Raw genomic sequence first — 72,089 nt, 5'->3', positions numbered from 1 at the left:
GCACACAGGCATCCCACAGTCACAAGCACCCAGCATCATCTGCACCCCACTCCACCCCCCAAGACTCAGACACCTCCACTTGGCTGGTTGCTGGGCATAGAAAGGAGCTGGCACAGCTGTTACATATGTCCAAAATGGCACTTGCTTTCTATCAGCTTGTTACAGGACACAACTGAAGGGCGATCAGGGAGAGAGAAGTGTGCCCCCCTCCTTGTTTTTTCTCCTCTAGTTTGGCAGGTACACTATCCCCCATGAGGCTCTAAGCCAGATTCCCTCTAGGCTCTTCCTGCAGCCTTTTCACCAGTGGCTTGGGCTGCTGCATTCTGTTCTCACCTCACTCTCCAATGCTGATGTGGAGGCTCTCAACTGTTGGGGTCCTGAGTTGTGTGTGTCCTCATCTTCCACATAGGTCCACTGTGTCCCTCTAATTTGTGTAGAGTCTCCTCTGCTGTTTTCTCCCTAACTCTTCTCTGAGACTGCACTCTATCCATTTTTTTTAAAAATATCTTCTCCTTGACTAGAGCAGCAAGCTCCCTCCCTACTCCACCATCTCCCTCACAATTTCTATTGCAACTACTTTTCATTTTATTTGAAATGCAGAAACACACAAAGAAACAAAGAGATTGATGGAAAGAGATCTTCCATTCACTACTTCACTCCCCAAGTGGCAACAACAGCCAGGGCTGGACCAGGCTGAATCTATGAACACAGAAATCAATCTAGTTCTCTCAATTGGGTAGCAGAGACTCAAGTACTTGAACCATCATCTGCTGCCTCCAAGGGTGTACGTAAGCAGGAAGCTGGATCAGAAATGCAGTAGCTGAGATACAAACCATAAACTCTGATGTGGGTATAGGTGTTCTAAATGGCAACTTAACCGTTGCATCAAATGCCCACCCATTTTTTTTATTTAATGAATTGATTTATGTACACATCTCCTGTTATAATACTATTAAAATACTCTTCATTTTTAAAGCACAGATGTTCTGAGTATTTTATATACTTTCTAGAGAGTATAGTATCATGTAGAAGGTGTATCATGAGAAACACATGAAATTTTGTGATTGGGAGAAGGTGTATTCGAAGCAAAAGCTGCACATATACAAATGTAACCTTTGTTAAGTTAATTAACTTTTTCTGAATCTCATTGCTAATATTGAAAATTGGAATTGGAAACTTTCTTGGTGTCATCTGAAATTGCATGAAATAATGTAGATGGTATACAATGTTTCTTTAATTCCCTGAGGATATATCATTAACTTTTTTGATTTAATTTTAATATAGATTTTATTCAAAATTGTAAAGTTCAGATCATTTTTCCATATGTCCATGATTCTCCAATACCATGTGTTGATAATAACTGATGACCACTACTGAATTGTTAAATGATTGACTCCCATCAATTACTTCCAAAAGACAGACTTTAAACACAACCTGAGATCTATTGAAAATATACATCACTTTTTTCTATTATATTAAAAAGAATGACTTGGTGTCAATTCTAGGATTAGGTTTAATACATGAAAATATTTCAAAATTTCATTTTAAAAGAAAATATGCAAACCATTCCATTTAGAGAAGTCAGATGAGTGGCAAATTTGTGTGACTCTTAGGTACAGAGTGAATTATAAAGTCAAGTAAAGAAACCTGAGATAAAGTTAAATGATTCTATGTAGAAATGTACCTCATCACTCACTGGTAAATTAGTAGAATATTTCTACATCTTTTTCCTCCTACTCTATCATTTAAGTCTAATATATTTATTTTCCTTCTCAAAGTCCTTCATTGACTTCCTATAATTTCTAAGATTAACAACAAAATCTAAGACTTAAGCCACTCACCTTTGCCATAACATCTTTTACCCTTTATTTGAATTCATTATTATATTTTTGCCTTCAAACTTTCATCTCTCTGCCTTGGACATAATTTCTATATCTGGCCATGAGAAAAAAAATCATTTTATACACAGTTCAGTTGTCCACCTCTTTAAGGATTTCAGCTTAATTACCTTTACCCTCCCACCTATATGGATAATCCACATTCCCTTCCTGTAAGATGCACTTGTGCAGAATTCTGGTGCCTAATCACAAAAAAGATGTTTTAATTATTTGGTATGTCTATATTCCATTTATAAGCTTATTCAGGGCAGAAACATCACATAGTTCACAGAACGCTTTGTAGTATGTGGGAAATACTTAATAAATTAAAATCAACTTATATTTAAATATTTTTATCAAAATGAAAATTTAGATTATAAAAATTTAGAAAGCATATAATAAAGTGATCCTAGATGAAATATGTTATCACACAATGATCTCACCTATCATATATTGCCTTCAGTCATCATGCTCCATAATGGGAAATAATGCATGCATACAATTTTGTTCTAAGGTTTTTTTCATCTAACATTATAACATAAACATTTCTCATATTTTGTACATTTTTCACAATTTGTTTTCAACGTTACATATCCTATGTGATAAAACTGCTTTAATTTAGTTTTAGTTTTCTCATTTTGGAAAGCATATTCAATGGATACCTCTCCAAACAAACTTATTTTCTTCTTTGGATGACTTCCTTAGGATAAGCTCCAAGATGTAACACTACCAGCCTAATGGATCGGCATATTTTCATGTGTTTTCAATAGACATTGCCAATTTTTTTTCAAAACTGATGAAACATTTACATAGATACCAATAACAAATATGGACTTCTTTCTTCCCACTCATGCTCACATTGGCTACCATAACTATTGCTTTTTCTAATATAATAGCTGAAACAGTCTTGTTTCAATTTGCTTAGTACAAATATATTCCATTTTCTTCAAATTCATAAGTTTGCATGGAGCATCTATTATGTGAAAGGCATTGGGCTATCACTGAGCAGTCAAAATCAAGTGAGACAATAATCCTGATCTCTGGGAGCTCTTCTTCTAGTGGTCAATTAGAGCTTCAAACAAAACTCTAATCCAATACAGAAAAGCCCTATGGGAGGCAGATAGTGCTAGGACAGTACTGAGAAAGATTCCACAAAGCCATGCCTGGAGCCATTAGAAAAGTTTGTAATTTTTATATAGATTGAGCATGTATTGCCCTCTCATTGCTCTCCAACCCCCACTCAAGCATCTCAATGTGACGGTGCGGCACCACAACACTCTGTTTCACATGCCCACAACAGAAGCCCTCTCATATCTCAGGCAAAGGAGATGAACTATCTTACCCAGTGTATATTTTTGCTATGCTGCCTAGTTTTATAAATAATTTCCTGAAATAGTAGATGTGATAAATCCTATTATTATTATTTAACATTTATTAGCCATTGATTGTCCATCTCACCATATGCAGTCCAATCATCCACTATATTCTACACACATGGACATCTTACATATCATTTGTTTTCTTTTAAGACATTAGTTGTTATTCTGAACAATTTAATCACTACTGTCCAGATTGTTGAAGTGACTAGATCACGATAGGGCAAAATCAGAAATCCCAAACTCAACTGCTCCAAATGTGAATGAATTCCAGCACATGGTGGTTCCAGACCTGATGCTGCCCTCTTGATTTTTTTTTAAAATCTATGTCTGATACCCTTTTAGAATTATCCAATATATTTTAGCAAACCCAAGTTGTTTCAGAATGCATGGAGCCCAACTACACCACAGGGAAGCATTAATCACCAGGATCCTTATGTTTAGCTGTGTTTTCTCTACCAATTTAAATACTTAGTAACAAAACCCTAACAATCCAGGCACTTCAGTAAAGAATCATTCTTCCTAATCCAGGTTGCAGAGGACAAGGAATCAGCATGTTCTAACAAGCCCTGCAGAAATATACCTTTTGTAGTGTAGCCCCCATGCTGTCTTCTTTGGCTCAGACAAGCTCTAATAATACCTTCTCATTTCTTGACATTTGCCAAGGGGCCACTTCACACCGTTCTTCAGACAAGACAACCGCCAGTGCCTTCAAGACACAACTGCATCCCACCCTATTTGAAAACATATTGCTGACTTCCCATACCTGCAACGGTTTGCAGGAGGGGGAATTATCCCCTCACAGCTGCATCTTGAAATTAAAGTCCGTTTCATTTACTTGACCCTGGAGCCTTGTCCAAACAAGCTCACTTGAGCTTCACCCAGATGGTGGCCATTTACTTCTGCCTCATTCATTACTGTTCCCTTAAATCATGGCTCTGAGCCAGCTGGCACACTGACATAGCTTTTTAATGGGAAGATTGCACATCTTCATCCTTAATTTGGTAAATACAAAAAGTGGCCATAAGAACAGCAACAATGACCATGTTGTCTTATTTTCCCTATGTATGAGCCTACATCATCCATCTTTGAAGCTTATTTAATTAATCAAATGTGTTGATTGTGTTAATATGAGGAAAATGGCATTTATGTACAATAACAGTAATGATTTGCAGGTTTTTTCACTGTGTTAGTTGAAATCATAGTCCTGAATAGCAAAACATCCCATATGCAGTGGTTCATACAAGCCTGCATTTGTATTACTCTTATGTATCTGTAGATCGATAATGGTTTGGCTTCTCTAAGACAGACTCTGTGCAGCAGTATCACTCAGACTGCAGGTTGGGTTTGGGTCACCTCCGCGTTTATTCATTCTCATGCAAGGTTAAAGGAGCATTGGTTGCTCAGTATATTTTTTCCTATGACAGATCTCTGGCATAGCCAATTCCAGGTCAAATTGCGTAAGCACAGTTAAGTCTTAAACGTGATCATATGCACTGATCAAAGATAATCATTTGCCAAAGTTTAAAATTAATGGGCCAGTATGAAAACCTCGATTCTGAATGCTTAAAAATTACCAAGGATTGTTAAGAGTTTTCGTTTTCTTCTTTTAAATGTTGCTAATCTTTACCTGAGAAATCCATTTATTTCGCCCAACAGTTTCTCCCTCCGTCTCTTAGAGTTAATTTTTTCTCCTGAAATGAACAACAAAAAAAAAAACCTACTAATTCTGATAATAATAAACCCTCAAAGTTGTGGGAAGACTCACAGACGAGCGCTCAAATGGAATGTACTGTGCATCACCAGATCAGATATTATGTGCTGTTAGGTACCAACAGCGAATTCCCCTACTGTAACTTAGTATAATCACATATGCAAACCCTAGAGTTATTTAAGATACATTAGCTTGGTATGTGACTGACTGCCTATCATGTGTAATGTCTTAAGAGAGGTGATCACCATCTGATTTACCTTCAGAGTTTTGTCACGGTTTGACAATGGCATATCTGTATGAGGAAAACATCAAGATTATTTATCTTGTTTTACAAATGAGAATTAGGAATCCCAGGAAATGTATTTGACTTTCATGAGGTCACAAGTGTACTTGTTACTGAGTCTCTATTTGCCTTCCCTCCAAGAATTCCAACTTACTAAGTTGCCACAGGAAGAAAAGCAGTAACAGTGTTTTTGACATGACTATTTGAGTAAGCAATGCAGTGGCCCCTTCTAGCCACAGTTTTAGTTTCTATAGTTTTAGTTATCCTTAGTCAACCATGGTTGGAAAATATTAAATGGAATATTCCAGAAATAATTCATAATTTTTAAGTTACTTGAAAGTCTGCCCAGTGTAATGGAATCTCACACTACCCCATTTCTGCTTACAGGGAACATGAACCATCCTTTGTCCAGTGTGTACATTCCCCCATGCTGCATGCTACCACCTAGTAATCACCTATACATTTTTATTTATTCATTTTCATTTTGGTCTGAAGGCAGAGATGGAAAGACAAAGAGACAGAGCATCCATCAGTTAGATTACTCTCTCAATGCCAATGACAGCCGGGCTGGACCAGTGTAAAGTCAGGAGCCTGGTGCTCAATCCTGGGCTCCCACGTAACAGGCACGGACCCAAGGATTTGAGCCATTACCTGTTGCTTCCCAGGGTATGCATTAGCAGGAAGTTAGACCAAAAGCAGAGAAACCAGGGCTCTATTTCCCTAATATGGAGAGATGGGATGTGGACATCCCAAGTGGCATCTCAACTGCTGTGCCAAACAACTGCCCCACATAGTAGAAATCTTGGTTATTTTAGTAGTTATCTTGGTTAAAAAATATGCTTAGTAACCATTATTTTACTTAATTTTATCCCCAAAGGGCAAGAGCAGTGATGCAAAGGAGGCACCAGGGAAAAAAATATGGGGAACAAATTAATTAACTCTGATACTGTGTGACAATGCTTCCTATATAGGGTTCAGTACCAGCCACCCTACATAAGGTTCAGTACCAGGCTCAAGCATCCACTGAAAGGCTTGGAAAATCTGCTCCTCTGATAAAGGTAGACTGCTATACTTCAATCCTGTATCCTTGTTTGGAGTATTAATATTCTTTCCAATCTTTCATCTTATACCCATGCTATTATTTTCCAACCTGAATATTCTCATTTTGAAAAGGTGAGGAGTTTTTTCAAACAGGATGTACTAATTTGTGGCAAAGTGCTCTCTCATTTGTACATTTAGAAAATGCTAGATAAATCCATAATCAGTAAATAAATAGATAAAACTTACAGAAACAAAAAAGTGATATTTTAAAGCATGAAAGCAGTGGAATCTGAGATTACATAAATAAAATTGCTGCAATGAGTCTGAAGGTTAAGAGTTACTGATATCCTGACTCTGAGGGTGTGTAACAACTCCCTGCTTCTTCTCAAGTCCAGCAAACTAGGGGGAAACAACTCAAATTCTTTTAGCTGTTTGGAAGAAGTGATTACGCATCAGAGACTGAAGGACTTCAAGTACAATGCAGTGCCTGAGATCAGGGATAGTGCAGGAAGCCTGGTGCATAATCTGAAATAACAACAGGAAATCCTTAGCAGTCTTCCCAAACTAAGAGGAACAAAACACCCGACCTGGGATAGAACCTACCTCCCAAGCACACTGTCTCTACTTCTGGAAATTTGCCAGCTGTCAAAGCTCTTAGGAACATAAGGCTAAGAACTGTGCGAGGAATTCCCAAGGGTCAGAACTTGATTTCTCATCATGTTTGAAAAATGAGAACACAGACATGATAGATAATAACTAGTTTGGGAACGCAGAGTGAATACAACAAAGGTAGACCAAATTCTACTGAAACTGGAAATCAGCACAGAGCTAGTCCAAATCCCTGGTTGGATTGAATCAATTAGTTGTTCAAGACATCTGCCTCAAAGAGAAAAGAGAAACTCTCTGGGAGACAATAATGCCAAAGAGTGGACTTAATTATAAATTGGATGTGGAAGAACACAAGTAGTGATAGAGAAGACAGAACAGCAGATTAGTCACAAACTAGAACACTAAGAGAATGCCAAGACACACCTTTCCAAAGATATTTATAATACCTCTCTGGACCCATATCAACAATATGAAAAGAACTACAAATCAATAATTTTTAAAAATCTATGAGTCAAGTTACTTGCAACCCAAAGAAAAATTTAAATAGGAGAATATTGAAATAAGATTACTGACGCCATGAATAGGAGTGTCAAATTGTTAAGTCAGCAACAGGAGTCACTGTGTACTTACATCCCCTGTGGGATCTGTCCTTAATGTATTGTCTAATGTGCAGTGATGCTATAACTAGTACTGAAACAGTATTTTTACACTTTGTGTTTCTGCGTGGGTACAAACTGATGAGATCTTTACTAATTACATACTGAATCGATCTTCTGTATATAAAGATAATTGGAAATGAAAAAAAAAAAACAAACCTGGTGTTAAATTGGAAATGGCATAAAAAATTAATTAATTTAAAAAAATATATATTATGTAGGATCTCTGTCTTTAATGTGCTGTACACCCTTATTTAATGCTATAACTAGTACTCCAACAGTATTTTTTTTTCTTTTCTTTTCACTTTGTGTTACTATATGGGGGGCAAACTGTTGAAACCGTTACCTAATATATACTAAACTGATCTTTTGTATACAAAGAGAATTGAAAATGAATCATGAAGTGATAGGAAGGGGAGAGGGAGCGGGAGGGGGGAGGGTTGTGGGTGGGAGGAAAGTTTTGGGAGGGGGAAGCCATTGTAACCCATAAGCTATACTTTGGAAATTTATATTCATTAAATAAAAGTTTAATAAAAAAAAGATGCTAAATTTGATGAATTACCATAGAAATACTGAGAAAAAACTATAATAAGACAACACTACACTTAACAGGATCATCACTCACTCACTCACTGTAATGACAAAAGAAAGAAGAATGTCAACCAGGATGCAGAACAAACAGAAACCTTGCTAATGTTGCTGAGTTTAACTTGGTGCAATCACTTTAGAGAGCTACAACAAAGTGTGTATTAGAGTTGGACACTTCCATGAATCAGAAATATTTCTCCTAAACATCCTTATCAGTATATATGCTCTATGAATGACATGCAGTATTCACAATATTTCATACCCAATCACAATTAACTGGTTTATTCATAAATGACCTGTTATCATATATTGCAGAGCATCAATCATCTCTATGTAAAACAATATATAGAATCTCACAATATTGCGTGAAAGAAGCCAAATACAAGAATGCATAATGCATATATCAACTACAAGCACAAGAAAAGCTGATTTGTGCTTTCGATTTCAGGTTATAATTTCCGTATTGCAGGTAGTAGCCAAAAAGGGGCATAAGGAGACTTCTTATGTGTTGCTAATATTTGTCTCTTGGTGTATGATATAATGTGTGTTCAATGTGAAAGTCTATTGAACTCCACACTCTTATATATAAACTATATTACCTGAAAACAGTAGTTCAACTAAAATTATGAAAATTAGCTGGAGCGAGTGGGCCTTTTAGCCTTGTGCCCCACAACAGAATGCCTAGATTTGAATTTCAGCTTTAGTCCATACCAGACACTGAATTTGCCAGTACTTCAGCCACGTACTTCTCAGTCTCCAGAAATCTGAGAAAATAAATGTTGTACTTTATAATTGCCCAGGCTTGGGTATTTTGTTACAGCATCATGAATGGGCTATATGCATATGCATATTTGTATTAGATACAATTTATAACAAAATGCATGGGCAGGAATTCAACCTAGTGGTTCAAGGGCCAGTTAAGTTGCCCATGTTCCATAATTGAGGGACCAAGTTCCAATACCATCTCTGCTTTCAAGTCCAGCACTCTGGTGATGCAAACTCTAGGAGGCAGCAGGTGAAAACTCAAATATTTGGATTGCTATCATTTATGTGGTATGGCTGGAGAGTTCCTGGCTCATGGGTTTTGTTGGGCCCAGACTCAGCCATTACAGTCATTTGAGTGGTGAAACAATTGATGGGAAATTTCTGTTTCTCTGTCTATCTCTGCCCTCTCTCTTTCTGCCTGTCAAATGAATAAATACTATTTAATATAATATAATAATATAATACAATGAAAGTATTATAACAATATCTAAATCTACATGTTACATAAATTTACAAATCATTATTTGCAGATTCATAATCTTATGCCTTTTTTTTGTTGTTTTTTTGTTTTGTTTTGACAGGTAGAGTGGACAGTGAGAGAGAGAGAGAGACAGAGTGAAAGGTCTTCCTTTTGCCATTGGTTCACCCTCCAATGGCCACTGCAGTGCACCGCGCTGATCCAAAGGCAGGAGCCAGGTGCTTATCCTGGTCTCCCATGGGGTGCAGGGCCCAAGCACTTGGGCCATCCTCCCTGCACTCCCGGTCCACAGCAGAGAGCTGGCCTGGAAGAGGGGCAACCAGGACAGAATCCGGCGCCCCGACTGGGACTAGAACCTGGTGTGCCGGCGACGCAAGGCGGAGGATTAGCCTGTTGAGCCACCGCGCCAGCCCTATGCCTTTTTTTAATGTTTAAGAAGTTTGTTACCCTGAATCTCCCAGATTCCTAACACCTACAGGGAACCACTATAATCCTATATTTTTAAAATCTTATTTTCTTTTTCTGTATATAACTAAATGAATTTAAAGATCATCTGTTATTGGTGGCCAGCGCTGTGGTGCAGTAGGTTAATCCTCTGCCTGTGGTGCCGACATCCCATGTGGGTGCTGGTTCTAGTCCTGGCTGCTCCTCTTCCAATCCAGCTCTCTCTATGGCCTGGGAAAGCAGTATAAGATGGTCCAAGTCCTTGGGGCCCTGCACCCACGTGGGAGATTCAGAGGAAGCTCCTGGCCCCTGGCTTCGGAGCAGCATAGCTCCCACAGTTGCGGCCATTTGGGAGTGAACCAGGGGACGGAAGACCTTTCTGTCTCCCCCTCTCACTGTTTGTAACTCTATCTCACAAATAAATAAATAAATAATCTTTTAAAAAAAAGAGTGTCTATGATTGGTCCTGGTTTCTGCACCTAATAATTTGCTATTAACTTTTAAAACTCATGGATATGTTTTAGCAGGCATCATTTTAAATAGTGAAATAAAATTGTATAACATGCAAAATATCACTAAATGAAATGCTGCAGTGAACAACATTATGCATTTATCTTTATCCTCATTTAAAATTACTTCCTGAAGATAAATTCATGGTAAATAATTTACTGAATTCAAATTTTGAGCATCTTGGTATTTACTTTCAAAGATGAAACCCATTAGAGGACAAGTTGCCTGTAACAGCAAACCCTCTCCAGCCTTGTATAGTACATAAATTAATTTTTTTCACAATTTCATAGAAAATAGAATTTAACTGTTCATTTTCCATCGTTTTGAATTGCTTCTTCAACTTTTTGGTCTTATTTTAAGGATTACTTTTTTCAGTGAATTTTTTCAGGTCCCCCTGTCCTGTGTCAGGCGATTAATTTGTATGCTCCTATAACCTCCATATACTTTCTCAATCATTGCAGAATCTTTTTACACCATGATTTAATGTGTACTTTATTTTATTGTATAATGTGTAGTCATTTTATCCAAGCGAGAATCATGCAAAGTTGACATAGAACAATATAAAAATGTCAACAGATATAAAATGAAGTAAGCAATTTCAAATTATATAAATTAAGTCATTTTATTTAGACTTTGTTCATAATTTATTAAGAATCCAAAGCTACTATTAAAAGCCAACCAAATGATAGTAAACTGTGTATGCTGTTGCCACAAGGTGGCCCTGATTCAGGTGATAATTTGATACACTTGAGTGTTTTTTCAGTATTGTTTAAAACTTTGCTCATTACATATGTACAAACTTTTTGTAGTGATTTTAATGCCTCTTTTCTATAAATTTTCACTAATTGGAGGAGCCATTGCAAGTGGTAAAAAATGTGTTTAAATACCAAAAAATGATGTACTGTACTACACTATTAATTGAGTAGAGGCATTCTGGAAATTATTAAACATAATGCAAAAAATAAAATGGATACAAATTTAGAAACAATCTAAAGCTATTACAAAATTACCTCTCAAATCAAGCAGATTTTAATTATATTTATGTCTTCATGAATGTATTCCTCATATAAATTTCTGTAATTACCTTTATTTATGTATTCATATTTTACTATAGGTTTTCTTGTTGGTGACAACAACTACCCATGTTTATGCCTTTATTAGATTCCAGGTACTTATGATAGTATACACTACATAAGCACTCCTCAGTATCTGGATAAAGGTGAACTTCTTTTTCTAATTGTGCTTCAGTCATCCTTAAACCACATTTATATGTTCTCTATCTTTCTTATGAAGAAAGACTCCCATTTATTAGGATTCTAGGGATTTTGCATGTTTTACTTTCATATACATTTCAAATTTTAACTGAATTTCTTTTCAATTTGTTACAACTACAAGGGCACTTTTAAAAATAATGTGAAAGCAGAATTAGTGATACATCTATCGTGTGCAAAAACTTCCAAAATCCATTCATACTTTCTTCAAAATCCACATTTTCCATGAATCAATGAAAATCACTTCTATCTATTTTCATAGATGTTGCTGTGAGGAAAGATTCTCTTGTCTTTGTGTTTGGAAGTTCATTATACACAATTAGCAAACACCTTGCAATCCTGAGCATCAGCTCTACCAGTCTATGGCTCTATAGCCCTTCCATGACATCTAACCTCAGGAAGAAAAATGCATACAGATCCTAGTTATTTTGCGAAATAGAAAAAAATGAACATTTGAGTGTTTTCTATGTTCAGTAATTTAAACACAATAACTAATAACACTGTTGCTACAGACCTTCATATTGTAACTTACTTTACCAGTATAAGAACTGAGGCCCAGAAAGTTTACTTTCCAAGGTCTAACAGTTAATAAACAACACAGCAAGTATTCTGATTCACATCTCTGAATTCCAAATAAGCCACAATGTTATTGAAACAAATCTTCCTTGAAGAAAGCATTGCACATATTTAAAGATTCAAAACAAAAACTAAACCAGCTCCTATTGTTCCTACTGAGTAGTTTCAGAATTTTTTGGATAAAATTGTTCATAGAAAATTCTTTCTCTATATTCCAATCTTTAATGAAAGCCCTGATTGGACTCTCAAAGAACCCTTACTCAATCTTTTAATTTATACGAATGATTTTAACTAGGGAAACCCCATTTAAAGTTGACCACACTATACTGGTATCTAAACTTCAATAACTTTAAGATCTTACTAATCAATCAATAAATCTTATTTTCCCCAAAGGTAGATGTATTTATTTATTTGAAGGGCAGAGCAACAGAGAGCAAGAGACAGGAAAAGAGAACGTCTATCTGTTTGTTTACTCCCCAAGTGTTCTCAACAGCCAAGTCTAAGCCAGGCCAAAACCAAGACCCAGGAACTCCAACCTGGCCTCGCATTTGGGTGGCAGAGGACCAAGTACTTGGGCCATTTTCTGCTTCCCAGGCTCATGAGCAGAAAACTGGATGGACATGGAGCAGTCAGCACGCAAATCAGTGCTCATGTATGGGACACCGGTGGCACAAGCAGTGGCTGAACCTGGTTTTCCACAAAACAAGACCCAATAAATTAACCTTTAAATGTGTTTACATATGGAAAAGTTTGGTGAGGTTTGGATAGAGAAATTCCTGAGAGGAATGAGTCAACTTATAGAGATCATCATATATATAAGTTTAAACAAATATATTTATAACAAATATATTACTGTGAAAAATGTTTAAGAGACTTTCATATATATTGTAACTGGGATTTATTTAAAAACCACAATTTGTAGGTTTTTTTTTTTAATTTTAGCTTTCTATTATAAGTGGAAAATGAAATAAGCCTTGCTTTGGTTAATAAATAAGCCAGTCTGCTTATCATTTTCTAACCACAGCTTAACTGTAAACAATGGAATGTATTACATGATGATTTCATCAAACTGTCTGTCAAAGGCTGTAATTGTTACAATAATTTAAATGGTAAGTATATGTTGCTTTGCAACTGTGGATAACAATTCATACCAGCATCTGGAACCTTAGATTCATTTACATTTACATATAACTTGTATTCTGGTGGAAAATTTAGGAGGTATGGGCAATCCCTGCTTCCCACTTATAGAAGATCAGTGGGAGAAAAGAAGTGGAAAGAAAAAAATTTGCTGAGTATCTTTTTTTCCCCAAATAATATATGAGGGTATTTCAAACAATTAGTAGGAAAAGGAGAAATTTATTTTGAGGAAAAATTTTTTGAAATCCAGACATAGTTTTTTTTTTTTCTATGAACTGTTTGAATATCCCTCATACTTAAGCTTTCTTTATTATTTTATTCTTTCATGAATATTAAGAGGCAAGAATTCATATTGTAGGGCTGTTAACTGTGGTGTAGAAGATTAAACCTCCTCCTGCTGTGCTGGTATCCCATGGGGGCACTCTTCGGAGTCCCAGCTGCAACACCTCCCATCCAACTCCCTACTTATGTGTCTGGAAAGCAGCAGAAGATGGCCCAGGTACTTGGGCCACTGTACTCACGTGTGAGACCTGGAGGAAGCTCCTGGCTCTTGGCTTTGGAATGGCCCAGCTCCGGCTGTTGTGACCATTTGAGAAGTAAACCAGTGGAGGGAAGATTGATCTCTTCCTCTCTCTCTCTCCCCTTAGCTGTGTTTCTGACTTTCAAATGAATAAATAAATCTTTAAAAAATCACATTGTCCAAGTTCAAGAATGGATAAATTTGTATGCAAACTGCAAATGACTCTAACACCATATGTTTTAGCTAAAAAATTTTAAACACATGATCTAATACCAACCACATTTAGTTGCCAATGAAAATAAAAGCAATATTAAGTAGTAGGAAGTATTTGCATTTCACAGAGGCAAGGACTTTTCATTTAAGATTTTGGAAATGAAACAAATACTCCAAACATGTGTTTTATTTATTTATTTATTTATTTATTTTTTCTTTTTTTAAATTTTTGACAGGCAGAGTGCACAGTAAGAGAGAGAGAGAGAAAGGTCTTCCTTTGCCGTTGGTTCACCCTCCAATGGCCGCCGCGGCTGGTGCGCTGCGGCCGGCGCACCGTACTGATCGGATGGCCAGAGCCAGGTGCCTATCCTGGTCTCCCATGGGGTGCAGGGCCCAAGCACTTGGGCCATCCTCCACCGCACTCCCGGGCCACAGCAGAGAGCTGGCCTGGAAGAGGGGCAACCGGGACAGTGTCCGGCGCCCTGACCGGGACTAGAACCCGGTGTGCCGGCACTACAAGGCAGAGGATTAGCCTATTGAGCTGCGGCGCCGGCAACATGTGGTTTTTAATTCTACTGATTCATCTCATTTAAGAACATATTTAAAAATACGGACACCCAAAGAGCTCTTCTAAGTCTTCTATTTTATAAGACTGTATTATTTAGGAGAAATCCAGGTGAACCTGACCACAATATATCTGGTATCTAAATTTCAGTTTGCAGTTGGTCAAATCAGAGACTCTTTTGCCTGAAACCACTCCAGCTTTAAAACTATTGGGTTCTGGCCTTATGCTTTCTAGTAACAATTCCCACCTTTCCAATTTGTTTTTCACTGTTTTTCTATCCAGAGTTTAGTCCTGAGATTTTAGCAGAAATGCAGAGTATCAGGTTCCACCTAGACTTCAGAAATCAAAATTTGAATTTCAACAATATCCTTGGGTAATTTGCACCTATATTAAATTTGAAATTACTATTTACTATTTTTACTATGTCTCTCTTTTTTTTAAGATTTATTTCATTTGAAATATGGAGTTACAGAGAGAGAGGGAAACACACACACACACACACAGTGAGATCTTCCATCAGCAGGTCCACAACCAAATGGCTGCAAGAGCTCGAATTGAGTCAGGCCAAGGCCTGGAGCCTGTAACTCCATCCAGGTTTCCTCTTTGGGTGAAAGGGGCCTGAAATACTTGAGCCATTTTCTGCTGCTTTCCCAGGAGCATTAGCAGGGAGCTAGATCAAAGACAGAGGAGCCAGGACTGGAAGCAGTGCTCGTGGTATGCTGGCATCCCAGGGGGTGGCTTAATCTGCTGTGCCACAATGCCAGCCTTCAAATTATGTTCATCTTAAAAAATCTCATTGAGATTTTGTAAGACCTTCATTCCATGGGTAAGTCTATATTTCTTCCCACCCAACACACTTCTATTTCATTTGCCTCTCTTCTGTCACATCCAGCTTTGTGTCAAAGTCCCATCTTCATCAAAACAAACAAAACAATAACAAATCTGTCCGCACTCTAGACAAAATAAACCAAAATTTCTGAGAGTATAACTAAGGCACCAATAATTTCTTTTTAATTTCACCATATAATTCTAATGTATACACATGCTTGAGAACTAAAATTCTCTTTATTTTGACTGTATAACACACTGATCAAACAAATCCCTAATCATTTATCAATCCAATTATCCTTCCTCCTCACTTAGATTGACATGTTAAGACAGGTTACCTGATGAACAGGATAGCAGGTGACTTTTCCATAAATTTTTTCTATATGTCCTAAAATCTCAGCAATTGACATTTATGATTTTTTAACCTAAAAACTAACAGTGTGCATGAAAATTTTTAACACTGGATATCTCCAGAGCTTAATGAATGACTTTTGCTTCATCAGTTCTGAGTCTTCCATAATTTTTTTACCTTAAAAATATAAGATTTTTAAAATCATAACACAGGAGATTTTGAAGTAGTATGCATATACATTTATGCTAATTTTCAAGAAAACAGAATCAGGAGACACTGATATTCAGCAGTGAATACACTACATGAGATACCTGCATGCCATATTGGAGTGTGTGACTTAAGTCCCAGCTCCTTTGCTTCTAACCCAGCTTTATGCTAGTGCACACCCTTGGAGGAAGCAGGTGATTAATCAAGTACTTGGGTCCCTGCAACCTATGTGGGAGATCCAGATTGAGTTCCTGGTTCTCAACTTCAGCTTTACCCAACTCTGCCTATTGCTGGCATTTGCAAAGTGAACCAGTAGATGGAAAATGTCTCTCTGTATATTTGTCTTTCTCTGTTACTTTGCCTTTCAAATAAATTGAAAATAAATCAATGAAATATATTTAAAAGAATACAAAATTACATAAGTTGTGACCTCAACATATTTTTTAATTCCTTCAAAAATGAATTTTTTTAAAGATTTATTTGAAAATCAGAGTTACACAGAGAGAAGGAGAGGCAGAGAGAGAGGGAGAGAGACAGAGTGAGAAAGAGGTCTTCCATCTGCTTATTTACTCCCCAGTTGGCCACAATTGTCGGAGTTGCACCGATCTGAAGCCAGAAGCTTCTTCCAGGTCTCCCACATGGGTGCAGAAGCCCAAGGACTTGGGCCATCTTCTACTGCTTTCCCAGGCCATAAAAGAGAGCTGGATTGGAAGTGGAGCAGCTGGGACTCGAACCAGTGCCCATATGGGATGTCGGCACTGCAGGTGGTGGCCTTAACCCACTATGCCACAGTGCCGGCTCCCAAAAATGAATTTTAAAACTGAGAGAAAAATGCTTCCAAATGCTATCTAAATATATTAAGAAATTGAAGGTAATAGTTTATATTTTAATCACTATAATAGTTTTTTTTTTATCACTGTGCAACAAATTACTACAGAGTTTCAGAATTAAATAGAAACAATCTGTTATCTAACACTTTCTGTCAGTGTGGAACATAGGCACAGGTTACCAGGGTTCTTGGCTCAGGGTCTCACTGGAAGCTGTAAGGTGCTGGCTAACCATGACATTGAGATCCTTGTCTAATTCTGCTGTGGGTCACGGGACTTTGGTCTCCTGCTGTCTGAGATCCAGGACCACTCTCAGTTCCTTGTCATATGGCTTCTCACAGGCTCCTTCGCAAAATACCTCCTGCTTCGCAGCCAGTGGGAGAACTGCTTCTGGAAAGGTCCACACTTTTTAAAGGCTTCCACTGCATTAAGTCAGGGCCACAAGGATAATCACTGACTTATTTGAAAGATTTCTTTATTTTATTTGGAAGGCAGAGTGATGGAGAGAGAAGGAGAGAAAGAAAGGAAGGGGGTAGAGAGAGTGGGTAAAGGGGAGGGAGGGAGAGAGAGGGAGAGGGAGAGGAAGAGGGAGAGGGAGAGGGAGGGAGGGAGAGAGAAAGAATATCTTTTATTTGCTGGTTCATTCTCAAATTTCCAACAGCCAGAGTTGTGTTAGGCTGTAGCCAGGAGCTGGGAACTCCATCCAGGTTTCCCAAGTGGTTTCCAGGGACCCAAGTACTTAGGCCATCATCCACTACCTTCTCAGGTACATTAACATGGGTATGTTAGGTGGAAGCTTATCCTGTTGAGGCACAACACCTTCCCAATCACCTTTTTATTAATACAAAGTTTACTGATGTGAGATCTTAAATATATTTGCAAAATCTCTTTAATTTGACATATAAGTTAACCTAATCACCACAGTGATACCTTCTGGTTTTCAACCATCCTGCCCAGGCTGGTTCCAAGATGGTGGAATAGCTACAGGATGGTCTGATTTACATGGGGAGAAATTAATATAAAAAAGGTAGAGAAAGTGCATTCTCAGGGTAAAGCAGCAGGGGAAACTGCAGTGGGACATCCAGCAAAAGCAGTAGTAACAGCTGGCCAGAATCTGGGTGGAAGGTGAAGACATGCAGTGGGGTACAGCGAGACAACGGAGCACCCGGCAACTCGGATCTGGAAAGCAAGGCACCTGCCCGCCCTGGCAAACCAGATGAGATAGAACTCCACCACCTGTGTCGCTTTTCATACAGTGAGAGGCAAAGCTTGGTGAACTGTACCCCTTTGAGTACACCCAGAATCCCTCAGAACAGCAGGGTGACTGCTCACCCAGAGGACAGGAGGAAAGGAAAAAGGCAAGGCATCTCTCTCCCCTCCTCCTTCCTGTAACAGTGACCTGCAGCCAGCTGTGGGAGCACCGGCACCATTTTCAGACTTAGGCATGGGGCAGCCATCCCAGATTGTGTGCGCCCACCCATCAATTCTTGGGGTCACCCTCTACCCAGTCACCGAGGCATCCATAGCAGTGCAGGAGCAACTGACTGAGGTGGCTTCCACTGTGTCGGCTGCACTCACCCTGCCACATGAAGGGAGGGGGAAACAACCCTTTAGAAGGGAAACACAGCCTGTGGAACCCTCTTAAGTGCCCAGCACAATTGTGAAGTGAGCAGGACTGCAGCTGGCGGGTACAGTGCACGCTTGTAATCCAGAGATCTTGCTAGAGAGAAAAACTCATGTAACCTACTGGCATCAAATCTGGTTGGGAGGTCAGGACTCGATCTAGCAGGCTGGAACACATGCCAGCAGTGAACCTGTGAGTGCCTTGGCCCTCCTGCTGTCAGGATGGGCTAATAAGGAGGAGTGGTTCCACCTATACTCCCTGATCCCAAGAGCCTTGCTGAGACTGAGAAAAACACTGTGATGATGTGAAAGGAGATAGGGTGTGGCTGGTTTGAGCAATCACAGAGTGTTGTGGTGCACACTCAGAGCTCCTTGGTGGCCTAGAGCAGCTCATAGAAGAGGGAACGGTGCTCACAGGAGGGGCTGGGCAGATCATATGTACATCAGTGTGCATGAGTTTTGAACACACTGGGGGCTAACACCTGGGCACTCCAGCTTGGAAGAGAAAGAGTGGTTGCACCAACAGATGTGATCATTCCTCTCCATTCAGTTAACCAGAGGAAAGCTACTACTCCCAACCTGAGTGTTACCCCAGATAGTCACCAGATCCTGGAGCAGTGACCAGAACTCCCTGGCCACACACCATATACCTCTTGGTATTCGCTGAAAGCATAGACATTTCACCAAACCACAGAGGCACAGTTCAAAAATAAACAGCCATCAGAGGAAAGAAAATTTTACAAATACTGAAAAATAAATGCAAAAACCAAAGAAAAAAGAATAAGGAAGACACTATGCCCTCCGCTAAGGAGTATAACAGCTCAATATTAGAATGTGAAGATGAAGAGATTGAGGAAAAGCCAGAAACAGAATTCAAAAAAATTAACCATAAAATTACTCAAAATTGAAACCAAGAAAATAATGCAAAAATCAATGAAATGAAGAGCTTTTTTTTTGAAATCAATAAATGAAATAGACACACTATTGGCCCAACTAACAAAAAAAAAAAAAAGAGGGAGAAGACCCAAATCAACATAATCAGAGATGAAAAGGGAAATGTAATGACAGATACCACAGAAATAAAAAGAATCATCAGGAATTACTACAAAGAGCTGTATGTCAACAAATCAGAAAACCTGGAAGAAATGGAGATTCCTGGACCCATACAATCTACCTAAATTGAGTCTTGAAACTATAGAACACCTAAGCAGACCAGTAACCAAAACGGAGATTGGATCAGTAATAAACACCCTACCAACAAAGAAATGTCCAGGTCCCAATGGCTTCACTGCTGAATTCTTTCAGACATTTAAATAACTAACTCCAATTCTTCTCAAGCTAATCAAAACAATTGAAAGGGAGGAATCCTCCTAAACTTCTATGAAGCCTACATCATCCTAATTCCTAAATCAGAAAAATATACAACAGAGAAAGATAACTATAGACTAATATTCTGGTTGAGCATAGATGCAAAAATCCTCAACAATATACTAGCCAACCGAATCAAACAACACATCAGAAAGATACCACCCAGACCAAATGGTATTTATCTCTGGTATGAAGGGATGGTTCAACATTTGAAAATCAGCAAACATCATTAACCATATTAAGCAGAAGACCTAAAACCATATAATTATCTCAACAGATGCAGGGAAAGCATTTGACAAAATTCGACATGCTTTAATGATGAAAACCTTAAGCAAATTGGTTATAGAAGGAATCTTCCTCAACATAATCAAAGCAATTTATAGCAAACTCATAGCCAGCATCCTACTGAATGGGGGAAAATTGGAGGCATTCCCATTAAAATCCAGAACTAGACAAGGATGCCCACTGTCACGATTGCTATTCAATATAGTCCTGGAATTTTTAGAGCTCTCAGGCAAGAAAACGAAATCAAGAGGATACAAATAGGGAAAAAAGAAGTCAAACTATCCTTATTTGCTGATGACACGCTTCTATATATAGGGACCCTAAAGACTCCACAAAGAGACTATTGGAACTTGATCTGTGGTGACTAATAGAGTATTCAAAATGTAATCTATAGAAGTGAAACTGACACTTTGAGATATGATGATTCTTAACATCCCTAGCCTTGACTGTTGGGGAACAATGTTTTCCTTGTTTGCTTATGCTTGTTTTTTTTTCCTTTACTTCTTTTTATTTTTTTACCTTCATTTTAATCAGTGAACTCTCTACTTGGAGTAGGGCTAATCCTATGAGTATAAAAATTAACTGAAAATTGATCTCTATAAAAAATAAGAATGGGAAGGGAAGAGGGAGGAGGGAAACGAGTGAGAGTAATGGTGGTGTTGCGGAGGGAGGAGGGGAAGAAGCATCATGTTCCCAAATCTGTATATAGTAAATGCATGAAGTTGTATTCCTTAAACAAAAATAAATTATATAAAAAGACAAAGATCCTGCCAACTATCAATGAGTGAGAATTAAAACAAGTATGTCCATGAGGGAACAGGAATCTTGAGGATCATCTTAGATCTCTGTTATAGCAACTTTAGTGTTTTCTACATTTCCACCATAAACTCCATAAAGTCTTAAAAACTGAAAGAATTAAATTTGATTTTTAAGTTAATTCACAAATGTTAAACTTTTGATGGTATACATATATATGTGTATATGTCATATTAATATAGAGATGTATATTATAATCACATGATAATGAAAAATACATATATTATATAGTTCTTAAAGACACTATAATATATATTTATATAGAGAAAAATAAACATGTTATAAGTTTGCAAATATAGATTCTTTTCACTGTGATAGGACTTGTTATTTATAGATACATAGTAAGAGTAGATGTAACTATTTTCCTATAATGAAAATATAAGTAGAAAAATGTATATTTTATCAATATTACTCTAAAATGCTTTTATGTACACACATATGTATGTATGTTATGTATAAAATTTGCATGTGTTTACTTCAGTATTAGTGCAAGTTCTGCTGCAGTGTCCCCAGTGGTCCCAAATGTGCTTCCACTGCCACAGCAACAGTCCCTCAGGAGCCATTACAATTTCCGTGTAAGTACTGGAGCTGTTACAATGTCAATGAAGTATCTGCTACTTTCAGGGAAGTAGTAAGAGCCCCATAGGGGATATTACTGTGTTAATGCAGGGTCCAGTTTTTATGATGTCAATGGAAATACTATTTTGATATCAATGAAATCACCCCACATCAATTCTATTGTTATCACAAAAATAAGGGAAATGAAACACAAAAAGCTGGTTGTTATCTGATAAGGGATCTAAATTAAATCCTGCAAAGCTCAGCGAGGCTCCCCAGGGGCTCACATTTTATCCTTAATCATCCTTCATGCAGCTCTCCTTAAATCACACTAAGCACAATGGGGTCTCCAGGCAGAAAGTCCCAAACTCGGAAACAAAAAACTGTTGGAAGGCCGAAGAGGCAGTACTAGCAGTTAAACAAATCCCACTCTGACCAGCTAACATATCTTATATTGCTACAGTCACTGCCCTCAAGAAACTAGTGACTCCTCCTTTGTACTGGCTCACTGTTGTCTGTCTGGTCCTGAAACTAAGAGTCCACAAACTGTGCTGCCTTGGTACCTGATATGAGTGAGGCAGCCTCAAATGTCCTCAGTCCAAGACTTCTATCCATTGTGCTTCCGGAGATAAGGTCACCCAGCTTCACAACCCTTATCATGTATCTGTTTAATCTCTGGCAACTTGCAGAACTGCTCAAACCAACCAACTGATTAATTTCTCTCTTGAGAACCAGGAGTTACTTCAACCCTGTAACCACAAAATCTGCTTCTCCTAGACCCTGCTTGTTCATTCTGTGGCTGAATGCAACACTTTGTGACCCTCCATGGTTGCCTGTTCTAGTCCGTGGATTGTGATCATATGTGACAACAAACTGCCCTTTTGATCTCAGGTGCTCAGTGTCAGTTATTGTATGTTAAGCCATCCCCTTAATGCTAGGATGGCAATTCCTCACTCCACATTGACATGAAAAAGAGATAACCAAAGCAATCTGTTAACCTATGATTTCTTGATTATATTATGATCATTCTTGTTTTATTTTCTTGATTCTCAATCACTTTCATTCTAGATCTTGGCTACATTCTTAGATTTCAAGAGATCTTTGATAACAGACTCATTGTCTTCCCCAGTAAGAGCTTGGCATATGGACTACAACACAGGACAACTATGGACATTCTTGGGATTGTGGTTGCAGAGATTATTTCTAAAGATGTATTACAATTTCACATGCAAGTTTAATAGTCTTGCTCATTGCCTTGTTCTCTGTCATCTTGTCCCTCTTCCTTCTCAATCTTGGCAACTAAGGATGGTTTTTGATTCTACAACATAATGAGGTCATGGTAGGAGAGGCAATTGCTGTGCTTGAGAAACAAGTCCCTTTTAATTGTGCTGTGTTTTGCAGAACATGGGAGGCAACATATTTAAATATAACTGGACACTTCTTCTATTGGGTAGTAGAAGGAAAAAGTAGGAAGCTAAGGAGTTTGGAAGCCCAAGTAAGGATGGCTGTTGGCAGTATTTTACATCAGACTTGGTGCAACCCACAAGGAAATCTAAAGGAAAGATAAATTTCGTCTAAACACAGAGGTAATGCACAACCATTCCTATTTAGAAATGTAGAGAATTATTATTAATGTCATTAAAAATTATTAAAGTTTAGTGTTGTTGGATGAGGTATGTATAAGGAACTGAACTCTTTAATCTGTATTTGAGAAAAGATTTAAGGACTGAGTCTGACAATTTTTAATTGAGTGAAATTTTCTGCTTCTTTTTTTTGAGGTTGATGCTAAATCTAAGCACATATGTTAAATCAGAAGATGTATATGCAATATACTCATTTGAGCAAGTGGTCGTTTGCAAAATAGGTCACCAGTTTGCAAAGTTCTTTATATATTAATTTGAAAATGATTTCTCTTGGGTTTCTTTTAAATTTTCTTTAGTGACATTTATGCTTTGAATCTTTTAATATAATCACATTTTCCCTGACTTAATTTGAGGCCATAATTAATTGTTATATCAAGTCCCTAATTGCTGAAGTACTTAGTGTGCTATGCATCAAACATTAACAAATTGTTGACTAACCAGCTGGGTTGCACCTGCAATTACATGTCTGCAGTTATAACTAATTGCCAAAAATTCACCCATGGAGAAGTCAACATTTGGTTCCCTTCCTACAGTGATAAAGGGTTCTGGTGGCAAAAGGGGTATCATGTCACACAAACTATGTTCCCATTTACAGGATATTCAACCTCATATTCAAATCTATTTACTTGCTTGATAAACATCAATACTTCATGGTGGATTCATAAACATCATTTGTTGATATTAATCTATGGTATGTTTTCTAGAAACAAATATCCTAAGTGTCAAGTCAGATTCAAATGGTCGAGGCACATCTCACCTGCCTGATGGTTTCACAAATCCCGAAGATGAAATAAAACAGCAGGGCAGAGAAGTTTCAGTATTCAAACTTGCTGAAAATTGCCTACCAGCAGTATCCCAACTCTCAAACCGCTGAAACCATATAAAGAAGAAATTGACAAGTGGGGCAAAAATGTCAGATACAGGCCATTTTTAGAACATTTAAGAACTACCAAGAACTTAACTTTGGGGACTTATTTAGGTTTATAAAGCTTTTATAATAAATTACTTTTTTCAGACTAAAAATGAAAAGTGCATTTAATAGAACATTGTCTGCATTTCAACATGCTCAGCGTTTTTGCACGCAGTTCAGGGGTAATTTTTTTTTCTCAAAGCTGACCATTTCTTCTTGTAAAACAAAAATATTGAACAGTTTAAATAAAAATATTTAGAATACATTTTATATATACATACAAAATTTTGTAGATTACTTAAAAGAAAAAAATAAGTAGAATTTATTAGCATAAAGGGAAGGGCCCACAAGTCAAAATCTCAGAAATTTTCATTCTAATCTGCAACCAAGCACTTACTATTTGAAAATTAACTCATGTTAACATCATTTGCCAAATTTTCTGAGGATTGGTTCAGTAGAAACAAGTGGACTTAATTTTAGTGACTGAGAATTCCTCAAACACAAGCTACTGCAGGAACTCACATCAAATGGGAAAGTTTACAAATAATTTGGTCAAAATTAGAGTATCAGATCAATATGTCCGCTTGAAACATAAATCTATGAGCTAAGACAAAAGCAGATGTAGACATAGATAAAAATTTATATGCGTTTAATCAGGTATATGGGCTAAAGTGAGTAGCCAGGAACTATTATATCAAAAAAGAATAACGAAGTAACATGGCAAGAATGCAAAGGAATAAATACAATGGAATGTTCACCCTATTTCAGGTGATGTGCTAGCTAATGTGCTATCTGCATTTCCTCACTTGATTAAACTATCAGCCCTAGAAAGGAGACCCCAGAATGTCTATTTAACATAGGCAGAATTGAGGAGGAGATATCACTGACTAAGTTTAAAGCCACTAATTTAGTATTTGTCAGAGCCAGGGATTTGAAACAAGAAAGATTAGCAGTTTAATCAAAAGTCGGTCTCACAGTCCATAGGCTATAAAAATTCAATAATTGTATGGCAATTCATCACCTGATGTTTACATCCATTATTTCACTTTTTATGTTTATTATAACAAGGTATATATACATATATGTATATATATATGTATATATATATATTGATATAGTAGATGTATATGTAAATAGAATAATGATATTTAATGTAACTAAATTTTAGAACTGTTGCAGATAAATGAAATAATATATGAGTGTTTATATATACAATTATATCTATATATGTATCTAATATATATATAGTTCTTTTTTTTTTTGACAGGCAGAGTGGACAGTGAGAAAGAGAGACAGAGAGAAAGGTCTTCCTTTATCGTTGGTTTACCCCCCAATGGCTGCTGCGGCCGGCGCATGGCGGCCAGCGCACTGCGCTGATCCAAAGCCAGGAGCCAGGTGCTTCCTCCTAGTCTCCCATGCAGGTGCAGGGCCCAAGCACTTGGGCCATCGTCTACTGCACTCCCGGGCCACAGCAGAGAGCTGGCCTGGAAGAGGGGCAGCCGGGACAGAATCCAGTGCCCCGACCGGGACTAGAACCCAGTGTGATGGTGCCACAGGCGGAGGATTAACCTATTGAGCCACGGCGCCGGCCTACATATAGATCTATATGCCTATATGTTTACTTATATTTCCTGTTTTGAAAATTCAAAAACAAAAAACTCCTAGATGCAGAAGTTATGAAGTGAAATACCTAAGAGCAAGCAGTTTTATTTTTCTCATTTGGGACACTTAGCTGCAGTATACCACAATAAAGAATATGTCTGGGGGATTGTATATATGTGTTAAGACTCTCCGTTCATGAACTACTTTTGCTGTAACCTGGATGCAACTGTCTAAAGTTTCTTATTCTCAAATTCTTCATTTTGTGATATAGATATAATTTGTTCATTACCAAATACTTACTGAACATCTATCATGCTGTGTGACAATGTTCTAGATCATGAACAAGATGTAGTTCAAAGTAGCTTCCCTTATGGGTTTACATAGAAGTGGAAGAAACAGGCAGTAAGTCCAATAGATAACAATGCAATTTACCCTATTAGAAAGTGATAACTGACATGGCAAAAAAATCATGCGATCTGGACACATCGTAGGGATCATATCAGATTAATTGCACAGCATGGCAAGCCTAGAACAGGGTTCAGCACACAGTACTCATGCACACATAGGTGACTAGATCTTCAAATGACTTACTCTATAGACTCTGGGTCCTTTTCCATTTGCCTCACTCCTTCCCTAGTTGCAGTATATGAAGTAAATACTTGCCAGAAACACTCAAATCCTTTACAACAGCAAATCCCTCATTCTCAAGTAATACTATTTCTTTCCTCTTTAAAGCTATAGTTATCAAAAATATAGCTGAATCAAACACATCAGCTCTGTTTCTATGTATGTGAGCAATGATTAAAGAAGGAAGTCCAGAAGTCTAATAAGAAATCCCTGCTGAAGCATCCTCTGTACCAAAAAAAAAAAAAAAAAAAAAAAAAAACCAAAAAAAAAACTTGAGAAAGATAAAGATCAACACAAGGAAACTCATAATTACTCCAAAGTGGGATAATATACCATATGCTCTTCTATAACTGGGCACAACAGGACACTGCCTAAATGGCTTTCTTAATGCACCCTATTGGGTCTAGGTATAGAACTAGAAGCCATATGGTGCAATTCAGCCCTCCACATGAAATTCTGGGTTTTTATTGTGTCTGTCACATTGTTTCAGCATCATTTTTGATTTGAATGTGCAAACTGATTTTGCAGTAACAATCAAGAATTCACCAGGAACCTCACAAAGAAAGGTAACTTCTATTTGCTGTCAGAAGATAATCTGTGAGTTCATTCAGCCAGGTCTTTTCCTTTGGACTCAGAAGGTCCAGAGTTTCTAGATAAGTGAACCACTGTGAAGCCAGTGGGATTAGACACAAAGCAAAGGCTACATGGAAAAATAAAATGAAAACAAACATTATTACAGGCCCTGATTCGGGAAAGTGTCTGCCCCTCTGGGTTATTCAGACTTTCTCAAGTCCCATTGTGATTTACTGTAGCTTGATCTTATACTCATCCATCTATATGGTCATCCAACAAACTCTAACTCCATATCTATTGTATGTCAAACACAGAGCTATGTTCATCAGATACACAGAGGTGTCACACATTTCCCCTGGATTTCATGTACTTAAAGTATAGTAGAGGGCAGAGATAAAATAATAAATAAATAATTAAAATGATTAAATAAATAATTAATTAATTAAATAATTAAATAAATAATTAAAATGAGTAGATGTAGATAAAACAATACAGGGAACATACAGAAAAAACAGCTGATGAATGGGTTTTAACATAGTTGAAATGTTTCAAATCATGGATAATAAATCATGTAATAGTCTAAATAGGAATCTTCTAGGTAGTAAAAAATTAGAATGACATCAAGCAAGCAAAATCAAACCCTGAAGACATAAAGGCACAAAAGGGTACTGTGTTAAATTTTGGTAAATTATTAAGCAGCTGATGGTTGTGAAGGCTTTGCAGCAGAATGCATAAAATTAAAAATTCCTTGGGGGTCCAGCGTTGTGGCTCAGTGGGTTAAGCTGTGGTTTGGCACAACAGTATCCCTCACTGGAGTGCCATTTCAATGGCTGCTTCACTTCCAATTCAGCTTCCTGGTAATGAACCTGGGAAGGCAGTGGAAGATGACCCAAATACTTAGGCTCTGCTACCCAGGTAGAGAGCAGAGTAGAGTTCCTGGCTCCTGACTTTACTCTTACCCAGGCCTGGCTATTCCAGGTATTTGAGGAGAGAATCACTGGATGGAAGATCTCTCATGCAGGCATGGTTTCTCTCTCTGGCTTTTCTCTCCTACCCTCTCCCCACCCCCCACCCCCCACTTCTCCTCTTTCTCTCTCTGTGTCTCCTTCTCTGTGTCACTTTGTCTTTCAAATAAATCATTCAATAAATATTTTAAAATGCAAATAAGGTCTTAACAAAGAGCATAGAATTTAAGTAAAGATTAACTTAAGTAAAGATTACTTAGAATGACTAAATATGGAGCAGGGCTGCACTGTGTTATAGTGAGTAAAGCCATCACCTGTGGCACAGGCATCCCCTATGGGGACTGGTTCAAGTACAGGTTGTTCCCCTTCTAATCCTGCTCTCCACTTTGGCCTGGAAAAGCACTAAAGGATGGCCCAGGTGCTTGGGCCCCTGCACCTATATGGAAGACTGGGTAGAAGCTCCTGTCTCCTGGCTTTGGATCAGCCCAGCTCTGACCATTGCGGCCATTTGGAGAATGAACCAGTGGATGGAAGACCTTTTTCTCTGTCTCTCCCTCTCTTTGTCTGTAACTCTACCTCTCAAATAAATAAATAAATAAATAAATCTTTTTTTTAAAAAAAAAAGAATGACTAAATACTTTGCAAGCTGGAGGAGGACTTGATAAAAGCTTGATGTTCTCTACTTATATACTGACAAGTTATTGTTCATTAATATTTATCTTATTTATGGGAAATTAATACCTAGCAAACCATCACTTTATTCACTGACTGAACAGATTATCCATATTTCTTCACTGAAGCAGGAGCATGTGTTTATACGCAATCTATTGCAATTTATGATGGTTCATCTTTATGGGTGCTGAGAATTTAGTACTGCTGGTTAAGATGACAAGTCAGATACAATGAAAGTATGGGGGAAGAAACTGACAGGAAAAAATTTCTGAAGGGTTAAAATAAAAGGGATTGGCAATGGCACAAGGAGAGTGAGCAGCAAATCTTAAAAAATGGCTTAGGGCACATGAGTAAGGCTAACATTTTGAGGAATAAGTATAGAAAGTAGCTAGGATGGCACATAACAAAATTTCTGCAGCTCCACAGAATTTGTAGATTCTTCAGTCAATAAATACAATCCGTTTGAAGGAAGATCACTCACCACCAACTTCTCAGCCACATCAAACTGCTGCTGACGCTGTGCCCTCACTAGGAATGCTTCTCTTCTGCTATCATGCATATGCATCTTCTAGCATCCAGATTGAAGTTGAAGGGATGCATTCAAAACCATTGACCTCCAAAGCTCTTTCCCCTTCTGAAGTCTCATCATTTCCCACATCTTGCCCATTGCAAGTATTTGAAGGAAAAAGCTTAGATTTAGAAATAAATGTTCCTCAATGCCCATCTCAGGTTTATGTTAAACCCAAACTATAATATGTTTTCAAGAATTGGTAAAGAGCACTTGTCTTTGAAAAATGAAGTTAACAGAGAAATTTATTGTGTTAGACAAAGTTTTGCAATGAAATTAAAATCTAATTTTATTGGGTTGCTAGCATATTTTAAAATGCATGCAGAATTTTTTAATAATACACATTTTCCATGAACTTTTTGAGGAAACTTTGTGTCTCCAGTTGATTTCCAGGCCAGTACTACTTCCAGCCATTGGAAGGTCTAGATCTATAAAGAAGAGTGAGAATAGGAGGAAGGGAAAAGAGAATATGGATCCTTAAAAAACATTCAGTACAGTTAAGGGGAGCACATGATTATAGAAATCAAAATGTCAGAAAAATCATCCCTGAAGAGTCCTAGTGGAATGTAAAAGAGAAAGCAATTCTTTAAAAGTGAGGGTTAATGCCAATGGCGAGGTTTGTTTTCTGTAAGTGAATAATGATGTTAGGAGAGTGTTAGATTTGAATGTGAGAATTTTCTCATCAAAAAGTAAAAAAGTAAAGATACACTTGTCCAGATAACTAGAGAGAACAAAGAAACTTCCTAACTTTTTTTTTTTTAATTCCTTACATCTCTACCTCTCTAAGCACTCAGTTCTCAAAATAAATGCTGTGGCTTCCAGATGTCTGTCTATCTCATTCTTTGAATTTCAATGAGTAAAACAGAACCGAGCATTGCCATGGCCTCTGCACTTTCAAGAGGAAGAAATATTGCACTACCCAATGTGAAACCCACATGTGCCTATTATTCCTGCCAGTGTCCATCAGACTGGCCACCTTCAAAATCAAGTTGGTGTTGTCTTAATCAATATTGTCAGTTTATAATAATTATAAATGCATTCTTAGTCTTATTCTCATGAAACTAACAAATTAAATAAGGATTTTTCTGATATTAATTCAGTAGCCACTCAGAAACTGGGTTAGGGGGCTGGTGTTGCGGCACAGACCCTACTTGTGACTCCAGAATCCCATATCAGAGTGTTAGTTTGAGTCCTGACTTCTATACTTTGGATTCAACTTCCTGCTAATGTGCCTGAACAGGCCGCAGATGATGGCCCATGTGCTTGGGCCCCTGTCACCCACATAGGAGACCCAGATGGAGTTCCTGGGTCCTGGCTTCAGGTTTGAAAGAGCCCTTTTGTTGTAGTGACTTGGGGGGGGGGGGGTGAGCCAGGGGATGGAAGATCTCTCTCTTCCCCTCTCTCTCTCTCCCCCTCCTCTGTGTGTGTGTATGTGTGTGTGTCTATCTACCTCCCTCCCTCCCTCCATCTCTCTGTCACTCTTTCAAATGAACAAACATAAAAGCAAATCTTTGAGAAGGAATAAATAAGGTTAGGCATTATACAGATACACTTTTTTTTTCTCTCTCAAAAACTTGGTCAACTAAGAGTTATTGTCTTGCTTTATTCACAAGAATAAACTCTGACTCAAAAATGAAGCATTTTGCATAAGGATAATCAACTAGCAACAGCAGAATGGGAATGAGAATTTAAGTCTAGGAGACTAAATCGCAAAAGTGTCCTACCAAAGTGTCCTTTTGTACATTGTGCAGGAAGAAAGAAAACAAAACAAAAAATACAAGTCTAAATGTCATTCAGGAAATCAGTGCAGATGTTTCAACCCCATGACCAGACTTTCAGTGAACTGTAAAGGAGGTGTGGCAGACATCTTGCCCAGTTGTTCCACCTGCGTTGATGTACCTTTGTTGGAGCAGTTTCTCCTGTGAAATTCTGTCTTTCATCTCTGAATGTCCAAGCACTTCCTCTCAAGCAGTGAAGGAAACTGAATTATGCAAAGGCATGTAAGAAGTTCAAAGAAGGTCTCAGTTATTTTAGTTAATTTTAAGAAGTTAATTTGATTAAAACTGTCATTTTTTTCCTAGAGGTGTTTAGTAGAGATTCACATGAAAATATCTACCACTATTGTCACTGTCATCATCACTAGCCCATCACCTTGAGGTTTATCGTCATCACTAACCTTCAAAGCTGTGTGTGGTATGAAGAAGCTGTGTATTCTCAATTTGTTCATTGAAATCACATAGCAATCTTCTAAAATGAATTGTATGTCCCTAACCTAACCATAAAAAACCAGGAGCTCTATCAGTTAATGTCTTAAGATTTTAATGTTTCAGTACAATCTGCTGGTATTTAGAATTTAGGGAGTATGTTCACTTGCTTTATTTCAACTGACAGAGATTCCAAAAATCTTTTGTAGGAAGGACTGACAACATTTTAGAAAACTGAGGTGAATTTTCCAAGGAAAGCCAGATGGAATACACTTCTGGTTATCGACAAGTACAGTCATTTTTTTTTTCTTTCTTTTGCCATTGGAATAACTTGCTACGATATGCTAGAAACCATAGTGCTAGGTAGCATTTGGCCTCAGGCAGAATGGGGTCAATTCACTGTGTTCCCTGATGGGTTTTGTTGAGAAGTATTTTGAAACGTATTTGGACTGAGATAGAGTGTGATGTTTTGTGTATGACACAAAGGATTCAGTGTATGGTAGCTCACATATTTAGTATTTGCTAATTTCAATATAAACCTTTTATATTCTCAATAATTTCCAGGTAGTCACTCTCTTTTCCTTTCCACTTTCCTCTCCATAAAATCTTAGTCTACTATTTCAAGCAGATTCTCCATCAAAATCTCAGAGTGATTTAAAAAGTTGGTATCCTTTCATAGAACTTTCACGGATTAAACCAAATATTAGTCCATTCCACATCTACATCTTCCATCCTGACTGATATTGAAGAAAACCATACCAATATTGTGCTCCACTAGAAAATTATGGTATTAAGTCATCTTCCTTTCTTACACAAACAAGTCAAGTAGAAACTTCACATAAATTTTACATAGAAATGTAGAAATTATAAATTCCAGATATTTTCCCTTCAGTAGTATAGTATTCTTTAAAAATATACATTCCGGCCGGCGCCATGGCTCAACAGGCTAATACTCCGCCTAGCGGCGCCAGCACACCGGGTTCTAGTCCTGGTTGCCCCTCTTCCAGGCCAGCTCTCTGCTGTGGCCCAGGAGTGCAGTGGAGGATGGCCCAAGTGCTTGGGTCCTGCACCCCATGGGAGACCAGGAGAAGCACCTGGCTCCTGCCTTTGGATCAGCGCGGTGCGCCAGCCACAGCGCACCAGCCATGGCGGCCATTGGAGGGTGAACCAACGGCAACGGGAGACCTTTCTCTCTGTCTCTCTCTCTCACTGTCCACTCTGCCTGTCAAATATATATATATATATATATATATATATATATATATATACATTCCTTCACTACACAATTTTAATAGTTGAAACATATGCAATATGGCCATTTTATTTTAGCTAAAAATCTAGAAGTGGATGAATCTAGATTTCACTGGCATAGAAGAATATGAATTTGCATACACACATAAACATGTATATATCTTAAAATAGTAACAGCACTATTCGAACCTTTGAGAGGAAGCAAAGTGTCATGTGGGACACACATGTTTTAGGTAGATAGATGTATGATTTTAAATAGAGTCTTTGTCCCTCACTCTATAAGTTGCCTTTGTGAAAACATCATATATGTGTACATGTGGACTTACAGAAATCTAACATAATTGTCTTTTTGGTGAGTAGATTGTCTATATGTTTTCAGTGGGGAAAAAATACCCAAAGATTATCTAATGTGTCCAAAATTACATAACTTGCTAAATTTCAGATATGGTTAATATTCAAATCCAAGTTTTCATACCCTGAAGTTCATAACCACTAAATAACCACACAAACCTATTTAAGATATATTTGGGGTCAGGGAGATATTTAGTAAGGAAAAAGGCTCTTTCTAAGTTTCTGTAATTTTTTAAGCAATACTAGCAGAACATCCTGCTTTGTTTACACTGACATTGTAAAGGAGGCGATGGAATTTTCTGGAGCTTCTACGACACCTGCATTGTACTATTTTTAATTGTAAACACATCCAAATTGAAAAGAAAGAAGCAAAGAGGTAGGAGAAAAAAAGGGAAAGAAGATAATGTGTTGTGTAAAACTGAAAACCATATCTATAGTGAAAATTAGAATATATTTTAGTATTTGATTTGGTCTTTTTCTAGAACATTTAATTAACTAATTAATTTTGTATATTTTTGCATGCTAGATGTTGTCACATAAAATACATACTATAATCCTATTAATAAATCATTAAAAGAAGACATGATAAAGGGAAGGGGTGGATGAGGTGGGGTAAGAAGCAAGACAATATAACGATGTTCTTATATAATGATTTTTTTTTTCATTAGAAAAACAAAGACAACCCCAAATTTGATTTCTGATGGATGCCTTATTTGAGAAAACTTATACTGTACTTTCCCCATAGCTTCGCAAAAGGATATTTAGCGGCCCTGTTAGACAGTCTCAGAATGACACTGGCATCCCAGGTAGCTATAGTTGGACAGCACTTAAAAGTAACAGTCAATGGTAAACATGTAAGAAATAAGCAGCAACTGCTGAGTGACCTTGGAGTGGACACTGCCTTTAGCACCAAGCTGGGGACACTCACGTTGTTATCAGGGACTGGGAACACCTGGTTGTTGGAATAATCAGACCCCAGAGGACATTTCCACAGGGGGTAACTCCTAAGGACCAATTTCTCATGCACTCGTTATGGTACCAGGTGCTTTTGATTATGTGAGAAAAAGTGAGTTCTATCTGGAGGTGGATTAGGACTCCAGCTGGAAGTATTAAAATTCCTGACAGGTAAAGCAGTGTATGAAGAGCTTTTCCACTTAACAACTGAGAATCCACAACCACTCTAACCCCTCTTATTTCATCCAAGACATTAAATGACACTGCTCTTATCAGTTTGGCTGCAAAGTCATTAATTCTGTTTGAAATGTGGGGGTAAAAAGACAAATTTTCTTAGCTTTTCAGATGTCAAGTGAATTTCACAAAACCCTGAAAGAAAAAATTCACGTTTCCTCTTTGAATATTTAAGATGTTATGAGAAGGATGACTGACTAGCATTGTTCAGTATTACAATTATAGGAACTCTTCTATGTGGTATGGTCTTGAATCAATCAAAGTAATCAAGAATTTTTTAAAAAGTCACCACTGAAGTAAAAGTCAAAAAGTAACCCTCCACAATGCCATGGCCTCCAAAAAGTATAATTCAAACAATGATATATATCAGATTGATGAAATCTCATACTAATCCAAGTTTAGCCAAATCTGAATGACTTATTTAATACTAATGTAACAAAGATTTCACAAGACATATATATACTAAATTCTTTGTGTCATTTAGCTACTACAGAAATGGGTATGGTATGTTTACAATATTTATAATCATACACAGCGCTAAAATAATGACATCGACTCTTAGATTAAGTAATTTTCCTATGATCACACAGTAAAAGGCAAGTCTAATGACAGAATCAATGTTCATCTGGCAGAATTGAGTCTCTATTTCCTTAAATATTTGTTCATTATTTAATAACTTTGATGTTTGGTAAGTATTTATAAAGACATACTTCTCCCAAACACGATGTTCATTCTGTAATCTCCAATTTCTTTGGCTGTAGGGAATATTACACCACAGTATCTTTTCCTAGTGACATATATAATTTTATTTTATTTATTTTTTGAAAGGCAGAGTGGACAGTGAGAGAGAGATAAAGGTCTTCCTTTTCCATTGGCTCACCCCACAATGGCCGCTGCAGCTGGCGCACCATGGCCAGTGCACTGTGGCCTGCACATGCGCTGATCCGAAGCCAGGAGCCAGGTGCTTCTCCTGGTCTCCCATGCGGGTGCAGGGCCCAAGCACTTGGGCCATCCTCCACTGCACTCCTGGGCCACAGCAGAGAGCTGGCCTGGAAGGGGGGCAACCAGGACAGAATCCGATGCCCCGACCGGGACTAGAACCCGGTATGCCGGCCGGCGCTGTGGCTCAACAGGCTAATCCTCCGCCTTGCGGCGCCGGCACACCGGGTTCTAGTCCCGGTCGGGGCACCGATCCTCTCCCGGTTGCCCCTCTTCCAGGCCAGCTCTCTGCTGTGGCCAGGGAGTGCAGTGGAGGATGGCCCAAGTCCTTGGGCTCTGCACCCCATGGGAGACCAGGAGAAGCACCTGGCTCCTGCCATCGGAACAGCGCGGTGCGCTGGCCGCAGCGCGCTACCGCGGTGGCCATTGGAGGGTGAACCAACGGCAAAAGGAAGACCTTTCTCTCTGTCTCTCTCTCACTGTCCACTCTGCCTGTCAAAAAAAAAAAAAAAAAAAAAAAAAGAACCCAGTATGCCGGCGCCACAGGTGGAGGATTAGCAGATTGAACCGTGGCGCTGGCCTAATTTTATTTTAAACCACTGGAGTCTGAGAATTCTTCAGCATGTTTTAATATATTTCTTTATTTGTTTCAAACAGTATTTGAAATTTCCAATTCAGAAATTGGAGTAGTTTAGGAAAGGGGGGACGTAGGGAAGAGAAAAAAAGGGTAGAAAGGAGGGGTAGGAAGGGGATATTATATTTTTGGAATTGCATCTATGAACTACACTGAATCTGTAAAATAGATTCGAATTTAAAAAAAAAGAAATTAGAGTATTTACAAACTGTACCAGAGAGGATTCTATGTTCCCCCTTTTTAATATACTACTTGTATTTTTTCTAAGTGAAAATACTCATCCTAGTTATAAATGAAACACACTAGATTTTCCTGACTCAATATTTACCCTATAATATTCTGTACTTAAAAGCAAGAGTAGAAGCTGGAGATTCCTTGTGGGTTTTCAATAACTGATTCAAATTGTAATTCAGTAGCTGGAAAAAAAAAAAAAAGGAAAAGTGTTTTCTGCAGCAGATTTAAAATCCCTAACTACTACTTTACATCTTTCAGGTAATTTGGGAATGAGGCTGTAGATATATTAAATGTTCACCATCATACAAGCAATTCGTATACCTAAACCACTAGGGGTACTCAATAATTGCTGAACTGAATGAGAAGTATGTTTCCAATTTAGAAGGACAGAAAAACTACAGCAGAGAAGTAGTGTAAAATCATTTAAGAAAATCTTCGTAGGGCTATATACTGACATCAAAAAAAAAAAAAAAAAAAAAAAAGAAAAGAAAAGAAAAAAGCCAAGCTCAGCTCCCTTGGTCATACGTTGCTTTAGTCTACAGACATTGCTGGGAATTCCCAATTCTGGTGGAGAATGGAATAAAGCCATGTTTCTGAGTGATTGCTTCTCAACACAGATGCTTTTAGACTGCTGTCCAGGGCCCAGATGTCAAAAAGGGGCTGATCAGAGAGAAGCCCATTGTTTGTTTTATTGTAACTTCAGCTTCGTGTTAGTGAAAAGGAAAATGCTCTCTTTTTGTGACAGATGTAGGGGCATTCAAAAAGTAAACGAGGTTATAACGTAAATATCACCATTTTCTTTAAAGCACAGTAGCAATTGTCAATGAAGACAAGTCAGCAAGAAATATCATGAAGCTAATTAAAATTATGTCAGAAAATAAACTAATTAGGACACCAGTGTACAGAGATATGTCATCGTGTCATTCTAGAAAAAAAAGAAAGAAGAAAGCATGGAAAATTCAAAATAAAGGTAAAAGAAACAGAGGATTTCATACAATAGCAAGGAAGCAAATTAATTACTGCCTCACTCAACAAAGACAGAAGCAGAACACTAATAAGAACCACTAGAGATGTGCTTGAAGAAAAAAAAAAATCAACTGCTGTGCAGCTAGCCGTTGCATGTCTTGTCCTTGGCCAAAGTGATTCTTCTCCTCTCTGAGCACCTAAAGGAAGTCACTTGAAGTCCCAGGAAACCATGAGCAAGGAAGGCCCCACCCAAGGCAAATGGAAGCTTGACAGTGGATTTCCCCTTACAGATCTGAGTCCTTAAAATTATGACAATCATTTACATGAGGTGCCGACAGGCTTCACTGTGAGGCAAGGAAACACAGGAAGCATTACAACCCTTCAGTTTCTGAAATCTGTTTTTTGTGCACAAGCTACTGGTCGTGTCTTTGCAAAATTTCTCAAGCTGCATCCCCCACAAAACAACAAAACTGGGCACTGTCAGCAGAAAAGGAATGTGTTGAATACATCAGTCAAAAAACAGGCACATTTGAAAAACAGACTTAAAAAAAGGTCACATGGGAGATTCTGGAAACATACTGCAAGTGCTCACGTGTGTGCCTCTATCTCTCTATTCTGAAACTGATGCACTGCAGGTGACCACAAGCTTGCATTTAACAGGATTCCTGCTCATTTCATCCCCCATAGCAAAACGTAATTAAATATTTCCACATCTGACTTTTTGATATGCTTTTGAAACTTTCTAAATAATTCCCTTAAGCCTTTATGACTCCTGAAAAAATATAAGTACAAAGAACTCTGCCAAAAGTCACATGGTTAATTACAGTAAAACAATCTTTGTGATTGGTATCATGTATAAAGTTAATTGTCTCATTAACCTTAGCCATAGTAATCTAGTCCCATTATAAATGAGAATCAAAAGATGGGCCAGAAATGAAAAATAAGTAATGATATCAAATGGTGTATATTCCTCCACTGTGATCTTTAAGATTTAAATGCATGTCTCTTCAGATTAATAACTAATAAATGCTGCAATGTCAAGATGATAGATTGATTGAGAACTGGCCTTAGTGTACTAGTGGCATTTTAAGATATCACAGCAGATCCACCGTCCATTTACCCTTATTCCTATCCGTAGGCAACAGAAAATTAAATCATTACTTGAAATGGAAGAAGCAAATTTCTTCCTTATGTGATAGTCTCTTGAGATAGAAAATGAACAATTTCTGGAAACTTTCTAGCAGTCTGAAAGGCTGTGTGACTATAAATTCACCCATTGTTCCAGGTTTCAGAAGCCTAGAGACTTGAAGATAATGTTAGGATACAAATGATCAACTAGATTTTCAAGACGTCTTGAAGAAACAGATTACTGTTTTGTCTTTGATTAAAACTCTACCAAGTGTCTTTCTTTATTCCTGTCTCAGGGATGCCTTTTTGACTCAGGTACAACATGTCAAAATAATGCAATAAGGTGTTAAAATTGCAAAACTAGCTGAATGTTTATAGTTTAAGTAACTTCAATTGAATTGTTACTTATTCTTGGTAAGTAGTGCCTTTTGTATTCCTGTTTCACCTTTATAGTACCATATAGATAATTAATGTTACCCAAATTACAAAAGACATTGGGACTGATGTTCCTAATCTGTTTTTTTTTTTTCCTCTTCTCATATGAGGAAACGGATGGGACATTTGGATCACGCCAACTGCCTGGAAAAAGAGAAGAGACTATAACACGAGCCATATATGATACCATTTTAGTCTTGCAAAATGCTAATATGGTAGATGCTAGTGCTCTGGTCTCTGCCCAATAAAATCTGTACACAGTTGCCTTAGAGGAGGAGCAGGATTGTGCAATAAGAGAGAAAGAAGCAGTAACCCAGTGGGATTTCTTTTTATATAGACACAACAGTACAAAGGATGCTAGTGTTATTTAGGTGTTCGCATGTTTATTTTATTTAATTTGGTGTATCTCTGGGTATATGTCCTTCCTCAGAAAAATATTGTAGAGAAACTTGATGTCTTTCATTAATAGTCAGTATTTTATTTTTTAACTTTTATTTAATAAATATAAATTTGCAAAGTATAACTTTTGGATTATAGCGGCTTTTCCCCCCATAACCTCGCTCCCACCATAACCATCCCATCTCCCACTCCCTCTCCCATTCCATTCTTCATCAAGATTCATTTTCTTTGGTTTTTTTTGTTTGTTTGTTTGTTTCTTTGTTTTTTGACAGGCAGAGTGGACTGCAGCACCGGCCCAAGATTCATTTTCAATTATCTTTATATACAGACAATCAACTTAGTATATATACTAAGTAAAGATTTCAACAGACTGCACCCACACAGACACACAAAGTATAGAGCACTGTTTGAGTAGTAGTTTTACCGTTAATTTGCATAGTACAACACATTAAAGACAGAGACCCTACATGGGGAGTAGGTGCACAGTATGTGAAATTGTTAAATCAACAATTGACACTCTTATTTATGTCATCTGTAATCACCTGAGGCTCTTGTCATGAGCTGCCAAGGCTATGGACGCCTCTTGAGTTCACCAACTCCAATCTTATTTAGACAAGGCCATAGTCAAAGTGGAAGTTCTCTCCCTTCAGAGAAAGGTACCTCCTTCTTTCATGGCCCATTCTTTCCACTGGGAACTCACTCACAGAGATCTTTCATTTAGGTTTTTTTTTTTTTTTTTTTTTTTTTTTTTTTTTCTAGAGTATCTTGGCTTTACATGCCCGTGAAACTCTCATGGGCTTTCTAGCCAGATCTGAATGCCTTAAGGGCTGTTTCTGAGGCCACAGTGCTGTTTAGGACATCTGTCATTCTCAGTCTGCTGTGTATCCTGCTTCCCATGCTGGATCATTCTTTTTTTTTTTTTTTTTAATTCTATCAGTTATTATTAGCAGAGAGTAGTCTTGTTTATGTGATTCTTTTGACACTTAATCATATCATTATTATCAGTTATGAACTTAAACTGATCGCTTTGATTAGTAAGATAGCATTGGTACATGCCACCTTGATGGGATTAAATTTGAATCCCCTGGCACATTTCTAGCTCTACAATTAGGGGTAAGTCCAAGTGAGTAGGTGTCGAACTGTACATCTCCTCCCTCTCTTATTTCCACTCTTTATATTTAACAGGGATCACTTTTCAGTTAAATTTAAACACCTATGAATAATTGTGTGTTAATTAAAGAGTTCAACCAATGGCATTAAGTAGAACAAAAAAGTACTAAAAGGAATAAAATATTAAGTTGTTCCTCGACAGTCAGGACAAGGGCTGATCAAGCAAATTGGATATAGAAGGAACATTCCTCAATACAATCAAAGCAATTTATGAAAAACCCACAGCCAGCATCCTATTGAATGGCGAAAAGTTAGAAGCATTTCCACTGAGATCTGGTACCAGACAGAGATGCCCACTCTCACCATTGCTATTCAACATAGTTCTAGAAGTGTTAGCCAGAGCTATTAGGCAAGAAAAAGAAACTAAAGGGATACAAATTGGGAAGGAAGAACTCAAACTATCCCTCTTTGCAGATGATATGATTCTTTATTTAGGGGGTCCAAAGAACTCTGCTAAGAGACTATTGGAACTCATAGAAGAGTTTGGCAAAGCAGCAGGATATAAAATCAATGCACAAAAATCAACAGTCTTTGTATACACAGGCAATGCCATGGCTAAGAAAGAACTGCTAAGATCAATCCTGTTCACAACAGCTACAATAACAATCAAATACATTGGAAAAAACTTAACAACAGATGTCAAAGATCTCTATGATGAGAATTACAAAATCTTAAAGAAAGAAATAGAAGAGGATACCAAAAAATGGAAAAATCTTCCATGCTCATGTATTGGAAGAATCAATATCATCAAAATGTCCATTCTCCCAAAAGCAATGTATAGATTCAATGCTATACCAATCAAAATACCAAAGACATTCTTCTCAGATCTGGAAAAAATGAGGAGGAGGTGAGATTACTTACTGTGTGCATGCCTGCTCCCAGAAAAAAAAAAAAAGTTTGATTTGTTTATTAATAGTTTCTTCTCTGACACTAGTTGTGTTTGGATTCCTATGGTTCAGACTCTGATCACACCAAAATAGATATTAGGCATAGAAAAATACAGCTTAATACAAATCCTGGCTATTATTTTCATTTTAAATTGAATATTAATTTATTCATTATTTAGACAATGAGGTACACAAGTGTCTCTTTATGAACCAATCAGTGCTTGCCATAGGAGTAAGTTATGAAAATATAATTCATGCCTACCATTTTAGTAGGTGCTATGGGCACAGTCATGTATCAAAATATCGCAAGCAGTCTATTTTACATATATATCACACTTTTCCATTTTATTCATACACTCATGCAATCAATAGGATAAAGACCCTCTAGAATCCTCTGAGTGGTTAGAATGATTCATTGTATGCTTATTTAAGTATATCTTAAGTTTTCCTCCACTGTTAAGAGGTTTTCTCATACCTGTGCTGAAAATACTAAAATAAACCAGTAAAATATAAAATGTGTCTTGGGAGTAAGCATTTGTCAGAGAAGTCAAGAAGACGTTAGAAAAAAAAAAGTTGTTAGAATGGCTGGAATGTCAGGGTTACAGTCCCACTCTGCTTCCAATCTCAGATTTTACCATCCTGATAATGAAAACCCTGAGAGGCAGCCGGTGATGGCTCAAATATCTGGATCCCTGCCATTCACATAAGAGACCTGGATTGAGTTCTGGAGTTCTGGCTTCTCCCTGGACTAAATGTGAATGTTGCAAGCATGTGGGGAATTAACTAGCAAATGGAATATATCTGCCTTTCAATTACATAAAAATAAAAAATTAAAATTAAATCTCATTATTAAACCATAAAGCATCTCACATAACCTGTATGGGAAATCAGAAGGCAAAATATCTATTAAAAAGATAATTGGTAAAACAAACATATTAGATTTCAAAATAGATTGTAAACACATGATGTGAAATTATAATTTACAATTATTTTCAAGTGAACTGCTTATTGACATTATTAACATGTAAAATAACAATATAATGTTATATACATTAAATTCACAGAATTTAAATTTTTAAAACTTGAGTAAAAGAAATGAAATATGAATTGTAAAAAGAAAAAATAGCAATAACACAATGAAATGAAAATTAAAGTTACTCAAATTTTCAAATAGAAATTAGGAAAGACTTGAAAGTAGTTTTAATAAAGAAATAGCATCAACAATTATTAATTTTGCCTAACTTAAGTCATCAACAATAGTAATATATACTTGGTTACATATTATTTCATTCTTTTATGATTTGATAAAAGTATACATGGGAAAATGCCCCTTAAGTGAATTTTATAGACTATAGTTGATAGTTCACATTATTTTGAATTAGTATATTTCAAAGTATATTGATTTTAATTTTGAAAATATGAGTAAAATGCTTAAACTTCCATGAAACTTCTGCAATAGTCAGAAAGAATGAACAGTATATATATACATATATATATACACACACACACATACACACACACACACTATTGATTTACCAAAGTTACTACATACACACACACACAAACTTCTTCCTTGCTTGCTGTCTTTTTCTTTCTTTCTTTCTTTCTTTCGTTCGTTCGTTCTTTCTTTCTTTCTTTCTGACAGGCAGAGTTAGACAGTGAGAGAGAGAGACAGAGAGAGAGAGTTATAGACAGTGAGAGAGAGACAGAGAGAAAGGTCTTCCTTCTGTTGGTTCACTCCCCTAATGGCCGCTACAGCCGGCACTGTGCCGATACGAAGCCAGGAGCCAGGTGCTTCCTCCTGGTCCCCATGCAGGTATAGGAAGCCAAGCACTTGGGCCATCCTCCGCTGCCCTCCTGGGCCACAGCAGAGAGCTGGACTGGAAAAGGAGCAACCGGGACAGAACTTGGCACCCCGACCGGGACTAGAACCCGAGGTGCTGGCGCCATAGGCAGAGGATTAGCCTAGTGAGCCGCGACGCCGGCCAAACTCCAACTTCTTTATTATACTGGGATGGAAGAGAAAATGTGATATTTTATACCAGAACTCTAATAAAAAATCATAATCCCAAATTTATTTGAAGCTTATCCTTCTAAGTAATCAACATGATAATTATTGCAGGAATCCAGCTTTTTTTTTTTTTTTGGCAATTATCTTTAGAAAGACTGACATTTAAAATAAATGGATAGTATCAGCCACATAAATGCTTACAGTGTATTATTATACTTTAAAATTTTATTCATTGCAATTTTGTACAACTGAGTTGCTTATAATTTGCTGTAATTGCTCCTCAAATAGAGCATTAAGTTTTATGGCTTCGTATTTTCCTTGACTAAAAGGCTTTATTACCATAACAATGCATAGAAAATGGAAATATTGATACCCATAACCTCTAAGTAATGTTTGCTTATTATTTAATGTGGGGATATGCAGCTTAATTCTAAATGAATCAGAAAGTGAGGAAGCATTTTTTCCCCTAACATATTATTTCTGTCTTAATAAACTTAGGGCTGTTAAAGAGTAAAAATATTCTATTTTATTATGCATTTTTTGTGTGTATAAGAAGGCAAGGATCTCTGTTTATGTCTGAAATAAGGAGAACAGGTCTTTAATTTAAACCCTGGCTTCTTATTTTTCCACAGACCAATGCCCTTTGCAGGAGTATAGAAATTTATAGGCAAGCCCACATCTATTAGGATCAAGACATAAAAGAAAAAAAATGGTTTTTAGTGCAGAGGGAAATAACCTTTTACAATATTAATAAAGGCTCTCTATACTTACTATATATCTTTGACCTATAATGTCAGAAATATAGATTACACCCTTAAATCATGCACTTCGAGCTTCATACCAAATTTGCACCATTCAGCTTTCTCACAAATGTGTCCAGATTTTTACAACATCTGGCACATTTATAGCAATTAGTTCTGGGCAGGCTGTAGTGCCGCCAGTCTCAATTGCACAGTCCAAGTACATACACAAATTATGATTAGTAATGATTTATTCAATGATGAAGTAATTCATCTTAGTCTGTTAAATCCTAAAACAATAGGAGTTGACAGTTGTGATTTGTGCTAGTTTTCTTTGATAACATCAAGTTCTTTCTAAATGTTAAACCAAATAATACAAAAAATGGTAAGTAGTTGAAATAAGTACTATGTAATAGTAAGACATTCTTAAGCATTTCTTCATGCCTTTGGGATAAAATAATGGAATTGTGCCAATTGTACCAATCTTTTTCAAAATAGATGAGTATAGTGTTTGGAATGCTCTGAGAGATCTTCTAAGTTCTAATTAATTCAGTTTTATCACCAGTTGGCTAAAAGCTTCCTGTCATTTATAAAGAGTGTCATATATGAAAACCTCATAAAAGATTTGGCTTACAATTAACAGTGGTGATTTCTGCAGGAACTGAACTGTGATTCATGGTTCTCTTCTTTTTTTTTTTTTTTTAAACAAATAGCTTAAGTATTTTATTTGTCTGCAACTAAACTTGTTAACACTATATAATGGAAATATACAAAGAACAAGGTTACAGTTTTTGGTTAGATTTAAGTCAGACATTCATTAATAAGGAATCTCTGAATGTGAATATTCCAGAAATTTCTCTAAGCCATCTGATTAGAACTACCTCTGAATACGACCTTACTTTGGAAGGTACTGGCATACACTTGAATTAAACTCAAAATGTTTCAAAATAAGCCCTAATTAAAAAAAAACACTATTCTATAAGCAAACTAAAACAATTTTAATAGAACTTTCATTTCCAGAAACAATAATAATGAAAACAAGGCATTTTGTAAAATGTGGCCCTGAACAAGTCACAGTAAAAAATAGGTGTATACTTAACTTCCACTTCCTCAAAACAGAGGCTACTCTCTGTTCCTCTGCCTTGGAAACAAGGTGAAGGACAGCCTGTAAGCAACATCGGGCAGGGGGTTGCCAAACGAAGCTCAAGCAGTTGAACATGGTTCTCTTCTATCTCCAACATATTGGGGTCTCTTTTTCCTTCCTCTAGTATATCTATATTCTATTTATGACTCATGTTCTGCAAGGTGCCGTCATCCATAGCTTAGTAAGAGAATTTTTGCCCTCACTAAAGAGTGTGGAAGGGATCATATTCATGATGGTCTCATGGTTGCTATTTTACTTCCCTAAGGTACTAAAGCACTATTATGTAAGTGTCCGTATCTTGTATGTTATGCATTCCTCACAAGGTTGAGCACTACTAGGTATATTGTACGTGTTTTACAAATTCTTGCTTCTCTGGACTGAAAAGGAAGTGATTCTGTGGTTAATTTAGAGACATCTTCAGAAAAGTAACCTCTGCTTGATAGCACAATAGTAATAAATATGTATTATGTATGATCTTTGTCTTAAGACACAAAGCAAATGTACAGATGACTGAAAAGATCTGTGCTCCTTACACTATATGTGGGTGGGGGTTTGAGACTAGTTTTAAACCAGTGAAGGAGATGTGCTTTCTCCATTCCCTCCTTCCAGTTTCAGACATAAGGCCCTGGAGGACGGCCAAGCCATTACATTTCAGGAATCCTGAAACATGCATCACCTTTTGAAATAGAACATCCTCTCCACTGTCACACCACATGGACTTTGAGTGTGAATTTTTCTTCCATTTGTGTTAAGTTTCTCTCTGTTTCTATGAGAAATTCTTACAAATAGACTAAGGAGCTGTCGTTGTTATTTTCACCTTTAAATTAAGTTGCTTTCATTATTTTTATAGTTCAAAATAGATTCACATTATTTTTATATTAACAAAAAAAAATTCTGGGGCAAGTTAAGACTTACTAATAGATTCATTAAAATTCTTAGAAATCTAATCTTCCATTTATTCTTTTGGCAATCATTATTCAAATACTATTGATAAAAAATGTACTTGAAGTTGGAATGCTATAAAGAAGTATACAGCTATAATTCATCCTTGCCTTCAAGAAGTACGTGCTCTGGGGCTGAAGCGGGTAACACGGCTGCCTGAGAATCTGGCATCTCATATGGGCACCGCTTATGTCCCGGCAGTTCTACTTCCAAACCAGCTCCCTGCTAATGGCCTGGGGAAAGCAGAAGAGGATGGCCCGAATGTTTGGGCCCCTGCCACTCATATGGGAGACTCAGATGAAGCTTCTGGTTTCTGGTTTTGGTGTGGTCCAGAGCTAGCCATTGAGACAATCTAGTTAGTGAACCAACAGATGGATGATCTTTTCTCTCTCTTGCTCGCTGTCTCTCTGTAATGTTGACTCTCAAATGAATAAATAAATCTTTAAAAAAAAGCACACACTCTGCTACCAAATATAAAGACTAGGCAAGTATGCCTGGAGTTAGTTTTCCAGCCAATTAATAACTTTGTGACTCCAGCTAGGTTTGCTTTTGTATAATTTTCTTATCATCTAAAAAATTATTTTATTTATTTGAAAAGCAGACTGACAGAGAGGAGGGGGGATTAGACCTGCTGAATCACTCCTCAAATGTCCACATTAATGGGGACTGGGCAAGAAAAAAGGCCATAGCCAGGAACCCCATCCAGGTCTCCCACATGGGTAGCATGAGTTAAACCAGTTGTGCCATATTCTGCTGCCTTCTCAACTGCATTAGCAGGGGGCTGGAATGGAAGCAAAGCAGCCAGGACTCAAACTGGCATTCTGATATGGGATGCCTGAGTAACAGGTGACAGCCCAAATTTCTTCATCTTTAAAATGGAGATAAGAAAAGCTGTTACCTCAAAATGTTGAAGTTGGGTGGACATTTGGGACAGTACTTAAGATGCTGTTTGAGACACCTTTATTCTATATTGTACTGCTGGTGTTTGAGTCCTGGCTCTGCTGCGCATTCCAGACTCTTTTTTTTTTTTCCTATTTTTTCTATTCTTTTTATAGACAGCTTTTATTTTGATAAATGTACATTTCATAAGTACAACTTTCAGATTATAACAGTTCTTCCCCCCATACCCACTCTCCAACCCCCAAACCATCAAACCTCCTACTCCCTCTCCCATCACATTTTTCATTAATATTCATTTTTAATTATCTTTATATACAGATCAACTCTATACTAAGTAAAGACTTCAATAGTTTGCACCCACACATATACACAAAGTATAAAGTATTGTTTGAAGACTAGTTTTACCTTTAATTCTCATTGTACAACACATTAAGCATAGAGGTCCTATATGGGGAGCAAGTGCACAGTGACTCCTGTTGTTGATTTAACAATCAACACTCTTATTTATTATGTCAGTGATCATCCAAGGCTCTTGTCATGAGCTGCCCAGGCTATGGAAGCCTCTTGAATCCAGAAACTCTCACATTATTTAGACAGGGCCATAATCAAAGTGGGAGTTCTCTCCCCACTTTATAGAAAGGGACCTCCTTCTTTGATGGCTCGTTCTTTCCACTGGGGTCTCACTCACAGAGATGTTTCATGTAGGTCATTTGTTCCCACAGTGTCTAGGCTTTCCATACCTGAAACACTCTCATGGGCTTTTTAGCCAGATCTGAATGTCTTAAGGGCTGATTCTGAGGCCAGAGTGCTGTTTAGGGCATTTGTCATTCTATGAGTCTGCTGTGTGGTCCACTTCCCATGTTGGATTGTTCTCTCCTTTTTAATACTATTACTATTAGCAGACTCTTGGTCTTATTTATGTGATCCCTTTGACACTCAATCCTATCTTTCTGATCAGTTATGAATTTAAACTGATCTCTTTAACTAGGAAGATGGCATTGGTACCTGCCAACTTAATCGGATTTGGAGTCCCATGGCAAGTTCCCATGACTTACCCTTAGAGGTAAGTCCGATGGAACATTTGCCGAACTGTACATCTCCTCACTCTTATTCCCACTCTTATCTTTAACAGGGATCAATTTTCAATTGGATTTAAACACCTGAGGATAATTCTGTGTTAAGTAAAGAGTTCAACCAATGGTATTAAGTAGAAAAAGAAAACACTAAAAAGAATAAAATAGTAAGCTGTTTTTTGACAGTAAGGACAAGGGCTCATCAAGTCATTGCTTCTCACAGTGTCAGTTTCACTTCTACAGGTTTCCTTTTAGGTGTTCAGTTAGTTGTCACTGATCATGGAGAATATACGACATTTGTTCCTTTGGGACTGGCTTATTTCAGTCAGAATGTTGTTTTGCTAACATACCCTGGGAGGCAGCAGGTAATAGTTCTAACTATTTTGGTCCCTGTCAGCCATGTGAGAGACCTGAATTATGTTCTGAAATCCTGCCTTAGGTGTGGCCCAGTCCTTTCTGTTGCAATTGGAGAGTGAACCAATGGATAGAAGAACTCTCTCTTTCAAATAAAATGAATATAAATAAATAAATATCTATAATTAGATACATTTGACAGGCCTAAAACAGTGCTCAGTTATGTCAGATTTTTAATTATATATATATATACATATGTGTGTGTGTGTGTGAGTGTTATGAATGAGGAAATTAGATCTATAGAAATTGAACACTATGATGAACATTAATTGTCCCTAAAGTCATCTATTTCAAACCCAGTTCTCTCTGACACTAAATTCCTTTGTTACATACCTGTTAACAGTTTTTGGGAACATAGATACATTCAAGTCAATGGACTCCTAATTAAGATAATTAAGCCAGGGGTGGCTTAATTAATCCTACACCTTAATCCTACACCTTAATCCTACACCTGTGGCGCTGGCATCCCATATGGGCGCCGGTCCTAGACACAGCTGCCCCACTTCCAGTCCAGTTTTCTGCTATGGCCCGGGAAAGCAGCAGAAGATGGCCCAAGTCTTTGGGCCCCTGCACCCACATGGGAGACCAGGAAGAAGCGCCTGGCTCCTGGCTTCGGAGCGGCGCAGTGCTGGTCGTTGCAGCCATTTGGGTGTGAACCCACGGAAGGAAGACCTTTCTCTCTGTCTCTCCCTCTCACTGTCTGTAACTCTAACTTTCAAATAAAACAAATAAAAGCTTTAAAAAAGATAATTAAACCAACATTATTTTTGATAGCTCTTATCAGGATATTTTTCATCTTTCAATATTTTATCCCATTTACACAGTTGTAATCCCAAACTACTCTTGTAGCAATGATAGAGACAAGAAGTTACTTTTCCTTCTGCATATTGAATTTGCTCTTTTTAATATTGTCAGATTTTTCAGCCCAGAGACAGGCAACATTTTCCTTTGTTGATATTTCTTTGAGTTCAATCTCTGTAAGCTAAATAAAAGAAAACACAAATGAACCAATTCCCTTATTAACTAAAGGCAATAAGTGGAGGTAATTTTTTTCACCTGAATTATTCTACTAGTCACATGGACCACACCTAATTGACAAGTCCATCTTCCTGACACTTTCATAAAGATGACAGGTAAGTGAATCATAGTAGACTTCAGCTTCTCAGAAGTGCTCTACCCATCTGCCTCTCTGCCTCTGTGAAAAAAAAAAAAAAAAAAAAGGTGGGGCCAGGAGAGGTGCTTTTCAATGGTTCCTCCTTTCAGGTAAGCCTGTATCAATATAACGGTAAGCCATATCAAGATACCAAAAGCATGGGTGTCATTCTCTGTTTTTCTTCCATTTTGTCAAACTAATCTGATAGTGGTTCTCAAACGCGACACACACATTCACCTCCATTCTGACATGCCTTAGTTCACAACCTAATTAGTTCTCACTAATATTATTATGCCTGCCTTCTATCAGATGTAACACAATATATCAATTTTCAATACTTAATAATTGCTGAGGAATACTGGTAAAGCAAAACACAGTCAGAAAAATCTCTTGCTAACAATCAGTTGTTCATATGAAAGTTTGCTTATGATTCTGTTAGTTCTTACATTTTAGGCCCTGTTTTTAACTGCCTCTGATGTTTCTTTTTTTTAAGATTTATTTTATTTATTTGAAAGACAGAGTTACAGTGAGAGGTAGAGACAGAGAGAGGTCTTCCATCTGGTGGTTCACTCCGCAGATGGCCACAATGGCCAGAGCTGCGCCAATCTGAAGCCAGGAGCCAGGAGCTTCTCCAACGCTTCTAATCTTAGGATAGTGCTGTGCTTAACAATATCTGTGAAATAAAGGCCTCATCAAAGGAAACCCTGAAATTTTTGTATCAGAATGTGACTTTATCTTTAAACCCATATTACCTTATCCAATCTTTGATAGAATTTATAACCTCACTAATAGGTTTAGCTACCCCCATCTGCAAGCTCCAATACTGGCTTCCGGTTGACTAGAATCTAGATAAGGGGCTTTCTGGCAAAGGCAGAGCTTGACTGTTTTAAGCTCGTAACACTGCCAGCCAATGTGTTTCTGTTTATTTCCATTTATAGTTCACTTGTCTTTCGACAAACTGCAATGCCTTCCAACTGAACATTACTACTGCTTACTTTGTTTTCTCCTCTATCTTAAGCTGTTTTTGGAATTTGTGTTTTCTGAGTTTTCCCTTATTTTCTGACATGTAGGAAGTCTACATCTCAGCCCTTATACATTCTTAAACTTTCTCAATCTTCAGTTATCAAAATGCCCTTTTCATTAGCTGTTACTATTGCTCTCTCTGGATTTTTATATGATGGTGTGTAAGTTAGGAAGAACCTATGAATTTGATATCAATGGCTCTGTTATTTAGTAATAATGGCTGACCCCTATCTTGGTAATGCCAAATGGTGATTTAAAAATTAATAGCCTGAGTCCAGCTCTGTGGCCTAGCGGGGAAAGCCATTGCCTGCAGTGCCAGCATTCCATATGGGCACCAATTCGAGTCCCAGCTGCTCCACTTCCAATCTAGCTCCCTGTTATGGCCTGGGAAAGCAGTGGAAGACAGCCCAAGTGCCTGGGCCCTTGCACCCATGTGGGAGATCCAGAAGAAGCTCCTGGCTCTCGGCTTTGGATCGGCTCAGCTCCGGCCATTGTAGCCATTTGAGGAATGAACCAGTGGATGGAAGACCTTTCTGTCTGCCTCTCCTTCTTTCTCTGTATAATGCTGACTTTCAAATTAATAAATAAAATCTTTAAAAAAGACAATATCCAGTTACGATTCCAGAAGTTGCTAGTTCCAGGAATTATGAGATATTCAAAGCAAGGCAATGCTGCTGAATTGAAAGTGGAAAATTGAAATTGGAGTCATTTAATTGAAGTGAGACTAGAAAATCCAAGGTATAAACCAATTTAAAAGAAAATGAGACATGAATTTCCAAGCTAAATTTGAAAAAGGATATCCAGGGCCAATTTCAAGGTCATAGGAATGAGGATTTTAGAAGTCCTTAGGTTAATAGAGTATAGAAGAATCACAGATTCTGTAATGAAAGAAAAAACAGAAAAATGTTTTTTTCCCCTCCTTTCCTTTCACAAGAGCCTGTAAGTGACTATCACTGAAAACAGAATTTTAATCAGAAGAACAAATAGAATAGAAACCTGAAATTTGAGTATGTAAAATGGAGAGCAAGTAAAGTTCCTTAGGCATCACAAACACTCCTGGAGGAGCATGGTTCTCGCAAGGAACATTCCATATTTAAATTGTTCTTCCACATTTTAGCAAGACCATCACCATCAATGGCACCTTAAATGAACTCTGGGAATTTACTACCTATATTTGACTCTCATATAAATGGGCAAGGAGAAAAAGATGTTTTATCACAATGCTGAGGCAGCCAGACATGTTTCTGCCACATTGGTGGGTGTGCATTTTTCCTTTAGGTGAGGTTCCCTAGGGATTATTTGTTTTTACAGGATGCCTCAGATAATCAGCTGAAAGAAGAGAATAATGGCCCAAACATATTTTTCTTTTGTGATTGTTCAAGTCCTCAATCCCAGTTGAAAAGACCTTTCTTCTTGGTTTTGTACAGCACTGAATCTACTGTCAATAACTCCTAAAAAATGTCTGCAACCTCCTTCTTTCTCTATTCTTCTGCCATGCATTACATGTCAACACAGTCAGTGAATGAGACAAGTTAGACACATTACATCAGGAGACTAAATTCTCCAGGGTTGATGATATCCTTAGGGCAAGGCACTCGATATTCTGACAGGTGCCTTTCTTAAATTAGACTTTTTCCTGTGTGCCACGGTCTCTGCAGCCACTCAGGAGTGGAGGCAGTGGGATCAGATTGATATGGGGGCTGCTATCAATATAAATAACAATTAACTCTCATGTCAGCTTCTAGCAGGCAAGCTCAATTGCAGAATGTCTATACTTCAAGAAAGAATAAAGACATCCTCCTTTGGATTGAATGATGTAGGGAAGCCATGTGTCAGAACCAGAATGATGTTTTCACAATCTCCCTAAAATCCACCACCATTATAAAGAGACACACCTCTGATACTAATTGCAAGTTACTGTCTATTTATGATAGAGAGTTTTCTGAGAATCCACATTCCATAGTCAGGCTTCAAAGGTATTGCCTGACCCAAATCTGACCCAAATTTGTAGCATCACCTCCAGCAATGTTCCTGTGGAGGAGTAAAACTATTACTTGTATCTTTCCCTTATCCATTGAAAAGTACGTATCCAACAGGCCATATAACAAAAGACATTTATAGAAAAAAAAGCATAACACATTTGTTTATTAAGTCTTTAGTGATACAAGAAAGGTCAGAAAATGACAACCCAATGACCCAGGGAAAGACGTGTATTTTATGGACAGTCATGCAGACTTGTGATTGGACAGAAAGGAGGTCTGACCTAATAGTAATAAACTGTAGGAAACTTAAGAAGGCTTGCAGGTTCAGATTCTTCTTGCCCCCAGGATACATGGATTGTCATATTATCTACTTTTGGGAGAGTTAGGTCAAAGAATTACTTTATGACCACGCTTCAGAGAGGAAAGGGAGGAGTTTCTGAATTCTGAAGCTTCCTCAATTGCCAAGATGCTATATTTTGGGATATCATGTTCTGGAAACTACCAGAGACCATAGAGGGAAACTTTTAAAAAGTTTGTGGAAAAATGGAATTAAATGATATGATTATTTTGGTGAAAAAACTTTTTGAAATCCATATGTAGATTTTTCATATTATACATTTCCCCTGAACTTTTTGATGACTCCTCTTACATCTGATTTCAAAAAAAAAAAAATTTGCACCAAAAGAAAGTTATTTTCCCCTGAATTTTATGAAATAAAATGTTCTAGAAAAATAAATCATCATTTTTGGATATTGCTTCCCAATTTTAATCCATAATATTTCTTCATGCTTTACTTTTGAAATGTCCTACTCTTTATTTAATAATTAATTCTTATATTATTAGATTTAGATTCTGTTCAAGTGATAAAAAAGACACTGGAATGAGATTAAAGCCTATTTCCTACACAAGTTAAAGACAAATATCTACATAACAAGCTAATTAATAAATAAAAAACTAGGAGAGAAGGTAAAGTGTCTAGGACCAGTAAGACATGTACATGGGAGTGGCCAGTGCTGTGGCACAACGGGTTAAATCCCTGGCCTGAGGTGCCTTCATCCCCTATGGGTGCCGGTTCTAGTCCCGGCTGCTCCTCTTCTGATCCAGCTCTCTGTGATAGCCGGGATAGCAATGGAGGATGGCACAAGTCCTTGGGCCCCTGCACCTGTGTGGGAGACCCAGAGGAGGCTCCTGGCTCCTGGCTTTGGATCAGCTCAGCTCTGGCCTGTGCGGCCATCTGGAGAGTGAACCAGCGGATGGAAGACCTCTCTCTCTCTCTCTCTCTCTCTACCTCTCTCTGTAAGTCTTTCAAATAAAATAAAATAAAATAAACCTTTAAAAAAGAGACATGTACACAGGTATTTAGATTGCTTCCCACTGTTGGTTAATCCATTTTCTAACTATGCTATGGGTCTTTTGCTATTTTATTCAACATGACCGCTAAAGTTCCAGCCATCATAACTGGAATTTCAGAAGGAATGCACACACAATTTGAAGGCATAATCCTAACATGAACAACTCATGTTTTATCATGACATACTTACATTAGCATGTTATCTAGTATAAGAAAAATATAATCTTCATTTGGACTGACCATGTGATCAGCTAGCATGATTGTTGTATTATTGTGCATTAAGTAGCAGAGAACTGAAGTTGAAGAACAGCTAGAACTATCTGCCCAACACTCTGTTAAACTTTTACCAGCTTTTTCAAGCCCCTGAGAAAAAGAAAGTTGATTCCTTACCCATGGTCAGAACAAAATTTGTTAAAACAGTATTTGCTCATTACATTTAATTTCAGTTACATTTACAAACTCATAAAAAGACAATATATATAATGGTGATGAAGATTTTGGTGCTGTCATACATGTGGCTTTGATCTAAGGAACATCTCTCTCTCTCTCTCTCTCTCTCTCTCTCTCTCTTTCTCTCTCATATACACACACACCCCACAATACCCCCCCCTCCAGATATTCTGAAGTTCATTTGCCTCAGGTAAAACAAACAATGAGTAGTAGTAGTTTCCTGAATTATTCTTAGTATTTCAGAGATATTTAAAATGGGATAATGTGTGAAAAATTGTTTTATAAAATGTAGAATGTATTGATTATATTTTTAGGAGAAGAAGGGACAGTAGCATATTCCAGGCATTAAAATTCTCTTACAATCTAAAGGAAAAATTCCATCAACGCTTACTAATTTACCTATAGGTCAAGAAGACCACTATTATATGTTTTTCAGTTTTCTTCATTCATGTAGCAAAAACTTTTTGAGCATCTCATATGTGATGACGGTTAATTTGGGCCCTGAGTTACAGCGGATAAGAAGACATTTTTAATGCCTGAACTCAGGGAGCTTGTAACTGAAAGGAGAATATATGTTCTAATAATGAAGCCAAGAAGTGGCATGTTTATTTGAAAGAAAAATAGTGCATGAATGTGTAAAAATGGCAGAGGTAAAATTGTAGGGAAATCTTGAAAATAGTGAAATTTTAACACTGTGTTTTCTAAGTAAAAAATCTAAAAGCTAAGAAGGCAGTAAGCTTATAAACAGAAACACTGGGAGGAGACTAGAGAACAGAGGCAAATTCCAGGTAGAGGAAACAGCTTGCCTTAAGATCCTGAAATGAGAAGTGAGCCATTTAGAGATACTGAATGTTTGCTTCACTAGTCAGAGCCCAATCTCTTAATATACAACAGAAATAATAATATGGGTCCAAATTTCTTCACAGAAAATCAGATATAAAAAGAGATTGTTAAACAATGAAAAGCTGTACAAACAATAACTATTCTGTTCACCTCAAGCACGTGATAAAGCTGTATGTGGTTCATGCTCACTACACAGCTTTCCCCCAACACAGCTTTCCCCCACCTCCTGCTTGGCCCCTAAAAGCAAAGTTAGTACTTGCTTTGACTGTGCAGAATAGCTCCATATCTTTACATTTGATTTTTAAAAATCAATGGTAAATTTGGGAGGAAAAAATAATAGAAACTTTCACTCCTGGAAATAGGCATGAGTGCCTAATAATTTGAAAATAATGGGCCGCCATGATTATAAGAATCTTGATTGTCTTAGTTATTGGAAGTGTTGGTGGAAGGAGGAGAGGCTTGGGTTCTGTTTCTGCAAACATTCTATCAGAATGAAACATCCAGCTCCTGTATCTCCTCCTCATCTTATGGCTTTCCTATTTGATGCAGCATAGTCACACATTGCTTGACCTCTTCCCTAGAACCATATTTCGTGGAAATTTAGCCTGATAGACTTCACGCCATTGTGAGGAATGCACTTGGTCACTACTGGGTACTAAAATTGTTTGTAAGACACATTGATGTATGCTGTGCTCCCAATACCTTTACATCTCAAAATGTAATTAAAGCTTCTAAATTTAACATGAATCAGACAAGCAGACATCTCCAGCATGCCACAACCACAACATTCAATTCAAAATTAAACCACACTTTTTAAAATATGTCGTGTTATTCAGAATCAGCAATTATAATGAGCACCTACCACTATGCAGAAGGTGAACTCTTTGCAGCTTTCACATAGTCTGCCTGATTTAAATATCCCTAACAAACTATATGATTGATCACATCAAGCATTATCATCACTATTCTATAGCTTAAAAAGCATGTATTAAGATATACAGGTCACCACCTCGGCTCAATAGGCTAATCCTCCACCTGCAGCACCGGCACACCGGGTTCTAGTCCCAGTCAGGGCACCGGATTCTGTCCTGGTTGCCCCCTTCCAGGCCAGCTCTATGCTATGGCCTGGGAGTGCAGTGGAGGATGGCCCAAGTCCTTGGGTCCTGCACCCGCATGGGAGACCAGGAGAAGCACCTGGCTCCTGGCTTTGGATTAGCGTGGTGCACCAGCCGCAGCACGCCGGCCACAGCGGCCATTGGAGGGTGAACCAACGGTAAAGGAAGACCTTTCTCTCTGTCTCTCTCTCACTGTCCACTCTGCCTGTCAAAAAAAAGAGCATAGAAGAAGAGTCAGGATTTAAATCTACCTTACTGCACATCTTATAACCAAGGAGCCCTCTCTCTGTTTCACCTCATGCTCCATCACTGCATTTGTCTACACTTTGTTATATGAAAGGTCTTTAGAAAGTTCATGGAAGATGTATATTACTAAAAGACAGTAAGCATGGATTTTTTTAAAAAAATTAACAAGTTAAACGTGTCTTTAATTCCATTTTTCATGAACTTTTCTATATACTCTGCTACAAAGGTTATTGCCAAGAAATAGCACACTGGACTATATTGCTACAATTCTCATCAAAGCCATGATCACTTAGATAAATACAGAGAAGAACCACTTTGATATGCAGAATCATGGCCTATACACACACACACACACACACGTAATTTGCTATGGAGGCAGACATAGAGACAGAGAAAGAGATAGAGAAGGAGAGAAAGTGGTTACTTCTATTATCGATCAGTTCTCTCCCTATATGGCTTCCAAACAAAGTTGAGGGGTGGGCACAGGGATGAATCCTAGAACCAGGAACTCAATCTAAGCATCGCTTCTGGATGGCATAAGCCCAATTACTTGAAATATCATGGTTACCTCTCAAGGTCTGAATTAGTAAGACACAGGAATCAGGAGCTGCATCTGGGAGCCGAACCCAGGAACTATAACATGGAAAACTAGTGTCTTGAATGGCATCTTAACCGCTAGGCCAAATGCTTACTCCAATTTTTTAAATTGATTTTCTGATGCTTGAAGCTTATCTCTAGCCGAAATCTAAGAATTTTTAGAATGAAAGACGTACATACTATCTCTAATCTCCTCCTAATTCAAGCCCCATTAATGACCATAATAATGCTCAATAAGTATTTTTTTAAAGATTTATTTACTTATTTGAAAGTCAGAATTACACACAGAGAGAAGGAGAGGCAAAGAGAGAGAGGTCTTCCATCCGCTGGTTCACTCCCCAATTGGTTGCAACGGCCAGAGTTATGCCAATCAGAAGCCAGGAGCCAGGAGCTTCTTGAGGGTCTCCCATGTGGGTGGAGGGGCCCAAGCACTTGGGCCATCTTCTATTGGTTTCAGGCCATAGCAGAGACCTGGATTGGAAGTGGAGCAGCTGGGACTCGAACTGGCGCCCATAAGGGATGCTGGCACTGTAGGCGGCGGCTTTACCTGCTACGCCACAGCACCGGCTGCCCTCAATAAGTATTGAACCCTTAGAATTCTAAATAGTGGTATCATTAGGAATGGTTTTCAAAATCTTTTCCTTGGGAATTACTATTCAAATATTTACCCTCCCCGAAATTCTTGACATCTAAAGTTCAACAGTATCACCAATTAAGTTATTCAGTTATCAGACCGTTTCAGTCTTCCAACAATTTCAGTCTTCCAAGAACCCATATTAGTTCTGTCTCTGTAGCATATATCATTGTACATCAAAATAAAAACAGATTTATGGACTAAATAGGGCAAGTCTTTTTTTTCCTATTAATGTAGACTGTTTTTTAAAACTGAATGGAAAAGATGCAGGAAATGTGATTTTTTTTGCAATATTAATCACATAATTTAGGACTTATTCTGACAAATATGGACAGCATTTTCCCTTTCTAACTAATACAACATTAGGGGCCAGCACTGTGGTGCAGGGGGTTAAGTCCCCAGCCTGCAGTTCTGGCATCCCATATGGGCAAAGGTTTTAGTACCGGCTGCTCCTCTTCTGATCTAGCTCTCTGCTACGGCCTGGGAAAGCAGTAGAAGATGGCCCAAATCCTTGGGCTCCTGCATCCATGTGGAAGACTTGGAATAAGCTCCTGGCTCTTTGCTTAAGATCATCTCAGCTCTGTTGTAGTCATTTGGGGAGTGAACCAGTAGATAGAAGACCTTTTTCTCTCTGGCTCCACCTCTCTCTGTCATCCTGTCTTTCAAATAAATTTTTAAAAAATATTTTTAAGTGTTTTAAACTTTTGTTTAATGAATAAAAATTTCCAAAGTACAGTTTATGGATTATAATGCCTTCCCCCCCACACAACTTCCCTCCCACCCACAACCCTCCCCTTTCCCGCTCCCTCTCTCCATTCACATCAAGATTCATTTTCAATTCTCTTTATGTACAGAAGATCAGTTTAGTATATATTAAGCAAAGATTTCAACAGTTTGCACCCACATAGCAACACAAAGTGAAAAATACTGTTGGAGTACTAGTTATAGCATTAAATCACAATGTACAGCACATTAAGGACAGAGATCCTACATGATATTTTTTAAAAATTGATTAATTTTCTATGCAATATCCAATTTAAAACCCAATTTTTTTTCATTTTCAATTATCTTTATATACGGAAGATTGATTCAGTATATACTAAGTAAAGATTTCATCAGTTTGCACCCACACAGAAACACAAAGTGTAAAAATACTGTTTCAGCACCAGTTATAGCATTACTTCACATTGGACAACACATTAAGGACAGATCCCACATGAGACATAAGTACACAGTGACTCCTGTTGTTGACTTAACAATTTGACACTCTTGTTTATGGCGTCAGTAATCTCCCTAGGCTCTAGTCATGAGTTGCCAAGGCTATGGAAGCCTTTAGGGTTCGCCGACTTCAATCTTATTCCAACAGGGTCATAGTCAAAGTGGAAGTTCTCTCCTCCCTTCAGAGAAAGGTACCCCCTTCTTCCCCTTCTTTGATGGCCCCGTTCTTTCCACTGGGATCTCACTCGCAGAGATCTTTCATTTAGTGTTTTTTTTTTTTTTTCCCAGAGTGTCTTGGCTTTCCATGCCCTAAAATACTCTCATGGGCTCTTCAGCCAGATCCGAATGCCTTAAGGGTTGATTCTGAGGCCAGAGTGCTATTTAGGACATCTGCCATTCTATGAGTCTGCTGTGTATCCCACTTCCCATGTTGGATTGTTCTCTCTCCTTTTGATTCTATCAGTTAGTATTAGCAGACACTAGTGTTGTTTGTGTGATCCCTTTGACTCTTAGACCTAGCAGTGTGATCAATTGTGAACTGAAGTTGATCATTTGGAGTAGTGAGATGGCATTGGTACATGCCACCTTGATGGGATTGTATTGGAGTCCCCTGACACGTTTCTAACTCCACCATTTGGGGCAAGTCCAATTGAACATGTCCCCAATTGTACATCTCCTCCCTCTCTTTTTTCCACTCTTATATTTAACAGGGATCACTTTTCAGTTAAAATTTAAACACCTAAGAGTAATTGTGTGTAAAAAAATCTTAAAAAAGGGGCCGGCACTGTGGCATTTTGGGTTATGCCGCCACCTGCAGTGCAGGCATCCCATATGGGTACTGGTTTGAGATCTGGCTGCTCCACTTCCGATCCAGCTCTCTGCTGTGGCCTGGGAAACCAATAGAAGATGGCCCAAATGCTTGGGCCCCTGCACCCATGTAGGAGACCCAGAAGAAGATCCTGGCTCCTGGCATCAGATTGGCACAGCTCTGACTGTTGCGCACAGGGGAGTAAACCAGCGGATGGAAGACCTCTCTCTCTCTCTCTCTCTCTCTCTCTCTCTCTCTCTCTCTCTGCCTCTCCTTCTCTCTCTGTGTAACTCTTTCAAATAAATAAATAAATGCATTTTTTAAAAAATCTTTAAAAAAATTAACACAGCACTACTATTTGGAAATAGTGACAAAACATATAATTCCTATGTCAGTTTGGAAAATTTTTACTTCCTAGCTATTGAAGAAACTGACCCAAAGATAGCACTTCAATTACAGTGGAACTAGATAAGCTTCATTTTTTTCCTCAAGAGTAGCCAAACTTATCCATGTTCTTGTTTACTGAATATATCCATATAAAATGTGGTAAGGTGTTACTTTTTGTGATTGATTCTTTGTTCAAACTATGGCTGATTCTTAAGCATGGAAGCAAAGGATTTTTGACATAAAAATTATTTTTAAATATAACAAAGTATTGGATTTTAAAATAGATTGAAATTTTATAGAGTATTAGGTTTCAATCTTACAGTCAGGGTCTTCTACTTGTAGCTGTGCTACTCGGAAACTGATCCACAAACCCACAGCATCCACATCTTTAGGTATTTGATGAGCTGATCCAAGTCTACAGCTGCTGAACTAACACCTACATTTTCCATGGTGATTTAGATACACAATACATTTTAGGAAACACAGAAATAAACTGTCTCTAATTAAATCGGACAACCATGTTACTCCATCAAGCATTTCCTCCCTTGCTTAATCATAACCAAGTAGCTATTAAAAAAAAATGAGAATCACTCTGGGATCATTCTCCCCACCTTTAATAATTATGCAGTCAATAAATTCTATCTAATCTGAAACAGCCTTGTATAATGTTTCTGTAGTCCTGGCTGCTCTGCCATTACCTTAATTTGAACCCTTATTATTTCTATCAGAACTCTTGTAAGATCATTCCATCTTGTCTCCGTGCCTCACATGTGTCCTCAGAGCAAGCACTCTAAGGTACAGATCACACCATGATCCCATCCATATACAAAAATAGTTATATGACTCTGTAATAAATGAAAAAAAGTTTGAAAATTCCACAATTTGCAACACGTGAACCTTCAAAATCCTGCCTCTTCTTCCAACAATATCTATATTTCACTTGCTTTAGCCACATTTGATTGCTTAATGACCTCATTGCTTTCTTCTTCTACCAGGGGTCTTAACGAGGGCCAGCACCGTGGCACAGTGGGTCATTCCTCCGCCTGCAGTGCCAGCATCCCATATGGGCATCGGTTCTAGTCCAGGCTGCCCCTCTTACGGTCCAGCTCTGCTATGGCCTGGGAAAAGCAGTGGAGGACAGCCCAAGTGCTCTGGCTCCTGTACCAATAAGGGAGACCAGGAAGAAGCACCTGGCTCCTGGCTTCAGCTCAGTGCAGCTCTGGCCATTGCTGCCATCTGGACAGTGAACCAAGGGAAGGAAGACCTTTCTCTCTGTCTCTCCTCTCACTGTCTGTAACTTTACCTCTCAAATAAATAAATAAAATCTTAAAAAAAAGATGTTCCATTTGGGCCTGTGCTTGAATTTTAGGTTGCCTTAAAGCAGATATTGACCTATGCAGAACTTGGATGCAGAGAGTTCATTTTGGAGGTGATCTCCATGAAGAGACATGGAGCAGATGGCAAGATGAGACAAGAAATGAAGAAGAAACAAAGAGATCACAAAAGTTAAACAATGGATGATGTATTTATAGCTGGTTATTTTTTGATACCTCATCAGAATATAGACACTTCTCCACTGACTCATTTGGAGAATTGCAAGGGAGGACATGGATTTTGTTACCTCAGAGGGCACTGACTTGCACGTAGGCAAGGTGGAGCAACCTTCTATAAGTATAAGAAAATAAGGCAGAGAGTTGAGGCTCAACAACAGATGAATTCTGTGGAAAATGGGCATCAGTGCATGAATTGGGCCCCTTTCAGCAATAACAAGACTAGGTGTTCTGGGTATTGAGACATTGCCATACCATGCACTACAAAAGTATGCCATGTGATCTCCAAACACTGAAGAATTAAATGATTGGGACTGGCTCTGTGTCTCAGTAGGCTAAGCCTCCGTCTACAGCCCCAGTGTCCTATATGGGCACTGGTTCCTGTCCCAACTGCTCCTCTTCTGATCCAGCTCTCTGCTGTTGCCTGGGAAAGCAGTGGATGATGGCCCAAGCACTTGGGTTCCTGCACCTGCATGGGAGACCTGGAAGAAGAAGCAGCTTTTGGCTTCTGGCTTTGGATTAGCTTAGTTCTAGTCCTGTGGTCATTTGGGGGACTGAACCAGAAGATGGAAGGCCTTTCCCTCTGTCTCTCCGTCTCTCTGTAACTCTACCTCTCGAATAAATAAATAAATACATAAATAAATCTTTTAAAAAATAATTTAATTATCCTATAGTGTGAGGAAGAATATTTGCTTAAAATGATACTAATCTAGTTACAGTATTATCATCTAATCACTGAATATTTGCATATCCCCCAATCTAATGCATTGGAGATTAAGAAAATAAAAATTGCATAGCTTTATTTTAGCTGGAAGAAACACATTATTGTCTGAATTTCACAAAAGGACATTTTTTGTGGATTAAACTATGTACCCTATAAAGCCCTAACCCCCAATACCTCAAAATGACTTTATTGGAAACTGCCATTGCAGACATAATTGCTTAAGTTTAGATAAGAGCATTTTGTAATAAGATGTGCCTTTAAACAACAACAACAACAACAACAAAAACACTAGTGTCCTTATAAGACAAGAAGTCAGAGCAGGTAGCCATTTGAAGACACAGGCAGAAATTTGAGTCATGTTACCATAAGGTAAGTAATGCCTAGAATTACTGAGAGCTGGGAAATGCAAGAATGCACCCTCCACTACAGGGTTCTGTGGGAGCACAGCCCTACCAACTTCTTGGCTTCCATCTCTTCATCTCCAGAATTGTGGAAGAATATATTTTTCTTGTTTTAAGGTACCCAATTTGTAAATAGTCCCAGTGAACAAATACATAAATTACATATTATGAAATATATCTTAAAATCAGTATGGGATATTGAATCATAAATATCCCATGGAAAAGGAAAGAAAGAGATTAGGATTCAGAATATCTGGTCCTGTGTATAACCTTTCCATTTTATATATGATGTATGTGCAAATAAGAGAAATTAAAACACCCAAAACACAGAAGCGTTAAGTTGCAGAACCTAGACTACATCTGAGATTCCTGAAATTCAGTTTTTAATGAATGCGGTTTTTACTAAATTGCATTTACTAAGCCAAAAATTCAGCTTTTACTTAGCTGTAAGATTCACCTATATGTGAGCAGTGACTGACCCAGCTTTAGTAGATGTGCTTACTCCTTTCGGACAGACTGGTGGAGGTTGGCCTAAACATCCACAGTTTGTAATTGTCATAGAATAGAATACCCTTTTCCCTGCTGAAATGCTAGAGCACAAGGTCTGAGCAGATTCAATGCAGTGGTTACCATGGCACCCATGTAATTTAATTACCACTCTTTTGTGAATATTTTAAAATGAAATTGTTAAAAGATCAAACATCGCATTCAACATTGTATGGCTACAGAAATGATAAGTAGCTTTTTAACTGAAAATGTTCTTTTCCTGTAGGGAGTTGGTTATTTTTTATGAGTTAAAATTTAATTATGATATTAGATATATAAGTGGGTTTCTTTAATATATTACTATGCTTCAAATGTTAAGAAGTCAGAAATATGTTATCTTTATTTTACAACTCTGACCAGTCACCTTGTAAATTTCAGCTACAATTTATCACCATATTTTATGTGGTAATTCTGATTATAGAAAGCCCCATGTATGTACAATATTCCAGGAAATCTTATAAAGTAAATAATGATTTCCAAAGACCTTTACATTTTGGTATTGGAGTTCTATGAAAGGATGACAAGATGTGAATCAAACAATTTTTAAATAAATACTGATGTACTGGAGTGGATGACAGGCAATGAGATACAAGTAGGAACAAGTAGACCTTAAAGCTTTGCTATTCAAAGTGTGGCCCAGTCATATCAAATCCTAACATCATCTTGGAATGTGCTAGATAAGCAGAATCACAGACACCACTCTAGATTTATTGACTGAATATTGTACATAAGTTAACAAGATCTCCCTGGTGATTCTCTATCACATTAGAGGTTGAACAACCTCATTCTAGAAGACTCATAGTAGAAGAATGAACAACAGCCTATAATGTAAATAAGCACTAAATGTTCTGTAATGAGCCATACAATAGGTAGTTGATTGGAATTAGGGATGTGGAAAGTGCTTAGAGGACAGAGGAAAATGGAGCTGTATGCTGGGGCAGTAAACAATACACTACCTAGTAAGTCGGTTTGTTTGAGGTCTTAACGACTGAATTGTAGTTTTCTGAGATCATGACTGGGCAAAGGACATCACTGAAGTTAAACAGAAGGAATAACAATCACAAAAGTAAAGAGGCATACAAGAGAAATTATTCTAGGAACTGGAATTTGTTCAATTGACTAGAGTGTAGATCGTAAGGGGATCACTGCAGAAGGTCAAGTTCTTATACAGGAGCTAGGTCGTACTCTGCATATCCTTATAAAGCATTCAGATATTTAGTAAATCTAAACCTAATAATTATATTAATTACGAATATTATAAATTATGTAGACTAAATTTATCAAGAACGTTTATATCAAAGACTTGTCATTTCTTATCTCATTTATTTTTCCTAAATTACCTTTAATAGTAAGTATTTGTTAATACTTTGCACCGCTGAAATGTAAGCTCCAGAAACTGATGGGCTGTGTTTACTTTCACTGCTCTGTCACTCATGCATAGACAAGTGAATGACAGATGGTAAGTAATCGTCAAATATTTGCCATAAGCATTTGACCATTATTTCAGAAATAGAGTAAATACAAGTTGGAAACTTTTGAATCAATACATGCGCCATAAAACTTATGTACATAAAAGAAGATATATTAAATACATGTTATCAGAGGAATGAAAGAGAAGTTTATGAATATCAGGTAATTCATTAGTTGCATTGGAATTTGGAATCAGGAGAGAAAGACATTGATAAAAGTCACAGTGTTTCTTTTTTTTCTTTTCTTTTTTTTGGACAGGCAAGATTTAGACAGTGAGAGAAAGAGAGAGAGGCAGAGAGAAAGGTCTTCCTTCCGTTAGTTCACCCCGCCCAAGACCCCTCTTGGTCTCGCGTGTGCAGGGCCCAAGGACTTGGGCCATCCTCCACTGCTTTCCAGGGCCACAGCAGAGAGCTGGAGCAACTGGGACAGAATCCAGTGTCCCAGCTGGGACTAGAACCCGGGGTGCCGACGCCGCAGGCGGAGGATTAGCCAACTGAGCCATTAGCCAAGTGAGCCACGGCACCGGCCAGGAGTCACAGTGCTTCTAATGTACATATTGAGGACTGTTCAGTCTATATGCACAGAGTGCAAATAATAGCGAGACTTTCATTATCTCATCTCTCTTGCCTATTTCCAATATGCATACCAAGATCCAGGACCTCTCTTCAAGAGCCTTCATGGGAAAAACAATCATATCCCTTCTTGTGTGATACATATGAGAGTATATACTATATTTGACAAGTCTGAACTGAAAAAAATATTTGTAATATCTTTGAATTCCTTTGTATTCACGGTTGGTAAATTAATATCTTCAAAAGTGAACACCTCTCTATTAGGTGGCTTGCTATTCTCCACTGTTAGCATTACTGAAAGCAGCTACAAGCCAAATTAATCAAGAATGTCCAATGAGAGTTCAGTGCCGTGGCTCTCTTGGCTGATCCTCCGCCTGCAGCACCGGCACCCCGGGTTCTAGTCCCGGTCGGGGCCCCGGATCCTGTCCCAGTTGCTCCTCTTCCAGTCCAGCTCTCTGCTGTGGTCCGGGAGTGCAGTAGAAGATGGCCCAGGACCTTGGGCCCTGCACCCACACAGGAGACCAGGAGGAAGCACCTGGCTCCTGGCTTCGGATCAGTGCAGCGTGCCAGCCGCAACGTGCCGGCCGTAGCGGCCACTTCGGGGTGAACCAACGGAAAGAAGACCTTTCTCTCTGTCTCTCTCTCTCTCACTGACTAACTCTGCCTGTCAAAAAAAAAAAAAAAAAAAAAAAGAATGTTCCATGAGAATAATTATGCTTTAGAGGTTTAAATCCAATTCATAGCAGTGAGTTGAGGTCAAAGTGCCACATTGTCCAGGGTTCTGAAAAGCATAACAGAAACTGTTTTTACAAGCAATTTGATCTCCTCATTCTAAGTTTAATCAAGAAGACTGACTCTATACCCAATAGGTCTGGGCTATATAAATGGCCATCCACTGATATCAGGATATAAACACTGGCATTTCTCAGAGCACAGTCTGTATCCAAGTGACAAAGTCTTCTCCATCAAAAATCATACACTCACACTTTTCCATTGTTTAAAAACAACCCAATACCTGTAAAAGTTATTATGAATTATTTCAATATCCATTTTAGTTTGCATACCTCAGAAAGAGACCATATCAAAAAAGACCAAAAAATGAGCAGCATATTTTAAATGATTCTAAGAAACATTGGTGTGTACATTGGAAAATTAGACCAAACAATATAGGAAGTTAAAACCCACATTTAATAAAACAATTTTCCACCCTAAGTTAATCCAATTGTAGAACTTTGATTTAAAGAAAACTCAGGTATTTGCTTCCGAATTTTCTCAGGTGAGCAACAAAGCAGCTGAGATGTTCACTCAACAAGTTTTGTCAGATTGTGCTTAAAAGCTGCACCAGGGCAGAGATAATGCTTTAGCGCTTCCATTCTGTCATGCACATACTTGAGCTACTACAGCCAAAAGAAGCAATATTGAAAGAAGTTGAACGTGCTGGTAGCTGTAAGTTGGTAGAAAGTGAAAGTAGGATATGGTCAGTGCCAACCTACAAAAACCAGATAGCGTTTTTAGGACCTGGCTAGTCTTTCTCATTTTTGACATACTTAACATAATTATTTAATGTAGTCTTTGAAAAAAAGAGGACTTTTAAAAATATTTATTTATTTTTATTTGACAGGCATTTACAGAGAGACAGAGATAGAGAGATATTTCTGTCTCAGGTTCATTCCAAATGGCCACAATGGTAGCATTGGGTCAGCCAAAGACAGAAGTGTGATCCTCCATCTGGGTCTCTTATGTGGATGTTAAGGGCCCAAGCACTTGGGCAATCTTCCATTGCTTTCCCATGTGCAGTAGCAGGGAGCTGGATAGGAAGTGGAGCAGCCACAGGATTCAGACAAGTACTCATCTGGGAAGCTGTTGTAATAGGCAGCTGTTTAACTCGCTGCACCACAGCACTAGCCCCAGGACCCATTTTCTTCAATAGATTTTACATGCTTCTGGGGAGAATTAAGCCTATTAAGCTCATAGATATAGATCTAAAATAAAAGATCATTCACATACTATTTTTCAGAGAACAATAAAATATATTTTTGAAAGGTCACCTCTGTCTGCTTTTTACTTGATACTGCTTGAAGAAAATGCAAATTACTTCCTAATGGATTACTCATATGCCAAGGTACTCTGCTACAAATATTTTTATTGTTATGTTTACAAGGTATCATAAGAACTGTATCAATGATAAGGAATGTCAATTATGTATCCTTCCTCATCCAAGTTGTAACCAATAGTGGACAAGTGGCAGATGTCAAATGGAGATTTAAAGGTATAAAGGATTTATAAGTCTCATTTATTATGGAAGATCTGTATTGAAAAATAGGACTTGTACACAAGGTAAAAACAGCATTCTGTCTCCTCTGTTATTCTTTCATTCAACCCCTCTATCTCATTTGAAAAAATTCCCCTTCAACCAAGAAGCCAAGCTTAATTGATGCTAGGGATAAGTAGGGAAGCAAACCAAAAAAGAGGAGACTCTCCAGGACTGGGCTTGCTTGAACACACCATGGAAGCTGGATGCCTAAGTGAAGTCAAGCCATTTGTGCTCAAATGGTCCAAAAGAACCACTCAGGAAGATCTCATTTGAGCAGGGATTTTTTTAAAATCAATCCTGAAAGGTAGGATCAGAAAATATGATTAATTAATGTTTAGTAGTCACTTGTCTAATCATATATTTTGCCAGTCAGGAAGATAATGATAAACTAGTCAGAAAAGAAAAATAGGCAAGCATTTTGTACCAGGAACAACGAAAGTAAAGGAGAAAAAAAAATGTTCAATAGAAGTTGTCTTCTTTGTGGTATAGTGAACAACATAGAAACAGGAGGAAGAGGTGATTTTCCAGATATTCCACAGAGAGGATTCGTCTCTCTAGTGGAAGGCTGAATAGGTTCCCGTTAAGGTCTTTTTTTTTTTTTAATTTTGCTTAACTAGGAACGATAACACTACTGCTGTATGAAATACAGATTTAATGCATCTTCATTATACTTAAGGGTACTTGGAAACATTAAAAGAAAACGGAAATAAAAGGATAAATTTATTTTGGTGCGAAAGCAATTCCTGAACTCATACATAATATGTATTTTCTGTTAATTTTGAAATAAATTTGCACCCAAAATAAGCTTATACTTTTAACTGCATTTTCCACAAACCTTCTCAAGTACCCTCACATAGGTGTCATGAGCTTAAGCAGATCATTTAATCTCTCTGACCTCAGTTTGATTTTCAACACAATAGATCCTTGAAACTCTGTTATATGGTTAATGATACTTGAACTGGGTCCTAGGGTTCCCTGGAAGCATTTCAAAATTCACCGAGAAATGGTAGAAGCTAAGCCAAGTGATTTAGCTTCAAGGTTTTCAGTCTTTTACTAACTCTACCTTTTTAAAAAGCTTTAATTGGGATGAAGAGAAAAAGAAAGGGGAGGGTATGGGAGAGAGTGAGAAAGAGAGGGAGAGATTTCATCAGCTAGTTCTAGTGCTCCCATCTGCTGGCTCTGCCGCCAAATGGCAGAGACTGGGCTGTGGCCAAAGCCATCCAGATCTCCCATGTGGGTGTCAGGAATCCCACTAGTTAAGCCATCACCTTAGTCTCTGAAGTTCTGGATTGGTGGACTCTAATGAGGGATGCAGGCATCTCAACTGCTAGGCCAAACACCTGCCCCCATAATAACTCCACTTTGACTCTTCTATAGCTGAGACCACAGACTAGCTTCAAGAATAACAGCATTTCATGATGAAATTTTTTTTCATCTAAAATATTTGAAAATCAATAAAATACTGCATGGTACATCTGTTCTATAATCTCTGTATCATTGTACAAGTGCTATGTATGTTGCTCAGCATTTGAAAACTGGGTGACATGAACATAAAATAAGTTATTGTTCAAAATTAATGATGGTTTTTTAAACTCAGTAACATATAACGTTTTTGAAATTTCACCTCTGAGCATCTCCCATTCAATCAAAAATGCTTCCTTTAAAACAGGCTTTCTAATACTCATGAATGACTAACAGGGTTTTAAATGTTAATACAATAAATGCAAAATGGAAACAGCGGGCATTCAATGTCATTTTTAATCAAAGCAAACAGTTTCATCTTTTCAAAGTATATTTTAAAAATTTTTACAGAATATTGGCACACCAAATGCTAAAACTGGTGATATGGTATGTTTAGACATTATTTGGTCATTGTTTTAAAGTTTTATAATAAATAGAAATAAATACCAAGACTGAGAAAGTTAATTCATTTATTTTTCCACTTATTCACCAAAGATTTGTTCAGGCCCTATAATGTTTTACTGACACTGCTATGTGCATAGAAATAAGATAATTATCAGGGGCCAGTGCTGTGGCCTGAAGCGCCCACATCCCATATGGGCTCCGGTTTAAGACCCGGCTGCTCCACCCCCAATCCAGCTTTCTGTGATGGCCTGGGAAAGCAGTGGAAGATGGACCACGTCCTTGGGCCCCTGCACCCACATAGGAGAGCAGGAAGAAGCTCCTGGCTCCTGGTTTTGGATCGGTGCAGTTCCGGCCATTGCAGCCAATTGGGGAGTGAACCATCAGATGGAAGACATCTCTCTCTCTCTTTGCCTCTCCTCTCTGCGTAACTCTTTCAAATAAATAAATAAATCTTAAAAAAATAAGATAATTATCAAACAGATCCTACTTGACAGTTTATGTTCTAGAGAGGAAACACACATGGAACAATTATGTATTACAAGACTTCTGAGAAATTACAAGGCAAGTGTGAGTTTGTGAGAGGTCACAAGAAAGTAACAAAACATATGGAGGAGTCCTGGATAAAATTGTACCTTGTCTGAGTAACCAATAAAGTGATGGTAAAATGAGGCCTCCTGACACACGCTGTTGGAAATTACAACTGGAGAAACTTTAAGGACTCCATGTTTTATCTCAGGAATGTTTCATTCCTTGTCCAGGTCCTTTGAATACGCTTTTCCCTATTAAGTGCTCCCAAAATTCCAGTATGTATTTTCTTCTCTACAGCTGCCCTGAATACTTCACTTGGCCTCACTTTGGAGTGAGAAGCAGAGTATATAATAATTCCTTCTATATTTTTTTAATCTAAGAATGCTATGCAGATCTCCTTTTTAAGGACTTTTTACTTTTATTACTACCTTTTTTTTTTAAATAGAAGCTTTGGGGAAGACATTTAAGATAGTAGTTAACACACTCCTTGGAATTCTTCCCTTACTGGAGTGCCTGGGTCAAATCCCAGTTCTGCTCCTAAACCCAGGCTTCTGCTACTGCATATCTGAGAGGCATCAGGTAATAGTTCAGGAACTTGGGTCCCTCTCACACACATGGGTGACCAAGACTGAGTTTTATCTAGCCTCAGTCTGGGCTTTCATGGGTATTTGGGTAATAAATCAGCTGATGGGATTTCTATCTATCTCTCTGCTTCTCTATTTATGTTCTCTTACTTTAAGATAAATGAATGCATTTTTTTTAAAAAAGAATATATTAACAGTTAAACCCACTCTTTTAAAAATGTATTTATTTACTTGAGAGACAGAAAGATGGGGACAGCTGGAAAGAAAAAGTGCTGCTTTCTGTTGGTTCACTTAGCAGGCATTCGCTGTGGCTAAAGAGAGAGGCAGGAACTCAATCCAGATGTGCACTGTCTATTCAGATATAAGTATAAACATACAAAACTCATGTATAGATGCATATATACACAGATATATAAAAAGTTGCTGAGAAATTTCACAGCTGATGGCCGGTGCGCGGCTCACTTGGCTAATCTTCTGCCTGTGGCGCCAGCACCACGGGTTCTAGTCCCGGTTGGGGTGCTGGATTCTGTCCCGGTTGCTCCTCTTCCAGTCCAGCTCTCTGCTATGGCCCGGGAAGGCAGTGGAGGATGGCCCAAGTGCTTGGGCCCTGCACCCGCTACCTGGCTACCGGCTTCGGATTGGCGCGGTACGCCGGCCGTAACAGCCATTTGGGGAGTGAACCAACAGAAGCAAGACCTTTCACTCTCTCTCTCTCTCTCTCTCTCTCTGTCTAACTCTGCCTGTCAAAAAAAAAAAAAAAGAAATTTCACAGCTGGTTTAAAATGCAACACAAATGGATACTTAAAACATCTGTACATGTACAGAATTATCTTACAAATTTTATATACAATACCTATAAGCTGGAAAACAAAGAACAGATAGATAAGTGTATATATTCATAACATAGAATGTACATATATTACTGCTTCATGTCATCATTAATAAATCTCTCAGATTTTTATATTGAAGGAAAGAAAGTATATAAACAATTTCACTACAGAATTTAAATTAGCATATTTTTAGCATCATTTTATGGTGATAGTGGTCAGAAAAGCAGTAGCATTTTGGGTGCTGTTTGACCAAATGGAGACAGACAAAGCTTAACAGAATCATAGAAATACTCTGGAGCTTATTCAAGGTGGGGGGTACCCGAATGTAAACAGCTGTGAGTAGTCATTAAGCTGCACACATACGGTTTGTACAACCTACTCTGTGATAATTTAGCTAGAAAAACTATTCACTGTGTTGTTGTGGAGATTGTTTAACTAATTCTTCTAAAATAGTGAAAAACAATACTGATAAATAGAGACATAAATAGAAGAGTATAATTGTCATGAATAAATAAGTAGGGGTTGGAAAATATCACAACCACTGAACATTCAATGCTAAAATGCTGTATTTCAAGATGGGGAGCTGAACTCACTTATGGTTTCAAAATACAAACACATATGTACCGAGTGCCTCATCACTGCCAAGCCCCATATTGCGAATTGATAATTCAGTGGTGAACGAACCTGCTCACTTACTTCAGGGAACTCTCAGTTCACCTGTAGTTGATAGTCAAAATATTCACATTTTATCTCAATTTGATTAATCAATGATGGCTCCAGTATTACCAACCATGTATAAATAGCTGTAGAACCAAATATATCATGCTCAATAGTTACTGT

This window comes from Lepus europaeus, chromosome 19 (assembly GCF_033115175.1).
Source record: "Lepus europaeus isolate LE1 chromosome 19, mLepTim1.pri, whole genome shotgun sequence".
NCBI classification, from domain to species: Eukaryota; Metazoa; Chordata; class Mammalia; order Lagomorpha; family Leporidae; genus Lepus; species Lepus europaeus.
This window is presented reverse-complemented; position numbering follows the sequence as displayed.